Source organism: Chaetura pelagica, unplaced genomic scaffold (genome assembly GCF_000747805.2).
Source record: "Chaetura pelagica isolate M959 unplaced genomic scaffold, ChaPel_1.0 scaffold85, whole genome shotgun sequence".
In the NCBI taxonomy this organism is placed as follows: Eukaryota; Metazoa; Chordata; class Aves; order Apodiformes; family Apodidae; genus Chaetura; species Chaetura pelagica.
This window is the reverse complement of record NW_009953505.1, coordinates 492,051-564,139: the sequence shown is the minus strand read 5'-3', so window position 1 is coordinate 564,139 and position 72,089 is coordinate 492,051. Positions and strand designations below refer to the sequence as shown.

General features: G+C 37.9%; 1 protein-coding gene across 1 annotated transcript; it reads left to right on the top strand.

Moving 5' to 3' along the window:
- Positions 1–18,375: 18,375 nt before the first annotated feature.
- Positions 18,376–56,187, top strand: TRPC6 (transient receptor potential cation channel, subfamily C, member 6). Its single transcript, XM_009999370.1, has 11 exons — positions 18,376–19,146; positions 27,778–27,963; positions 30,739–30,903; positions 35,490–35,703; positions 37,592–37,819; positions 41,772–42,036; positions 44,099–44,294; positions 45,925–46,128; positions 52,938–53,021; positions 55,154–55,229; positions 56,036–56,187. Exons 1-11 carry the CDS (start codon positions 18,460–18,462, stop codon positions 56,185–56,187), a joined length of 2,457 nt encoding a protein of 818 aa, XP_009997672.1. The 5' UTR covers positions 18,376–18,459.
- The last annotated feature ends 15,902 nt before the right edge of the window (positions 56,188–72,089 follow it).

Sequence of the window (72,089 nt, the reverse complement as noted above, 5' to 3'; positions counted from 1 at the left end):
GAGAACATTCTGTAAAACATCTCATGATGAAACCTATGAAGAGGCAACATAATTAATGATCATATGAGGCCTGTATTGGACAAATGGTGATCACAGAAAGGTACAGATAAGATTCCTCTTGAAGTTGTTCTGAAGCTTCATGTGTATCTGTATAGCAAGTAGCAAAACAAGAATTAGGAGGCTTTATATGCTACATCAATAAATATTCATAAGGGAAAAACCTTTCTCATAAAATGAGTGAAATTTATTCAGTTATGCATAGTGTTTTCAAATAACTTGAATTCAGCGCATTTGAAATGGATGTGAGTTTATATTCTGGCATAGTGTAACAGGGGGTTTCAGTGTCCACAGTCATAACCAGGTATGAGTGCCTCACACAAACTGCTGTGGCTGCTCATCACAAAAGCAATTTCAGAAGCTCAGGAAATAGAACATGGAAAGTGCTGTTTCACAAACTACAGGATGTTTCTGAGTTCTTTACCAAGGATTTAGTAGATACTTCTTTAACCCTAGCAAAACAGGTGATTTGGGAATATTATTTAGCTTCTGCCAGTGTTTAGCAAAAAGCCACAGTAAAAATAGCAATGCCTACTGCTACATAATTGTAAGATTGTAAAAAAAATTATAAATTTTACTCAAAATTTATTTGATTATGTTTATTATTGAGTGTCTAATAGTTTTGCTTTTGCAAAGCCTGAAGAAAATCATACTGTTGCTCAGGGAATTGGTGACACAATGATAGTGGTTTCAGAAGTGAAAGCAGACAGAATTTGTTTGTTAATCTCAGGGCCACTAACACCAAGTGTGAGATGCAAACACAGGACTTATTTTTCCTTTTAAGGCTCAGAAGTGGCAATTTGGCAACTAGCTTGTGACCTTGGAGATCAGGATTAAAATATGTCCTTTTGATGCTGAGCAAAACACTTAAGACTTTTTAAAACTTTGTGTTGATGAGGACTCTCTGCTCTCTGAATATGTAGATGTGACAAATTTGGACAAGGCACTTTCACTGGTACTGGAATCCAGTGAAATGTTTTGAAGGGCACAAGAATTCTTCAAGTAAAACAAAAACCACAGAGTTGAACAGAGTGGGTATATTTTTGTTGGTATTGCCTTCCTTCCTTCCTTCCTTCCTTCCTTCCTTCCTTCCTTCCTTCCTTCCTTCCTTCCTTCCTTCCTTCCTTCCTTTTTTTCATTATTGGTGCTGTAAAGCTGTATCAATTACAGTAACCAAAAATTTCAGCAAAGGTACAATACACATGAAAAATTACGCAAAGACACACTGAAGAGTTAGGCCATGATTAATAAATGCTATGCCTGATGATGCAGACAAAGGTATTAACATAACAACTTATTTTACCCCTGATAGAGCAATGAAGACACCAATTTCCTTGGCAAAGATGAGGAGGACACAGCACATAAGTACTTCCTTCCTTCCTTCCTTCCTTCCTTCCTTCCTTCCTTCCTTCCTTCCTTCCTTCCTTCCTTCCTTCCTTCCTTCCTTCCTTCCTTCCTTCCTTCCTTCCTTTTTTTCATTATTGGTGCTGTAAAGCTGTATCAATTACAGTAACCAAAAATTTCAGCAAAGGTACAATACACATGAAAAATTACGCAAAGACACACTGAAGAGTTAGGCCATGATTAATAAATGCTATGCCTGATGATGCAGACAAAAGTATTAACATAACAACTTATTTTACCCCTGATAGAGCAATGAAGACACCAATTTCCTTGGCAAAGATGAGGAGGACACAGCACATAAGTATAATTTTACTGTTACTGACCTGTCTGTAGAATGGAATAAACTAAAATAAAATACAACTGATTTCCACATTAAATGAATCTATTCACTTTTTCAGATAGCTGAACTAGTTTTTGTATGGTGGACTCAGCCCAGGTGCTTTATGTCTGTATTACTTATTTATAGGTAAAAAGTATTACTAGAAAAAAGAAAAAGCTCATTCTTTGCTTACGAGAGTTCTTTATTTAGGTCACATAAAAAGGAGAAAATGGGAAATTTAATGCAATATACATGAAATGTGGGTAAGGAAATGTAGTTCTGGCTGTGTTTGCAAAGATACCTCTCTAGGTTAAAACAGCAATGAGATTTGTGGCAAGGTAAGGTGAGGGTAACACACCAAATGCTGGTTTCTTTCACCTAAGTTCAACAAAGCTCTAGGTGATCTGAAATACTTTTTCTGCTTCCACAAATGAGATAATTTGATACATTTTTTCCCTTTAGTATGAAGTACTGCAATGCTTTCACATTAGTTTTCTGAGTAGAGATAATTTCCTGTTGCTTGTCTTGGATGTGGAGATATCAGGCATCTGTACAGAAAGGTTTTCTTTAGGCAGTGTGCAGGTCATGTCAGTGTGCAGACATGTCAGGAGATTTTGAGGTTTTTTGGCATACGAACTAAAGTTTAGACTTCGGGATGGTTTTCTTTCTCTGCTAGAAAAAGCAATTGAGGGTGAGCCTGGACTATTGAACAGCTTGGCTAATGTTGAATATATTTTAAATAAGCTTAATTAAACAGTCTTAAGAACTAATTGCTTGAGGTAGTTAGTAAATCTAATGAAGAATAATGATTGTGGTTCTTTTTCCCCTTTTTACTCTGCAGAGAAGGTAATGATTGTCTGGCCTCAATATAATACCCATGTTCTTACTTACAAATGGTCAGTAGCGCTAGAAGATGACCAGCTCTTTGTACAGGTCTAGCACTGTTTGCTATAAAATGTGTGAATGGAAATTGTTTTTTTCTTGAAAACTGAAAGTGAATCCAAGTTCTGTATGGCAAGTCCATCTAGACATATAGCTTGTGTTCCTCCTGTGTTATTTCCAGTTCTTGTACTTCAATGGCCATCTTTCATTCTTTTGTGGGATTGTTCAAACGGAAAGAATGGTTCATGGAAAAGCAACTATGTATGCTATAAGTAACAAACAATTTATAAAAGTAAAATGTTATATGAATACTGAAGTTTCTGTGGTTCGAGGAGTGAGAGAATCCTTGAAAATACATTATTTATCTATCAACCAGAAGTGTTTGAAAACAAGAGAGCATACTTGGTTAATTTTCTGAAGTCCTTTTTAAATACCATAAAACTGTTGCATCTCATAAGTGATATTCATGGGAGATAGCATATTCATGTCTTCTAAAATCACTTGACAAGATTCCTTACTGGAGATTATGAACTGTGGTAAAATGGTGTTGAATGAAAGATGGAATTGGGTATTGGATGATTCCCAGAAACTAAGGAACAGCCATAGATGGATCCTTTCATAATGGAAAGGAGCTAGGAATGGCATAATCCTGCAGCCTATTCCTTTCAGAAGGGAGATTTTATTTTACTGCTGGGCTTCTCCCTGTCTCAGAGATGAAAGACAATTGAAGAGTGCTAACAGGATAGAGAGGAGAGACAAACACTGTCCTACATCCTGAAAATATTGTGCCATGTGCTTTGGGAAAGTAAACATACCCTCTGTATTTCAAAGAATCAGAAATGGAAATGGTAGCTGGGGCTTTTTTTCTGAAAATACAATCTGGTTGGGATTGTTGGATTTTACATTTATTTCTTGCAACTACAAGGTGAGGGATTTTTGAGCCCTGACTGCTGGAACAGGTTGCCCAGGGAAATTGTAGAAGCCCCCTCCCTGGAGGTGTTCAAGGCCAGGTTGGATGGGGCTTTGAGCATCCTGGTGTAGTGGAAGGTGGCCCGGCCCATGCACGGCGGTTGGAAGTTTAAAGTCCCTTCCAACACAAACCATTCTATGATTACCTGGGTGGGTATTTATTTGTCTTGTGGAATCTGGTGCATATCGTTGCAAAGTTTGTGCAACTTTCCCTGTGTGTGTATTCCCTGGGGAATTTCAAAGCAGGATGCCTTTTCTGCATGTTCAGGTTTGGTTGATTGTTATTAACAGCTATTTCTAAGCTCAAACCATGGTTCTTTACTGATGGTTTCACCTCCCTGACTGCAGAAAACCTGAAAATGCAGCTCCACAATGTAGAAAGTGCCCAGTTATTCCAAATTAGATATCTGAGGTTTTTTGCCTTTATTTCAAGGTTGCCTGGTCCCAGCAGAGCTAAGCCTTAAAAGTAGTAAAGTGATATTAAATGGGATTAAATGTATTTTACTGAAACCCCATGTAGTTGTATCTTGTGTTTTTTGTTTGTTTTTCTCTAAAGGTCAAGATACACTATGAAAAGTATGTTTCATACATTATTGTGTGTCCTGTTCAGAAGAGAGTAACTACTTTTAGGAAAAGGTTCTGAGCTGTGTTGTCAAATGTTTTAAAGGTCTTGAATTTCAACCAGGGATTAAAGAACACACAGGGAAGATTTCTGCAGCTGTATTTTTTAATTACTCCTGTAGGTAAAGGGTCATAATCAGAATCATCAGTGTTCTTCTCTAGCTGTGACTCATAGTTGTATCAGGTTTTAGAAAGGCAAGCAGGGTTGGATGTAGAGGATGATAGTATAGAAAATCAGTGTTACTGCAGAGGTTTCTGGACTGTTGCTGCAGCATCAAGAGTTTGTGCCATTGAACTTTGACATTTCAACACTGGAATTTGCTAATGAAGAATGGGCTGCACCAGAGCTAATCAATTTGTGGTTTGGTGTATCATTCTGATACATGGTACTCAGATGTTAGTGTCTTTTACAGCTGTTGTTTAATTTCAGACATTTATATTTATTAGAAAGGAACCTAAATCAAAATCAGCTGTCTGAACACTTGAGTTCTTCAAATGCTAAAGAAAAATTGTTACTCAGGGCAATTTTTAATCCTTACACTTTTTTTGCACTAGTCTCTTTAGTGTATGAAGTGATTTTTCAAACATGAATCCATTAACTGTAAATTACTCCTATACTAAATCACATTCCATGTCTATGTGGTAGATTGTGCCTTTACTCAGAGAAGCAATGCAAATGTAATTTTGTCTCTTGTATACAGACATACTTTTCTGTTGCCTAATTTAATAATCCTTATCCATACTCAAGTTCATGTAACACAATGCTTATACAGAAATACATTTTTGAAGCTGTATTGTTGCAGCATGTACTCATCTATGAGATATTAAAAAATATTGAAATTTTTGGTCTAAATTCGAAGCTATTTTAAGTCAAAAAACAAACTAGTGCCTCTCCTCAGTTCCACCTGTGGTTCAGGAACTTTTGAGTCAAGCACCTGCATAAAGTTGTATATCTGATTAAGTATGCATATGATTTTATATCTAAAATATATGTAGGAAGGGTTACAGACCTCACAGTATCCTGTCTCCAAAAGGGGCAAGGTCTAAAGAGGCTATGAGACTAGGGAAGACAAGAAGCCATGCTTTTCTAGCTTCTTGCAGTTTATTGCTCAGAGACTTGAGAAAATTTGGTTTTAATACCAGCGGTGGATTTCTGTTTGCTGGATTTGTCTGGTTGCCCCTTTTGCTTGCTTTGGACTAGTTACATGCTAATTTATTTACTGCTCTGTTTTCTTCATTTTCTTTTGTAGGGAAGAGTTACAAGTTCTGCTTGTATTTGTTCTTGGGGAAAAAAAAAAAAAGAAAAAGAAAGAGAACAGGCAGTATAAGTAATCATCTCTCCCTCCAAGTGCTATTTAAAAACATGCCTATATGTGGTCAAAATCAAAAAAGACATGACAGAAGGAAAATGCACACTGTAGAAGCACAACTTTGCATTGCCAGATAGTTTTAAACATATTATTCTGACAGTTCATTGGCATACACTCTCTGGAGGGAGGCTGTGTGTGGATGTATGTGTGTAAATGGGGCTCTGCTCTTTCTAGGCTCTCAACCATTCTCTTAGATTCTCTGGAGAAGTACTGTAGCTGCTCTATGGTGACTCATGAGATTTGAGGCAGAGACCTGTGCATGAGCACTCGTGCAGGCAGGGCATCTGAGAGGGGGGCCACAAGCATCTCTGTTTGTGAACTGTAGACAGTGAGTAAACAGAAAAACATTAAATGCTCAGAAAATATTGTGGCCTTTCTGAACCCATAGGTTTCACTAACTAGAGATGTAGTTGCTTTCAGAGTTTCATGCAGATCAGCTGAAGGACCACTGTTGCTGATTTAAATGTGAATAATATTCCCAGGTTCTGTTGATGTGGCTGTGACATAGGCAACCACAACAGAGCCTGAGAGAAAATCCACATGAAATGACATTGTTCTGCTTTTCATCTGTCTTTTAGATCATCTGTATATTCATCATCATAGACAGATCATCTATCTATCTATCTATCTATCTATCTATCTATCTATCTATCTATCTATCAATTTGATGCATAACTCCCAAGTGTTTGCTGAAAAAAACCCCTATTTTTTGCATCAGAGCCTATTGTTCCAACTAATAGAGCTCACAATATAAATCTAGTGTGAATCACCAGGCCAGGTGGTGCAATGGACAGAGGGAGAGTGCAAGGAAACAACCAAAGTCAACCTAAGCAACATAGTAGATAGTCTTTGTGGCATGGACCAGTATTACTGTAAATTTTTGTTAAGCAGCATTAGTCTGTAGATTCCCACATACTTCAGGGTGACTTAAACAACCACTGTTACCACAAGAATCAAATCTCCCTTCTTCCTTCTTCTCCCTTCTCACTCCCTGCCACTGATTCCTGTTCTCATAACTGTTCCATGGGCCAGCACAAGTGTTTGCATCTGTATGATAAACTGTGTTGGAGAGCTGGGCTTAGGGTAAGAATTTTGTAATTTTTTTCCCCAGAAATTTCAATTTTCATGTAGATAAGCTTCTTGATTAGGATCAACCTCAAGATGCCCCAGTACTAGTGTCAGAACAGTAAATGACATGGTTTGAGAATAGCAAGAAGCAGCCTAAGCAGAGCAGAGGGCTGGGAGTGTTTCTGCAAGAATGTGCATGAAACAACATTCTGACCTAATTTACTAAGCAGTTAGCTAAACTACTGTACCATATAAATTATGACCATATTGGAACTAAACTGTTTTGTTGAATAGAAAGCAGTTTTAATCCTTTTGAAGCTAAAAAAAAAATAAAATAAATAGTATTTGTACCTCCATCTCTATAGGATCAACATTTTGTGTCACCAGTTTTGATTTGGAGACATGAAACACTGAACCTTGTATGTAATTTATAATTTGAAAAACAGCTTCTATTTAAGAATCTTAGAGTTTCCAAGAGGGGAGTACCAAGATTAAGCTGTTTGTATATAATAGAAGTTTACTTTGTTTTTATCCAGTTTTAGCATTGGTACAAGTGTCCACACTCTATTTTAAGTGCTTTTATTTATAACCAGTGGAACACAGCACTGAAGCACATACTACATGGTAGCATAACATCCCAGAGATCTATATGTGAAGAGGATTTTGCTTTTATGTGAATTTATCTCTTTGTTCCTAAAGAACTCTGAGAAAATAACAAGGGCTATCTCGACCTCTGCTACTTCCTTAGTAATGTAATAATGTTTTGTTTATAGGGGCATGTTTGTCACAGCCAGCCAGCTTTGTTTGTGTTACAGCCATTATATTGATTGTGATCATTCTAACTGGACAACGTTTCAGCTTCATTTCAAAAACCATGACCTGTTAGCTTTAGTGATTTAGTCTACAATGCATCGATTATAGTCTTATGATAGTAATAATTAAAAATAATAATAGCAAGAAGTGACATTAGGAAAGTTATGTAAATTTCAGTGGTAGATCTAATATGAACTAGATAGAGAATAGGCTCATACCTAGGTAAACAAATGTATCCTAAATTACGAACTCGGATAGATTAAAACCTTGTATATTTAGATTGGAGACTGTAGAAGCTTATTAACACAGAAATCCTGGTGATAATTAATGGAAGGGAGAAGCCTGCTCGAGGCAGCCAGTCATCTAGCAATTGTTATCTGTAGTAGCTTCATAACAACAGCTACTAATAGTTATCTCATAATGAGGTGAGTAATGAATGCTTGTAACCCACCAGAGATGGAGAGCATGATGACTGCTTGCATAGCACATATTTTGTACAGTATTAATGACTCTGTAAAAGACTGGCTTGAACTGGACAGCAAGACCTTGACCAGAAGACTAGATTTCCAAAAGGGGTAATAGTTTTCAGAAGGAACCTCAGAAAGAACCATCAACTGCAGTGACAAAGTTAGACGCTGCCTGGTAACCGAGGAGTGAACAAGGCACAGGACATTCCGTTTTGCAAAACATGTCAGCTCAGCTAGATCTATACAAATTGTTTAAGCTAAAAGTCAAAGGCATATAGACACCCCCAAATTCACAGACTGACTTACTTCATCTGAAAATGGCTATGCACAAGACTGTAGGAGTAGATTAAAAAATTAGCACATTCCTCAGAATATGCTGGAAGTGGGATATCTCTATAAACACATGGCAGTGAAGGCTGTGATGTACTTTAGATTTTCCATATAAGAAACACAAATCAATTAGTAAAGTATCCAGATGTTAAATTTATGCTAAATTCATAATTTATATTTAATTTACCTCAATATTTTTTCCAGTCTTGTAGCTAAAATGCTAGCTTTAACCTGAAATATTAAGACTTTTTCTTTGTTTTACTGTTGCTGAAACCAGTAAACTTTGGATGGTCTGTCTCTAGAGGGACAGAGGTTGTAACAGTATTATACAGTGGGCACCAAAAGGTGGTTCCCAAAAAAACATGTAAGGAACTTGGAGCCATACATTTTTATATTGAGAAGTCGGGTATACAGGAGAGTACTGGCGACCAAGTGCCAGGCTTAGTAACCAGTTCCCTCTGGTGGGCGCACACTGATATTCTTTGTCACCTGTAAGAAAGTCTGGAAAGAAAACCTTTCTGGATTTAAAAAAACATCAGAGCAGCACATTGATCAAATAATCGGTAAAACCAGGCAATTACACTTAAGTTAAAAGAGTATTTAAAAGGTGAATGCATTCACCAGTTTTTTACAGTTGAGGAAAAGCTGTTTTAGCGGCTCTGTATTAAATATAAAGGATCTAGTTTTGCAGATGTAGCTAAACACCATTCTGAACAAGATCAAGTCCTGGAAAATAGCAATTCAGTTTTTCAATAATGACCCTAAAATTATACTTCAAGGCTTATATTTAAGGCTCTTCTTAAAAGTTTTTGAAAGCCAGTATGAAATTATGCATGTGCTCAGGTACAACAGGATCTTCAGACCTACAAAACCTACTTCCACTGTAGTCTTGTAGACCTTAAAATTACACTAATCCCCAAAGAAAAGGATGATAAAAATTAAAAAAAACCCTATCTTTTGATGCTCCATACTAAGCAGTCTCAGTCCACTTCTTAGTGTCATCTGTCCTGTCTTATTATCCTATGCTGTTGAATCTGCCCCCTTTTCTTTGCCTTGCAGGTGTGGTATATAACAGGTGCTGGTAAAGAACTCTTTTCTATCCTTATTTATTCTTAGGAGAGAACTTAAATCAAATTTCTCTGTTTAAAAGCTTCAAACTGTCAAGAGTTCTGCAACCTTTATTTGTTGTTTCTGATAAATCTCCTTTAACCAGACTTGCTTACAGTTTTCCAGGTTGCTTTTCCTCCTTGGACCAGTTTTCTCCAGACACTTATTTTCTTAATAATTTCTCTAAACTTTTGTGTTTTGTTGTTATTCCTGTTTTAGTGGTGGACAGCTGCTTCATCAGTAATAAGCCAACCATTTTATTGCTAGATTGAAAGACCAGGGTAAAAAGTAGGGAGAATGACAAATGAAATGAGGTCCCTGGGAAATGGTTATTTGCCCTGTGTTATGTACTGTCTCTCCATCAACCATTAAATAGCTGCTGAACTACATCCAAGGGAGAGAGAAAAGTCCTTTTTTATTCCCTGAGGAAAATGTTTGTCAGACCACTAACCTTCCAGGTTCACATCAACAGATGTGAACTCTTCACCAAGCTGTGGACAAAGAAATACTCTCTAAAAGTAAATTGTTTTTAACTGCTTCTGTACAGAAGCATTTGTACAACATAATGAATCTGCTTGGAGACAACACTTTTTACCACTATGTAAACAAAAAGCTGTGGCAGTCCAAGTCTCAGAAGTGTCTCCAGGGCAGTCCCAGAAGACACATCAATTTCAACCATAATTTACGATAACAGTCTTAATGATGACATATTTCATACTTGGTGTTAAATGTGTATCTTCTGATAAAAAACCCCAACATGGTTAGAAATACTCTTATTTGTACCTTTGAAATGCTGCAAAAGAAAATACTTAAAGGAATGTTCATTATGGGCTCTTCTCACTTCTAATGCAGTTACTATTGGTTATGTAGAGATTTCATTGTAAATGTCCATAGCTGGTTTTGACTTATTTAGAAGAGCATTTTTTATATTTTAGCACCAGCTTCTAAGGGTTATGGGGGAACCATGGATCTTTATACAAAAGTGGATGTTGTTAAGGGGCCTTTCCTATTATCATTACATAGATCAAAGAATGATAAAAGATCATTCCAGTTAGAAAACACCAGTAAAAGAAGCCATCTTGCTACCTGTAAGAGGTGAATGTCTGTCTTACACTGTATGGGTGGTGGCCCCACAAGCTCCCTGAGATGTGCTCTGCTGAGCTCAGACCTGTACACAGGAAGAGCCAGACACCACCTTGACTTGGTGTCCAGGCCTATGAAATGGATTTTTATCGACACTCAACACTTTGCATACCTTCAGTTTGTACAGTCTGTAGCTTCGATGATCAGGTGCCAGCCAGATGCAAGTTGTTGGCCTCTGTAGTTTGTTATGACTTTCCTGAGAGACATGTATCCTGTGAGAGCTGCATGCACGTGCTTTGTAGCAGTAAGAGATGTGACTGATTGATGATGGAGACCAGCAGAAGAAGCGTGAATACTGAATAACATGGTCTGAGAGGTTTGTATTCTATCAAGAGACAGATATGTCCCTGTTAATGATTTGCAGCACCAAATTATAGACAATGGGGCTAGGAGAGACATAGATGTCTTAGCCAATTCCTCACCATCAAGGAAGAGTCAGCTTTACATTGTTATGTTATATAACTTTTTACTCTATCTATCTATCTATCTATCTATCTATCTATCTATCTATCTATCTATGAGATAAAAAAGAATAAAATAACAGAACTTCCAAATGAACTTGGAGACCTTATAGCAGCCTTTGAATACATAAAGGGGACCTACAGGAAAGATGAGGAGAAACTTCACCAGAGTGTATAGAGACAGGACAAGGGGTAATGGATCAAAACTGGAAGAGGGGAGATTTAGGTTAGACATTAGAAGGAAGTTCCTTAGTTTGAGGGTGGTGAGACCCTGGAATAGGTTGCCCAGGGTGGTTGTGGAAGCCTTCTCCCTGGAGGTGTTTAAGGCCAGGTTGGATGAGGCTTTGTGCAACCTGGTCTAGTGGATGGTGTCCCTGCTCATAGCAGGGAGATTGGATCCTGATGATCTTTAAGTTCCTTTCCAACCTTAACCATTCTATGATTCTATTATTCTATCTCTTTCCTTTGAAATATTTTGTCACTGCCGAGGTTTAGGGACTTTGGAACTGCAGATTGCCTTCCATTCCCAGACCTCAACAGAGACAAATTATTCCCTTCCTTTTACACCATTGCTTGAAACACCATTTGTCATCTTTCAGTCTCATCCGAGGTTAAACACAGCCTACTTCACTTCCTGTCTTCTAGGCCTCTGATCAGCTCTGTTATCATTCTCTTGGCTACATCCAGTTCATGTTCTCAAAGTGCAAATCCTGTGTCTCCACAAGTTTGTGGAATATTATTTCATACCTACCCCTTCCAAACTAACTTAGGCCATTGCCATCTTTTAATGTGTGCTTCCTTTTTCTTAGGTGCAAAACCTTTTCTTGTTTTCGAATTGCCTAGTGTTTATTTCATATCACTTCTTGTCAGGTTTATTCAAAATGCTAACTTTGCTTTCCTCCCATTTTCAATTCCTCTCAGACTAACTTCCTATGCAAATGCAAAACATGGAGTTTCTATTCCATGACTCATCACTGTCAATGAATATATTAAATAATACTAGCTGTAAGTCAGATTTTCTGAGCAAATTGTCTTTATAAACTTGGATTGGTAACTACAGTTTTCCAACCAATTGTGCTCCCTTTTCATAATATCATTCAGCCTCTTTCTGTTTTGCTTGTTAGAATATGATGTGTGGCAGCAGCAAAAGCCTTACTAGTAACATATTATGTGGGTCCTGCCTGGTTCACATGGCTTCTTACTCTGTCACAGAAGAAATATAGACTGTGACAAGACAATTTATTCTTGGGTGTTAGGTGCTAATGATTTTATCTGGTATTACTTCCTTACCTGATTCCCTAGCTGATTGTTAATTATTAACGTTTGCCGAGAGCATGTGAGAATGACACTTGAAACTGACTGATTTAGTTTACTTTGGCTCCTTTTTTTTCCCTTCTATTTATTTTTCTTTTTATCTTTTTTTTTTTTTTTAAATTTATTTAAATAAAAGCATGCATATTTACATTGCTGACAGTATGCATGAGTACACCTTTATTTTCTCTTCTTAAGAACTACAGACATTATGTCTGATTTTGCATTAATATGCACAAGTAAGGGACTTCAGTGTGGTGTCTCTTATTAAAGCATGGTCATGAAGACAGAAGCATAATTGGATTTTCTGAGTTTATATGTCCTAGATTCCTAAGAATTTTTGTAATTTTCTAAACAGAGTACTTCTTAATAGAGTACTCTTACACAGTAAGATTAGAGCATAATATATCCTTTTACATGAGTAAAGGAAAAAGAGGAGGAGGCCATCCTGTCACTATGCAAGATCCTTCAGCTTCTAGCAGCTATTGCAGGCTCTCCTAAAAAAATCTTTACTTTAGATTATAATGCTGTGGATGTTCACAATTGTTGCTCACACTCAAACTTTCCCAGCTCCACAACTCTTTGTAAAGAAAGTCTGTGTCCTCATAGGGAGCTGGGGGTCAAAACTGGATCTTTCAGCACAGTTCTTTCAGTTCATAAATCGGGGACTCGCTGTCTGACACCTAATTAGGGAAAGTCAGCAGAGGCTGAGCCTCTTGGTCTCATCCCTAATGCCTAAATGATTTCTTGGATGTAAATGCACCACAGAGATAGCCATAGATGTACATTTTATTACAAAATAGTTACTAAACACTTTACTGCAAACACTGACACATGGTTTTATTGTATATTTTATGATGGTGTATTTGAGTGGGTTTTTGTTCCATGGGAGGTTTAACTGCAGGACACAGCAGGAAATGGGATGAGTTTGATTTATCTCAGAAAAATAAAAGCTGAGAAGAGGATATGATTGCCATGTGCTTGTGTGTTGCAGGTAACCATTGTCAGGGGAAAACACTGCTTAAATTGAAATACAATTCTGTTTCCTAAACAAAAACAAATAGATACAAATTGACCATTATTCAATTTAGACTTAAAATTCGGTGAATATTTCTAATTGCTAGAACAATCAAATTCTGGATTAGTCTTTCAGTGGGATTAGTGAGAGAAAATGAAATTTCAGAAAGACAGCCATTTCCTTTAAGACAGAGCCTGACATTTTAATGGGAGCAGTTTGAGATGGTATCTGAACTTATAAGGGACTTGACTCCTGTATTGTTCTGTGGTCTACATTCCTACTAAATTACATACGTTAAAGAAGGCCATAATCTCACCTAATAAGCTAGGATTCTGTTTTAAACAATGGAAAAATTTATATGCTCCACATGAAAATTTCTTCTATCTTAAAGTAAATATTAAGGGTAGACAGGAGAATTGTGTCTCCTTTATCTACAGGGTAGGTCAAGATGACTAGTTTATCCTAGAATCCTAAGGTTCCTGTCATAGAAGTGAGAGGAGTGGAATACCACCTTATGTAATTCCCCAAATCAACCTTCTTATGCTTGAAGTGGAAAATACAGTAGAGACAGCTTTGACCTCTGCTGCTCTCTTCCATTCCATGTCCTATTTTGTAGAACTCCTTCCTGTAACACGGTATTCAAAATGGTAACAGTATCCAGGCTTGGCCATGATGGCTCTTAGATAATAAGTAGTAAAAAGTACAGTCATTTCGCCTGAAGTGCATTAATAATCTGTAGCAACCAGCAGCTATTCAGTAGTCTGGGAAGGCTGAGATTTCAAGAGGCTTTAAGACTTATGTGGCCAGAATCTGTGACAATAGGCGCTAACATGGGCATCTTTTTGATAAAAAATACGCTGAAAAGACCTCCGTAATGGTGAAATAAATGTAAGAACATCAGAACAAAACAGGACTGAACATACTTCTCTGGATCATCAAATTCCTTTCTCTGCTCTTGGAGGCAATCAACTATCTTATACTCTTCTTATCAGTCTCCTGAATTAATATTTACTGGGTGTATCTAATGAAGCAGAAATAATAAAGGCGAACAATTTGCTTTCTCTTTTACAATTTAATATATTTATAGTTTTGTGTTGCAAGAACCCATTTTAACTACAAACCCTTAACTCTAATTAACTTTAATTTCAAATGGGCAAAACTGGAAATTTATTTAATACATATGAAATATATTGAAGCAGGGAAAAAGATTTCCACTGAGATTCTAGGGCTCTGCATCAGAAATGTGTCAGGCAAACAATGCAAAAGACTTCTTTTTCTTTCTGTAATAAATACTGTAAATACTCCAGAAGATGAGCTACCACCTAGGGAATGGATGTACCTAATCTCCCATTTAAGCAACAAGTTTTTCTAAATACAGGCAAGGAGAAAGGAAATGCTACTGGACAAGCAAGCTAATTCTAAGTGTTCTTCACTAGCAGTGATTACTCTTTGTTTTGATAAATTGAATGTATTGCTGGAGTAAAAATATTTTCTATTATATTATTATTAGTTTCTATTATTTGAAAAATCAAAGAGAAATTGTTTAATCAACTGCAGTTTTGGCCTGTTAACTGAAGTTCTTAACATATCAGGAAAAAATAATGAACCTGATCCTGTTGGAGGATTTGTTTCCTTGTATAAGGATCAAATGCTAGCAAAATAATTTTATACTGGGCTAGTTTTCCAGGGTGAATGAAGGTATGTATTTTAAATCAATTATAGTGTTATTGTCAGTTTAAGTGAAATCTGAATCTACATTGAATGCATCTTATTTTTTTCAAGGAGCTTTAAAAATTATGATATTTTTATGGGATCAATATTCTGTCTGTTTAAATAATTTCAGTGGAAATTATTTAAATGATGTTTAGCAACAGGTGTTTGCTGCATGTTGTGGAGGAGAGAGATTTAAGTCACTTAAAGAATCACCATAAAAGATATTAGAAAAAAGGATTTTAATGTGAATATATGGAAGTGTGACTTAACAGAGATCAACATCAATGTTCACTCTGTTATGTACTATATGAAATAAAATAGAGATTTTTGGAAATTAAGTAAAAATCAGGCTAGAGTTATGCACACAGGGGTCAGGGAAAAAGGATAAGGGAGGCCCCCCCCACTGAGTCACAAGGTTCAGAGGTGACCCCCTTGCTTTCTAAACTCCTTCTCAGAGAGGAGTCTGGGTGTGACTGGATCCAGTCTTAGTCTCAGAATTGGTCAATGGTTTATGTCTAAAGGAATTAGGCACAGGGATTTCAGTGATAGTGATTCAACATATGATTAAGGGTCCTATGTAACTTTGGAGGAGCAGCAATTTAACAGTATTACAATAAATGACATGTTTAGGTTTTATGATTTTGTAGCAAAAAATGTAATCAGTGAATAATCAACAAGCTGTTACCATCAACACAGCCACTCAGCTAAAGGTTCATCAAAGTTTCCTAAATCAAATCACACCCCCCCACAACACCCCCCCCCCCCCCCCCTCCCAGATATAGAGGTTAACCTATGATTTAAACTTTGTGAAATACAGACATAGTGAATTACTCACTCATTCCTTTGCTGGCATCTACCAGTGAATGATCTCTGAATCCATCAGCATCTATCCATGGATGATCTGTGAACCTTGTGAAATCCACCCCAAGAGGGGTCCCAGCTCAGGAGGAGATACTGGGTCACAGCCCACTGTGATCCTGGAAAGCTCAAAGGGCCTCACTTGACCTTGCTATTCAGAAGGTCACCAAATGAATGACTTTGGTCACTGCTTTTTCATTATGGCCATCATTCATGTCAGGTGATTTTAGCACCTTTCAGAGTGGGCTATGATTCAGGCAGGAGGAGTTTCAAGTGCCTTTCCCAAGCAGCAGGAGTTTCAGGTGCTGTTAGAGAATGCGTTGTTGTTCCCAATTCACTGTTCTTGTACCCAGGACAAGAAGGTACCATATTGTCTCAACTCACTGCACCAGTAGGCAAGACCAGAAGGTGCCAGATTGTCCAGCCACTGCACTTGTAATTAAAACAACCAAGAACACAATGTTGGCTGGTCCTGACATTGCAACGTGGCCCAGGGGCAGGTCTGCGCTCCCACACTGTGCAGATCATGAGGAAGGTAGTTCAGGAAAGACAGAATTTGGCAGCATGCTGCTAAATAACAGAGTTTCTGCATTTCAGATTATTGTGCTACTGCAATTCAATGGTAGTTTATTCAAAACTTGTAAGCCACTGGAGAGGTTAGAAAGCTGGAAAACCTCTTTTCTATGAGTAATAATTCCCACAGTCACTATGCACTTTAAAAGGTAATTCTTCACTCCACTGGGGACCTTTGAGGTCTGCAGATAAACCTTACCAGTGAAAACTGAAGCAAAGAAAGCATTAAATACCTCAGCCTCACCTGTGTCCTTGGTCACTGGGTCCACATGAATTTCCATAGTCTTCCTTTTGCTTTTCATGTACTTTCTGAAGACATTTTTTGCTGGGATTACGTAATTTTCTACTACCATAGCTAATGTGTTAATGATGCTAACCATCCTATTTGCAGTACATTCTATAAAGAGATGGAGTTCCTGCTCTGAATTCTGGTCTTACGCTGTTTATTTGCCTTTACTGACTGTAAGATTTGGAGAGATGAACCTCATAAAACTGAACTTTGTCTTTGTGAACACTTCCCATGTGATGTAGGAGATGCAGCCCAGCTTTTTGGGTAGTAGATATTAGCAGGAGGAGCTTTCACATGCATAGTTGCAGCACGTGTGGCATGACTGGGAGAGACATCAACAACAGATATTTGTTAAAACATGGTGGTTTGTGTCTTTAGAAAGAATTGGGGTGGAATAAGGTAGATGGAGCATGGCTGCCATGGGGATTTCTAAGGTGAGAGATACTGCAGAGACTTTTCTGGGAAGATGGTCACCACATCTTAAAGTCTGAAGAAGCCACAGAGAGAGAAATTGCAGTAGCCATGATGAGAGTTAGTAGCAGTACAAATAAGCAGCTAATATGCTGACATATGCTTGTGTTAATTCAAGTCTTTCAAAGTCTTTTCTAAATGTAAGAAGTAGATTAAAGATTGGTATGTGATTTATACTGGTTACTTTACTCTTTGCCTGCTACTGCTGCTGGTTCCTCCTTCTTGCCCTTTTTGAAGACTGGAGTGGTATTGGCTTTCCTTCAGTCCTCAGGCACCTCTCCTGTTCTCCATGACCTTTCAAAGATGATGGAGAGTGGCCCAGCAATAACATCTGCCAGCTCTCTCAGCATTTGCGGCTGCATCCCATCAGGGCCCATGGACTTATGTATGTCAAATTTGGCTAACTGGTCTCTTATTGAGCAAAGAACTATGAAAGGGGCTTAATGCTGCATAGTTTCAGAACTGATCAGGATATAATAGAATTTTTACTTTAATTTCATTAACTGAGCTGGGAACTGGAACTTATGTGATGTGTGATTTAACCTGCTATAGAACATGTCTGGCTATTGCATTTCACAGGTAGCTGTCCATAGCAAACACTGAGAAGTACCATTTGTTTGAATACTAAAACTTGCATTTTGTCACTGTGATAGTGCTTACGTGTGACATTAAAAAATTCAGAAAGAAACTCAGGAACTGATAATCCAAAAAAGTCTGACTGTAACAATTTATTCAAGAGCTAAATCACACAGTGGCATCTCAGATAGAGGTGGGTGTTTTCAGCTTTTGCTATACAAACTTCTTAGCCCTGTGGAATCTGAACAGCTTCTACTGTGAAAGAAGCAGGAAAATGAAACACAAGTCAAATATAAGTCACATAAGCAATCAATATCAAAGCAATCTAAATGATGCAACTGCCACTGTAACTACATGCAACTGTTACATAAAATATTTAATTACTTGATTTTTTGTAACATTTTTTTTCCCAAGTTGTTAGTAAAGAAATGTTTCCCCTTCTTTCAGACAGCACAAAATATTTCAATGCCAGCAGGGCAACCTTTAGTTCTATTTAAAGTGGATATGCCCGTGGATAAAACAGAACTAATAATGTCTCTATTTCCACACAGCCGAGGCAATGAGAATAGACTGGTGCTACGACGCCAGACCATTCTGCGGGAGAAGGGGAGGAGGCAGGCCAGCCGAGGGCCTGCCTACATGTTTAATGACCACTCCACAAGTCTTTCTCTCGAGGAGGAGCGCTTCTTGGATGCAGCAGAATATGGAAATATTCCCGTGATTCGCAAAATGCTGGAAGAATGTCCCTCCCTCAATGTGAACTGTGTGGACTACATGGGGCAGAACGCCTTGCAGCTGGCAGTTGCCAATGAGCACCTGGAGATCACGGAACTTCTGCTGAAGAAGGAGAACCTGTCTCGGGTTGGGGATGCCTTGCTTCTGGCTATCAGCAAAGGTTACGTTCGGATAGTGGAAGCCATCCTAAACCACCCTGCATTTGCTGAAGGCAAGAGGCTTACATTGAGTCCTAGCCAGTCAGAGCTCCAGCATGATGACTTCTATGCCTACGATGAAGATGGCACACGGTTTTCCCATGATGTTACACCCATCATTCTGGCTGCCCACTGCCATGAGTATGAGATCGTCCACACTCTGCTGAGAAAAGGGGCTCGGATCGATAGGCCACATGATTATTTCTGCAAGTGCAGTGAATGCAATCAGAAACAAAAGCATGACTCTTTCAGCCATTCTAGATCCAGAATCAATGCCTACAAAGGTCTGGCCAGCCCTGCTTATCTGTCTTTGTCCAGTGAAGACCCTGTAATGACTGCCTTAGAGCTCAGCAATGAGCTGGCTGTGCTTGCCAACATTGAAAAAGAGTTTAAGGTGAGTAGAGAGATACTGATTGTGACAGACATGGAACTGCAAAGTTTAGTCAAAGGTCTTTCTCCCATTCCTTGAACAGTAAGAGATCAGCATCATCTTCATAAATCAGCAGGATAATGTGGGAAAATATATAGTTGTTTAATGAATGGAAGATTTAAATTTTTGGGAATATCTTACTGCTCTGTACTGATTCTAGTTCATGCTGCTTCTGTAGAATGTGTCAGTGATCTCATTTTACACTTCCTATCAGGCAGGGTAGTAAAGGAGGCCCTTCATACCCAGGGGTGAAGCTGGCCTAGTGGAGAGTAAAGTGGTACAGTTTGGTCACTTATGCAAGACAAATTGTACAATTCCGTTAAATCCCCATGCATTCTCATTATTTTCTTGTAGTTGGACTGAAAGCTTTCTCACTCCTTGCAGTGTTTTGCATTTGTTTATAGAAAAGACTCTAAATAATGTCCTTTTCCTTTTTAATTTTGTGCTTCTTTTCTCTGATGTATCTATTAGCCTCCTCCTCTTTTTTACTTACTTGTACTTAGTTATATGTGACCTCTGTGAAGTTAAAGAATTTCTCAGTGCATAAATGCATGATTTTGAAAAAAAAACACCAAATAGTTGAGACCCAGAGATTCAAGCCCCCTTAGATCCTTGTGGGTTTTTTTTGTGTTTTTGTTTGTTTGTTTGTTTGTTTGTTGTTTGTTGTTGTTCTTTTGGGTTTTGGTGGTGGTGGTGGTTTGGTTTGTTTTGTTTTTGTTATGTAGCTACAGTGGTGCACAACCTACAAAATTATTTATCAGAGTTTGTGTTAAGACAGTAAGAATGTAAGCTTTTTTTCCCTCAGTAACTGCAAAGTTAGGGCTTGTGGAAGCATTGGCAGTGTTAATTATGACTTAGGTTAGCTAAAATCACTTGGACTGGATTTACCTTGTGACACCCCCTTGAAAGCAGATGCTAGTATATGATGCTACTGTGACAGAGAAAGATATGTAGACTTCACTGGCAGGATGTCAACACCCCTCCAAAGCAGTATGGGAGTAATTTCCAATGTGTTAGGAAGAGTTTAAAATTTCCATGATCAGTATTTAATATTAATCTTCTTAGCAGTGTCACAGTTGGCAAGGCCATAAACCCTTCTCTGCTCAGCCAATCTGAGCTTAAATCTTGCAGTTCTGTATTAATTAATTAATTAATCTCTCCTAACTGTTGCTTATACATGTATCTTTCTGGCACCAATCTGTAAGAAGCTGAAATATTTTTTTGCAGAGGGCAAATATGGAGGAATAATGTGCAAGGGGATTTTAGAAACAGCAGCTAAGCAGCTAAAATAGGAACAGAGGAGAATTTTTATTTTATATGAAAAAGACAAAATGCTGGGCAGTTCATTTCAGCTTAATGCAGAGAATGAAATTCTGACCCATGAAGTCCTTGGCAGAAATCCTTAGGACCTCAGTGAACTGAGATTCCATCGACTGCTTTCATGTATGGCTCAGAAGAGAGTATTTAAACCACATAATCTTGTTTCTTTCTCTTTAGCAGCTGCTGAAGATGTGAACAAAAAGACTTGATGAACTTACAGGGGAGTAACTTAGAACAAAAAAACATTTTTCATGCAAAAATGTAGCCTGCTAAGTTCACAGCTCTGTTGAGATAAATAACATATCTGATTTGTAGGGACTGTATAGCTCCGTTTACCACTGTTAGAGCAACACAAGCTGAAATTACTATAAAGGTAAATAAATTACTATAAAGGTAAATAAAATCATGATCAGACAGCAAGAAGTGTCCTTCAAATGGATGCTGCTGTTCATGACCAGCGAGATGAACAGGGAGCACAGTATTTGTCCCTGGTGCCACCAGGACAGGCAGTAGAGCACACAAGTGAGTCAAGGTGAACTGATTCAGACAGCAAGCGACTGCAGCCTGCCCTGAAGTGCCATGAGGAGGTCCTTGCTTGATGTGACCTGACTCATCCCTGAGTGACTTTTGATTCTTTAGTTCCCCTTTTGTCCTGGTTGCCTTCCCTAAAACAAGAGCTCCACTTCTAGTGTAGTGTGATATAAATAATTGTAATTGTAATATTAATTTTGAGGTACTGTCCCTCAGCAGAAGCCAGAGGCTGGACAAGTGGCAGAGCAGCTCCGTACTGTGGGGCATTAATCCACCAAGCTCTGCTGGGGACATTACATACTCTTTAGAGTGGAGTGAGGATGAATAGGAACAATAAGGAGAAGAAGCACAAGGCCACGCAGAAATTCACGTCTCCTTTAATTTAAGGTTTCATGAGGAGCAGGTGATTGGCAACTTAAGGTCCTTGGGGAATGTTTTTGTAGGTACTAGAATCATGTGCTAGTTCTGAATAAATATTAAAGACCATGGAGTACATTTATACAGGTATTGACAAGAGTTAACATTTACACTATTGATAAGTGGTAACATTTACAACATCTAGACAGGCTGGGGAATTGACTGAGAAACACCTGGTTTGGGTTCAGTGCAGGCAGTACAAACATTGGCTGTACAAGTTGCAGGAAATGAACACTGTCATCTTCACAGAGTTTGGGCTTGTTTGTGCTCCTGCAAGCTCATATCACTCCTCCAGCAATTTACCTACAATTTGTTACCCTTACTTTATATCAGGAGTTTGCTACAAACTGGATGGTGTAGTCCAGTAAAATGTGGTTTTCCTAAAAATGTGTTACACCTGTTAGTGTATTCAAAACTAGTATATTTTTAGTTAGCTGGACATGATAAATCTTGAGCTCCACCTAGGGTTTGCTTGAGCCATTTAAAGTATTTGAAAAATTACCTAAATGAAAATTGAACTTTCTGGTACCATGCTGATTTAAAAGTCACATATTTTATAGTGCCAATTGTTGCAGAAGAGCCATAACGAGCAGAAACCACTGTTCTCTGGAATAAACTTTCTTTGCTTTGAACCTCTCTAGTAGTGTCACTTAGCATTACATGCCTACTGTGTCTGGTTGCATATATTGTTTTTACAAGTGTTTTGGAGGATCATTCTTTAGCAGGAGTAACAACAGAAGAAAGTAGGAGATGACTTCTGAGGGAAGACTAACTGGACAGATGTGTCAAGCTCAGCGTAGGAACATTTCTGTACCAAGAGAACACCTAAATCAGGTTTCCTAAATAATTCTGAAATCTTCAGGCTTTTCTGACCACCATTTAATTCAACTTTTTTGTGACGTAGCTAAAGTGTGCAGCTTTACAAGATTTGATATTATGTAGGATATTTTTGTTTGGGAGGATTGTACTTGAATTTTCTGTCTTATTAATTGTTTGCCAACCCTAGAGCTAATATCTCTCCTATGTCCATATGGATGTAGATCATATCTGACAAATATTGTCCTGCAGAGATATGGCCTGGAGTTTTGGAAGGGACAGCTGTGGCTCAGTGCTGTTCAAAATGGACAAGATTTGTATTTAGTATGAAGTCCACTGCAGCTGTAATGGCAACAGTCTGTTTTGTTGTTTAATGGGATGGAATGGAAAGCGTATTTTTAAATTAAATGTGGTTATATTACTGTTTGCTGTAAATTAATACTGCTAATGTCATCTGAGTTTGCTTTTCTGATGAGAAGCAAAATTCAATTTATTATCTCAAAGTCTGATTATCTAGTGGTTGTTTTCTTAGGTTTGGTTTTGCTGAATAAAGTACTTACTTCTTGCACCCACTCTTGAATTATATTAGCAGGTTTGGGATCAAGGCTTTCCTGCACAACTGAAAACTGTTTTGCTTGGATGCAGCCAGTCTTCCTGAGATGAAAATATATTGCATCAGAAAAAATCTCTTGTATCAGGAAAAAATTGTGTGTTACTGATCTTACTGACTTTGGACTGCCCTGCCACCAAAATGCCTCCTTGTGTCCCTTCCTCTCCTTTTTTATCAGCACCCCACCCTGATGCCTTCAACCTCCTTTTAGTCCTTGGCTCAAGCTGATTTAGTAACTCAGCAGAAGGCAGGAGCTGCTGCTTCACACACATTTCATCTCAGTGTGAGCCCCCAGTTCACACCTCCAGCTGAGCTTAGAGACCACAATCATTAATTATTGTTACTCATGTTGTTGTTTGTGCTTTGAGAGCTGCTTTTTCACCCCAGAAGAGTTACAAGAAACTTAAGAGGTGCCATTTGACCAACCTTATAACCCTAAAGAGTATGCGTAACTCAGTATATTAAAGGACATCTTGCCTGTTGTGGTTTTTTTTTTATTATTATTTTTAGACTGTTGCTTATATTTAGTTAGCTAAAACCTGGTTTTAATTGAACAAAACCTACCTACCAGATATGAGATATTGCAGAACAAGGATGGAAGACTTTTTTTTCCTATGTTAGGGAAAATGTAGCCTTTCAGAAATAGATACCTAGAGGTTGTCAAGTTAACTTAATCTGTCAAACTGTCATGTATGTGCTGCTGTAGTTATGCGACAGTGATATGGACACAGGCATTATTATTATTATTATTATTATTATTATTATTATTATTATTATTATTATTATTATTATTATTATTAATTTCTACAACCCTCCTGACAGAAATCAGATCCCAGTCTTTATTATGGGTACTGTTAGGTCTCATAAGAAAGGTAACATCATCTTTAAGAGAAGAACAGAGGCAGTGAAAGGCCTCTTTTGTAAGGGGGATAATGTGTTTATCTATCTACTGTGATGCCTAAATCCAACATGTAACTTCCACTTTAATTCTCAAGGCACTTAGAAATCCTAAATCCTTTATAGCAGTACCCATGTTCCTGTTCTTGCCCTCTTACAGTTCACTAAGCAGGGCCAGGGTGTGCTCTGGAGCTGTGCTCCATCTCATCTGTGGGGCTCAGTGTCAGCCGGCGTCCTGAGAGCATTTCCATTCTGGGCAGTCTGGGAAACAGCAGGAACCTGTGACTGGTCACAGGAGGCTGCACAGAGAAGGCCTCTTTCTTCTGGTAGAAACAGCTGTGGTGATGCCCTCTTTGCCATGCTCTCCTGCTTACATGATCAGAGGTAAGGAAAATCGTGGTTAGCTGAGGTTTTCAGAGTGACTGTGGCCTGCTTGCTCTCTTACCCACACACCAAGATAGTCTGTGGCTGCTCCTTCCACAAAGAGCAGGTGACCCCTTTCAGCAGCAGACACTGACACTCCCACCCCTCTGGTAATCCCTATGTGACCAGCATCTTCTTCCCCCAGTTCCTCATCCCCCACAGGACTCATCTTAAATAATCAACTTCCTTTTGCAGGGAAGGAGCAGCCAGTGCTACCCCCTCATCCTTGATGTGGCAAAAGTAGTCTTTCCTAGACTGCTGAGGAGCTCTAAACCATCATTGTCACATGTGTAAAATAAACCACACACGTGCTTTATTGAAGAATTAAGGGCTTATTCTTTTTACAGCCTCCATCTGTAATTTACTAACTACCTTATCAAGTCTCCCAGGACTGCTTTTTTTAATTCATGAACTTTGCAGTAAAGGAGAACTCATGGAATTATCCACGTGCCTTTGGACATTGTAAAAAATAAATTAAGCCAAACAAATTACTGTGTTCCCTTGGCTCACGTTAATGGTAAGAGACATGTGAGACTCTGGGGAAGGGGGAAATTTCTGTGCATGTGTGACAGACAGACACTGAGATGGCGAGAAGAGCTTATTAATAAATTTTGCTGTCACTACACATTTAAGCGGGCCATGGAGACAAGGACCAAAAGGCAGCCCAGGCAGGAGTCTCTGCAAGTTAACACACTTGATTTGTTCGAAACAAAATTCCCCACCAGAGCTACCTGCCCTGTGTTCAGACCCTGACAAACCTTCCTGTAGCATTTGAAGACTTTATCATCCCATCTGTCCTCCATAACCTTCCCTAAGAGGACAAATTCCTTTCACAAGGGAATATGTCTCAAGACAGGAGACTCAGCTGGAGCAGGGGCCTGTGTTGGCTGCAGCTGCCCCCTGTGTTGGGGCTGTCCCGAGCAGCTGCTGGGGTGCAGGCGGGGGTGCTGGGCACTGCTCGGGTCCCCTCAGCTCGTGTGCTGTAACCTGACCACTGATCACTGATCAGCTACCACCACTGATCACAGCTGTGGCACTATTTCACAGGAGGGGAAGCTGTTCTATTGCACTTGCAAATGAGGAAACAAACTGGTGGAGTTTATGGTTTAATTTAGTGGGTGCTAATATGCATTGTGATACCCTGTACAAACCTAAATCAGAAGGGATAATTCTGCAGTGTGAATGAGGGTATCTGCCTATTTATGAAAGTGCCCATTCAGTACTCATTTTGGTGAATACATTCAGAACAACAAAAAAAATTCTTCATTTGAATAAATTATCATATATTATTTTTGCTTTGAGGCTACCCAAAGGCATTGAACTTCACTGTGGAGTTGTGGTCTTCTCACATATGGTTTCAAAAATCCATGTCCTGTCTCAGTCATCAGAGCTGGAAAATACTGCTGAAGAGTGTGTGTTCGTGTGCGTGTAGATGTATGTATCTCCTACCAGAAAATACGCCCATACCAATACATTACAAATATATTACAATATTTTAAAATAATGATTTATGAAAGTCAAATTGTTTTGTTCCTAAAGTTATTGAAAAATATTCCTCTTTTCTTTTGATGTTCAAGGGTCAGATATTAGTTTGTAATAGTTTGTGGCACCTAATCACACCAGGGTGCATAGGCTGACTCATTGTTTTTCCTTTGTGAATCTCAAATGGCTACTTTCACTTAAATTTTGAGGTGGATATTTCTTTATTGAAATGATTGAATACTGACTCTTCTCTTAGCTACTGCTACAAAAATGAAAGCCAAAGAGAAGGTTAAAGAGAAGTTATTACTCTCATAAAATGTCTTTTTGTAGTGCCAAGAAGTTAGGATTTTGGTTAATCTCTATTGTTGTTCTGAAAAAAAGGAAAAGAAATAATACAATAATAAAATATAGACAATGTAATGAAATAGTTAGTTTTAGTGTTTAGCTTCTATTGTCTTTGTAGAGAAATAACATTAAAGTTCATTTCTCTTTTATGACAGATCTGAGCTATCTTGCTTACATTACATTATTAAAAAAATAAATCACTAGCACTTTTATGTAGACATACGATAATGTCTATAACTATTTGTGAATGTTTGCATCCATCTAAGTAAACTGAAATATAAAACTTGGATGCAGTCCTTTAATATATCCAAGTAATAAACAGATATTATGGTGTTGTGGGTAATAAAGCACAAACATGCACAAAGTACACCCTTGGCAAATAAATTAGGCTATTCTGTATACTCAAAATAATGCTTTCTCTTCAAGGGTCTGCATTAGATGGCAGTTAGTATGAAGGAAATAATTAAAAAGAAGGGACAAAGCAGAGAGTAGAAGGGGGAATGCTATGAAGAATAGACCAGAAGAGGGGGAAAGATATCACTGTAAATAAAGCATTCATGGAAAGTTACTTTGAACATGAAGTAGAGGCTACATGAGCAGTCCTGTATGGTGTGGGGTGTTTTTGGGTTTTTTTTCCCTATTCTTTTGTTAGGGAAAAATTCTACATTAATTTCGTATTTCTAAGACTTACTAAAGATAGCAAATATCACAAAAAATATCAGGACTTGTTGATGTGTGTATGCATAAATATCTTGTGATCTAGGCCGGGGCAATATATCTGTACACATTTTTAGGCTTTATTTATACATCTGCATCCATCTAACTCCGTATCTCTTTAGCTACATTTATCTTCTATGACTCAGACACGTGCAAGAAGTGGTTAACAAAATGTGTCTTGCAATGCAATGTTCAAAATACCTTTTTCTATTTTGACTTATGCCTTTTGGGAAACAGTGACTGAGAAGAATGCTTGGCAGCTAAAGCAATAAGCAACGGAACCTGCAGGTGTAGAACAACATTTTGTCTCACACACTGAAGTCTGTCTTGAGATATTTGAACTAGAGAAGCTAGAGGTTTAGTATCACCATGCCATTTGTAGCAACTGCTGAGGCTATTGTTGGAAAACAGCAATCAAATCATGTGTTTGCAAGCTAAAAGAGATGTAAATCTCAAGAAGGTTGGAAACTTGTTTCAATGTGATCTCTGTAGGATATTCATCTTGTCCAGTTGTTTTCTTCAGTACAACTGTAGATCTCTGTAGTGCAACTTGCTACATCTGAGCTAGTTTACTGGACTTCCAAGACAGTCAGTGAACAGGAAAATAATTTCCTGTGTGCTATTCATCTCAGCTTGAAACAGTCATTAGAATACATCAAGCAATAATTATTAAAGTATTTATTAAAGTATTTACTTAAATACTTTTATAAATATTTAAAATATTCATAAAAATATTATGGTGGGATTATTTTTTTACTTTTATTTGCATCTAAAGCAAGTCTAGAGAAGTTAAAGTTGATGTAGAAGTTGATAATGTAGACGTTCAAGGTAACCATGGTGAGAGAAATCCTAGTCCTTGTGAACAGTCAGGGGAAATTGATGCCTGATGGTGAAGTGCTGTTCCTTCACCAAAAAAAAAGCATAACAAGATGCAAACCACCTATTTATGTTCACAAAAGTGTAGTTGGGATATAAAACTATTTCCCTCTTTTTCACTCTAAACAGCAAATCATCTTCTTTCTTCTTTTCTTTTCTAGAATGATTACAAGAAATTGTCTATGCAATGCAAGGATTTTGTAGTTGGACTCCTTGATTTGTGCAGAAATACGGAAGAAGTAGAAGCTATTTTGAATGGTGATGTAGAGATGAGCCATAATAACGGAGAACATGGTCGCCCCAGCCTCAGCCGCTTAAAACTTGCCATTAAATATGAAGTTAAAAAAGTAAGCAATTATGTTGATCACACAGATATGTCATAATAGTGATATCAAGTTGTGCTATTATTAAATGTTTATGTTTTAGTCATCTCTGCTGCTTAAATGATCATTTCATAGAATCACAGAATGGTTTGAGTTGGAAGGGACCTTAAAGATCATCTAGTTCCAACCTCCCTGCATGGGCAGGGACACCTCCCACTAGACCAGGTATCTCAAAGCCCCATCCAACCTGGCCCCTTCCAGAGATGGGGCTTCCACAACTTCCCTGGGCAAACTGTTCCAGTGTCTCATCACCCTCACACAAAGAATTTCCTCCTAATGTCTAACCTAAATCTCCCCTATTCCAATTCTGATCCATTCCCCCTTGTCTTCTCACTACAACCACTTGCAAAAAGCCCCTCCCCAGCTTTCCTGTAGCCCCTTCAGGTACTGGAAGGCCACTATAAGGTCTCCCCAGGCCCTTCTCTTCTCCAGCCTGAACAGCCCAAACTTTCTCAGCCTGTCTTCTGAGGAGAGGTGCTCCAGCCCTCTGATCATCTTCATGGCCCTTCTCTGGACTTCCTCCATGAGCTCTGTGTCCTTCTTATGTTGGGGGCTCCAGGACTGGACACAGTACTCCAGGTGGGGTCTCACAAAAACTGAGTAAAGGGGGAGAATTACCTTCCTTGACCTGCTGGCCATGCTTTTTTTGATGCAGCCAAGGACATGGTTGGCTTTCTGGGCTGCAAGTGCACATTGCTAGCTCATGTTGAGCTTCTTGTCCACCATCACTCCCAAGTCCTTCTTCTCCGGACTGTTTTTGATCCATTCTTCACCCAGCATGTATTTGTGTTTGGGATTGCCCCAACCCAGCTGCAGAACCTTGCATTTGGCCTTGTTGAACTTCATGCAGTTTGCACAAACCCACTTCTCAAGCCTTTCAAGGTCCCTCTGCGTGGCCGCCCTTCCCTCCAGCCTGCCGACCTCACCACACACTTTGGAGTTGCCAGCAAGCTTGCTGAGGCTGCACTCAATGCCACTGTCCATATCACTGACAAAGATGTTAAATAGCACAAGTCCAAGTACCAACCCCTGGGGAGCACCACTTGTCACTGGTCTCCATCTGGACATTGAGCCATTGATCACTACTCTCTGAGTGTGACCATCCAGCCAATTCCTTACCCAACAAGGCGTCCATCCATCGAATTCATACTGTTCCAGATTTGATACCAGGATGTCATGTGGGACAGTGTTGAAGGCTTTGCACAGGTCCAGAAAAATTATGTTGGTTGTTCTTCCTTTTCCACCAATGTCCTGACCCCATTGTAGAAGGCCACCAAATTAGGCAGGCAGGATTTTCCCTTGTAGTGTTCTGCACAGTATATTTTACAAACAAAAGAATCCTTGCATCATAACTCTCCTAATACAAACAAGAAGCAGACAGTCAGTCTGGATATTGGTCACAATGAGTGTAGGAAGAAGTGGCTCCAAGAAAATGTGTAGCTATATGCAAAATTTGTAGATATTTACTTGGGTTTTCTTTAAATCTAGTTTTAAAAAAATGTATTTGAAAGAAATTTGCATTACTCCTGCAGCCTGGAGAAGGGTAAGATTGAATGAAAACCAGTGTTGCACAGCAGTCCTGTGCACTGCATGGTAACAAATATTACACCTTTTCATCAGGCTCATGTGTTTTACTCAGAACATTGAGAAAGCCTAGTGAAATTGAAGGTCTCACAGAAAATATAAACTTGTCTGTATGGATGATCAGAGATGCAGTTTGTAACAATGCTGTGGTTCTCACTTCTGAAGAGCAGTGGGATACAGGCAGTGTTGGAGTCATCATCCCTTTGGCTTACTTCCAGTTCTTCTGTCTCTTTAATACTCTGGTCTGCATCTGAAAAGTCCTCAGTGAAACCAGCTGACTTAGTAGCTGCACCAAGACCCTTGAATCACCCAGATGTGTAGGTTAATATTATAGATAATGTAGGTTGTAAAGTTCCAGGTGACATGTGTGTAAACTAGGAAGAAATAATTTGTGGTATGATGTTTACAAAACTGGAGATCAAGAAGATACAGCTCAGGAATATACTTCAAAAGCAGGTTACCCTAAAGCAGAGTTGTCTTCTGACAGAACAGGAAGACCTTTGTCAAAAGTTCTCTTTCATAATTAAATGGATCAGATTAACAAACAGACAAACAAAAAAGAGATAGGGAAACAGGACTCTTAAAAATCCAGTATGGACTGAAAATACAAATCTGTCAGGAAAGTTATAAATATTTCTTGTTTTCTGCTAAAATGACTACTGTTTTCTTATGCCAGCTGAAAAAAAAATAAAACTGATCCTCTCCCTGTTAGCTTGTGAAAAAAGGGCATATTCTCTCTTTCATAAAACTCAAGTCTACATAACATCCTTTGCAGAACAGAAAGTCTTAAAGTTTTAGAATTTGTGAGGTAGTAATGTGAAGATTATAAATGTCACAAACAAGTATAGTTTGCTCAGATAAAATTTCTGTTTAATTACCTTTAGATGGAAATGAATAGTTTTTGATGGAAGACAGTGTCAATAAAATAATATTTTTTTAATTAAAGGATTTATTGTTGCTAATAGCAATATGCCTGCATGCTGGAAGATTATGCTTATAAAAAAAACATTTTTTATACCCTTTTTAATGCTCCTTTGAATATAAGCTGAGTAGTTCCTGTTTCCACATTCTTAATGTGCTTCATATAGCTGTTACTTTCATAAAATATATTCTGATTGCAGTATGATTTTGTTGTGCATCTTTTCTTTGTTACAGTTTGTAGCACATCCAAACTGCCAGCAACAACTTCTTTCCATCTGGTATGAGAACTTGTCAGGTTTACGGCAGCAGACCATGGCAGTGAAGTTTCTGGTTGTTCTTGCTGTTGCAGTAGGACTGCCATTCCTTTCAATAGCTTATTGGATTGCTCCTTGCAGCAAGGTCAGTCTGTGAAATCTTGTAATGGCCTTTTACTAACTCCTGTATCATCTGTGTGTAGATTCCTGTCAGGCCAAGAGAAAGCATGAGTATCAATTACTGACGTATTACATAGTGCTTCAGAATGTGTTATTTTAAAGCTGAGGTGAAATGGAATGCTTATAAGGTTATATGTTCTGACAGTTGTAATTAAAACAGGTAAATGTATTGCATTAAATACAACATGTATTAAATTAAATTGCAGTGGTTCAGCAAGAGTTGTCTTCAAAAAAACTAGTTTACAAACAAGAAGTCAAACTATTCTTCATGTAGTTCTTACTTCAGCAATAAATATGTAGAGGACCCTCATTTCCAACTGATTCCAAGCTAGACTATGTTCAAGCTGTGAGTTGATTCCAGTTACCTCAAAGGCAGTATTAGGGTTTTTTAAATTAAAAATTTAATAGACAAAAGTCACTGAAACATCAATGCCAGAAATTAAAATAATCATAATCAGTTTTCTAAGAAGTCAAAGCAAACTGTGTTGGTTTGTCAAGACAAATGGTAATACGTGTATTTCATGAAGTTTTTAAAGCAGTTGTGCAGTCTCCCCTGCATCCATTTGTAATGTGATGTTTAGATTCGGATGCTACCACTGTATCTGTTCTGTCTGATGCATGCTATGGAGAGTCTTTCCACTGTAGATGGGTTACAACCTCTGAACTTTCTGAACTTTGTGTTGAATCTCTGTTGTAGTTCACTATCCGTCTTAAATGGACACTGCTGAAAAATTTCCCTTTAGAATATGTTAGAGGAAACAAATGGGATCCTATAAGGATTATTCAACAGGTTGTGCTGTAACATTCCTGATTTTAGCAGGTCAAATCCTGTGCACATGCAATGATTCCAGACAAAGAGGAAGGCTGAAGGAGGGGACTGAGGTCTTTGTAGGTTTTGGGTTTTTTTTATTCTAGGAGAGGAGAAAGGTGGACCTTTTCTGTTTTGGCATATTTTAAATTTCTTTCAGTCTGGACAGTAAAAATCAGTTATATAATTTTCACTTTTCTGTATAGTGACTAGGATTTTTATTTATACTTTTGTTTTTAAACATACTTTGAGATTCAACATACTTCAGTAATTGGTTTTCAACTGTAGCGGTGACTTGTCTATTTGTTATTTTCCTTTTTCAGTAATTTATTGGATCTTAAAGTAATTTTGAACCAATGAACATTCTGAAAAAGCTATTTTAGACTAGCTTTTTAAAATCAAGGTTCAAGGGAAAACATCCTGTAAGGTTTCACTTCCTTTTGTTGCTATTTAATCATCTCATTGTGTCATTTATATCTTGAATGCTTTTTGTTTCATTGTATTCTGCAAATATAAAATCTAATCTGCTTTTTTCACCAGTTGCTATTTCTTATCTTGTGTTTCACTCATACTTCAAAATTTTATTCTTCTGGTTTTTGAAGACAAAAATGTTCAGTTTAATTTCAGAATAGGATGGCTCCAATACAGAAAATTGTCTGTATCAAGAGTCTACTCTATGTATTAATTGATGGAATTTTATAAACCTCTTCTCCTCCTAAAAAAATTAAGTTCTCATTCTTTTTCCAGGTTTTGCATGGTAGGGCACAGTGTCAGAAGAGAGAGAAAACAGTATTTTTGGTGAAAATAACAGCTTGACACATTTCTTTCTATTCTCATGCCATGGCTCTGAGAAAGATAAAAATCTCTTCATGGTGTTTGCAACAATTACGTGTATAGCTGACCAGTTTCCTCTCTAGGAAAAAGTTAATTTGAGATTGGACCAGAGATACTGAATTGAGAGATCTGGAAGAAATTTCATAGAAATATGTGGACAAAGGACTATTGATTCGTCAGGAATTCACTAGTGTCAGATCCTGTTAAGACTGCATCTTATTTGAGTTTCAGCCAGCAATCCATGTGGAGGAACTTCAAAGTTTTGTGAGCCGTTTAGTCTGCACTTCTAATTGATGTTTCAGTGTAACTACTGCTATGATTAACCCAAAGCTTCTAATATACTATTTTAATGCATGACATTTTGAAAGAGTAAAACTTTCAAAAAATATGTAATGTCTGTGTTGTTCAGCTCTAATTAGTAATAGAATTTAATATTTTAGCTTTATGAATTAATAAGCAATTCAGTCATCCTCTGGCCAAAATGAAGGATCTGAACTGGAAGTAGTCTTCTTTCACTATTCCCAGCCACCTGGGGATGGCATTTCTAGAGAAGTAACTTGATAAGCCCCTGCATGTTTCCTAGAGGCATGGTTTGAGGTTTGTACACACTGCTCCTTTGCACTGTGGTAGAGAAAAAGAAGTTGAATGTCCAGTGTATATGAGGAAGTAAGAAAATGTTCTTCCTAAACAAGTGTGTTATCTATCCTTTTCTCTTTTGTGATAGATGTGATACCTGGAGTCCTATTGTATAATTTTTTTTATTCAATGCCATCCTCCATAAGGTTACTATACTGATTGTTTCTGCAGTCTCAAGGGAAGAATAATGTCAGTCACTGACTTCCAGCAATTTCAGATGACTATGTGTACAGATAAATATTGTTGAAGTATCAGCAGTATAACTATTGTATATCTTGTCCTAACCCAAAACAATCTATAAAACACTCTCCAAAACTCTACAGCAAACCAAAGGCCACAGTACAGAGGATCAGAAATGAGAAAAAAGCCCAAAACAAAACCACTTAAATTGCAGAAAGAGACTGAGAGATTTTAGTTCATGTCCTTGGTCTGTACAATTGGAGGGAATTTATTATGTCAAAATGTACATTGAAAGTGTATTAAGGAGGGACTCTAGTTTATAGAAAAAAGCCAAACTTGCAAGATTATGGCCTTGCCTTTAGTTGTTGCTCTTTCTTTGCCTGATTTATGTTTTCTGACCTGTATCTTCTTCATAAAGCAATTTGGAATTTTGTCAAAGTGTAATTTCAGGAGTTATTTGGCAATGTCATAATAACTTCCAGCATTTGTGTCATCAGTTCATCCACAGTTAGTCCTGCTTCCAGGGAGGTTTTACTATATATATATATATGTAAATAATACTTTTCTGTCTCTTTTGAAGGGGTTGGAGGGGAGAAGTGAGAGGACAATATGAGTTATTATTTTAAATTTTATATTTTTTGATCAAGGGATATGTTAACATTAACTTCTTCAGTATGTTTTCTTCTTTTCTGGCTGTCTTTTTCTGGCATCTGTTTCCTAACTCATCTTTCTCTGTGAACACAAGAATAGTGCATTTAGAAAGTCACTGTCAAGGTACTTTATAATTTTTCAGCTGCACTTTATGTGTGTTGTTTATGAGTGTTCCTTCCCAGCTTGAAATAAAATTTTTCCCGTTGTTTTTATGTAGTTCATGTAAAGTAAGTGGTTGTTGAAGTGAGGCTGACAGGATATTCTCTTTAATAAAAGATAAATTAATTTTGTTGAGTGAGAAACATAATGAATGGCATGAGTTTGCAAAATAATATAAAGAAGATCAAATTCCATGTTGCTAACCTTGACAGTATTCCTTTAACAGTATCTTCTTTTTAAATGTGTCTAGTTTTCTTAATGTTCTTGGTATTTGAGACCTTTACCATCACATCCTCAGCTGCATCCTCTTAACCCACATGTCTGTAAAAGCTGACTCAAAGGACAGCAAAGTTCTGACTTTGATATTGAAACAAGTGTAGCAAAAATACAAATACCAATAATTTGTCTTTCTGGTTTCCCATCCCTTTCCCCTGTTTCAGTGGAGATCCATGACACTTGCTCTCAATTATTTCCAAGGAATTTTTGTCAGATACAGTTATTGTCTTCATCTAAAGCAAAAAAGTATTTTTCTGCAATTGCCAACTAAGTGAACAAGCTAGGATTTTTACTATTAATAAAGACACTTTCAAAAATAAAATAAATAATTGCTAAAAGTTCAGCTTTCTGTGAATTTGTGTGGAACTTTTAAGTTTTCTAGGTGTTGAACTAAACCATTTCAAAGTTACTCGTAGTCATGACAGAGTTGAGGATGTTTCTGTTAAAGGAGTCAGAAAGGAAAGTAAGAAACTGGAGAATGTGACATTTGGAAGCCTAATGACTTTTTTAGGACAGAAAATAAGTTGAGAAAACTGCACAGTAACTGTGCTGAATTGATTGTTGTAGCAGTCAGGAAACAGAATTCTTTAGTCATAATTCACCCCTGATGATTATTTAATGCTTTTTGACTTTTAATAAGTGTCTATATCCCCTTTGTTTTGCTGCCTCATAAAGATGACTACCATGTAAATAAAAATGTCAACAACTATAATAAATATTTCTCTTGGTTACCTATTATAGATATAAATGCCCCCAAATAATTACAGAATTATTACAAAACAATGAGTTAAAATGCATATGGTGAAACTGGTATATTATTCCTCTGAAAATAGCAAGTAAATAGAAACTTTTAAGGGTGACAGTCAGCATGGCTTCATAGTATACAAACTTTTTCCAAGTATATGTTACTCAGATACATACTTCTCTGTGTTACTGTTCTTTTTCTACATTTTTCTTTTGGAAGAAGGCAATGCAATATCCTTGTGTTTCATAACCTCTTGTTGCAGCTGGGAAGGATAATGCGTGGACCATTTATGAAGTTTGTAGCCCATGCAGCCTCTTTTACCATTTTTCTTGGTCTACTTGTCATGAACGCAGCTGACAGATTTGATGGCACGAAGCTCCGACCTAATGAAACAACAGACAATGTAAAACAGCTATTTAGGATGAAAACATCCTGTTTCTCATGGATGGAGATGCTCATTATTTCTTGGGTAATAGGTAAAGATTAATTTTTGCTTGAATATGTCTTGCTATGATTTCAGTGAAGCTGGTCTCACTTTAATCCTTTGCTATTAATGTTATGTGTAAAAATTGCAACAAAGGGTGTTTATTTAACTGTCTGCATTCCTACTTTGGTCTCATGTTTTTTATTGGACATCAGCTGGATTCCCATGTGCCTAGTTAATCACAAACATTCAGGTTAAGGTCATAGGTGAAATCTACATCATCTGAATATTAATGCATTCAGTGTTATGAATACTAAAGGAAAATCTCCACCAGTTATCTGTTGTTTTTGTTGTTGTAGTTGTTGTTTTTTGAGTCAGGCTGTGTCAAATCCCAAGGGAAAAGATATCCACATCATGGGTCAAGTTGTTTTTTGTCCACTTGTCTCTTTCTGCTGAGATTCTCTTATTTTGCAAGTACAACTGCAGAATTAATAGTGTATATCTGAATGTATTATTGACAAAAGAGAAGTAGAATATAGATCTCTGAATATTCAGCAGTAGATTTTTCCATCCTAATATAGAGATGAAATAGGTACTGTGAATATATTCTGAGGTGCTGACTCATTAAATCTGGTGATGTGATACTCCTGAGCATAAGACCTTGAGCACAGACCCTCAAAAATATTTTAGCTGTCTGATTCTTATTTACAAGTCTAATACCACTTATTCTAATATGGTGGAGATGTCCAAATGTCTTACAAATCTGGGTTCTAGCTGTTGTTAAAGTCAGTAGCCCGGGAGAGTTCAATTCAAGCTTTTTACATTCAAGAGCTAATGCATTTAAAATACTTTGCTTTTATGAGCTCTCTGTGATTGAAAATGGAGCCATTGGAGCTAATCAGTACATTAACTGATTCTTATGCCTCTAAAAGACATTGACAATCGTTATTTATTTCATCATACAACTGTATATAAATTCATATAATTGTGTATTATGGGAATAATATGGCACTCAGTTTTCCAAATAACGTATAAATATCACTGGTTTAATCTGATAATAAAGGAGTAAATAGTAATTTTCCTATTTGAAGTTCTGGTTTGCTGATTTTATCAATTTTTATTTATTTCAGTGTCATGCATAAGACTGTTAATGAAAAATTGATTCAGTACATACAGATGTAGCATTGAATGTAATTACTGTAATTAATGTTATAATTGTCCTTATCTGAAAATTATTAAAATTTCCTTTAGACAATTTGGTAAGTGCAAAACATAGTGACATTATTCCAATTCAGTTTTTATTAGCTGTCTTTAGGATCCTAGAAATGCAGTGCATTATTTAGAGAATTGTATCTTGAAAAGAAAAAGGATTTGCTCAATATAAAGGCTGCCATAAGTTAATACTGTACTCCTGTATTTTATTACTAAGAGACAGTAATTAGGAATGAAACAGAGACCTTTGCTGTATTGAAGAAGCATTAGGTCTAACTCTTACTTTCATGCTCACTTGTGACATGTATTTGCAATTTCTGTAACATCAACTGCAGCCAGGGTACTCTGAAAATAAGAAAGTGTGAATTCTGCTATTAATTTTACTACTATATGATAATGCCAGAGCATTTCTGCACTTTCAGTCTCTTTCTTTTTCTGTAACAGATGATGATACTCACACCCCATTCTTCTCTTTGAAAGCTTTTTTGAAAGCTTTTTTAGAGGAAAGAGCTGTATGAAAGATTGTTATTATACTCACATGAGAAAAAAGTACTGGAATGTATACGAACTGGCAGGCGGTTTAGTTTGTGTCCAAATCCCCGCTGACCAAAGTGGTTTTCAGTTTGACTGCAACCAGGAGTGTATCCTATACATAATAAAATATCAAGTACAACCAATGTGCTTAGAGATAAAAGAACACGCTGTTTTCTCTGCTCTGTCTTACACAGGAATGATATGGTCTGAATGTAAAGAAATTTGGTCTCAGGGTCCGAAGGAATACCTTTTTGAATTATGGAATATGCTTGATTTTGGTATGTTAGCAATTTTTGCAGCATCATTCATAGCAAGGTTTATGGCATTTTGGCACGCATCCAGAGCCCAGAACTTCGTTGACGCAAATATGAAAGATCTGACAAGTCCAACACTGGAGCCCAACATAAAGTACTACACCTTGGGTGAGTTGATGGCACATGATTAAGACTTACTTCTTGGGACAAGATAAATGATTTTCTGTTTATGTCTCCAATACTTCATTCTACAATGTACTGCTTAAGAAATTTCCACCCTTTCTCTTTCTCTTCTTTACTATTTGATCACAGTTCTCTTGGCTGTGCTCATACATCTCTCTGGGGACATCAGGTGCTGAAATTATCTAAGATCTAAATAACTCCACAATCACAGAGCCCTCCTGCCCTTTGTCAAGATTATTTTACTCAGGTCATTTCCTCACCTCAGTTACACTACGCTATCCTGCAAATACTTGTGTTGGCACAGCTGTGAATGTCATGTACTGTAATGCAGGGGCAGAACTAAGCAATGAGGTGCAGGAACTTCTTAAACCTGCTTTGCCAATATAACAGATGCATCTTTTGGCTACAGCCTAAATCTTTGTTCAGAGACTCTGTTATGTTATTTTAATCCACTCTCTTTACCAGTAAGAGATAAAAGTGTTAATTGCCCAAATGAGAAAAAATGAAGCTCTGTTTATTTGTGTTCACTCTCAGCACCACATCTTTCTTTTCTTTATGAGGTACTTCTCTCTAGATTCTGAATTGCATCATTTTCTATCTCTAGTGTATGCCTAGTTACACTTCTTCATTATCTAGACTGCAGAAAAAGTAGAGCAATTAATAGATATGTTTTGAAACCAATTAAATGGTGATCTTGTAAATTTTACTGGAAAGTTGCAAGTTTCACATAAGTTATGAAGCAGCTAGGTAAATATTAACTCAGTTTTCAGTAACACCCTCTTGAAGAATTTGCAAACAGGGACTGGTTTTTATGCTCATGGTTTCTGAGTATAACAAGCACAAGTTTTTAATTCATTTATGCTATATAATACTGTATCATTTAGCAAGGCAGTTTACATGAACATCAGTCATGAGCTGAGGCTTTGTTAAGTGTATGCCTAGTTACACTTCTTCATTATCTAGACTGCAGAAAAAGTAGAGCAATTAATAGATATGTTTTGAAACCAATTAAATGGTGATCTTGTAAATTTTACTGGAAAGTTGCAAGTTTCACATAAGTTATGAAGCAGCTAGGTAAATATTAACTCAGTTTTCAGTAACACCCTCTTGAAGAATTTGCAAACAGGGACTGGTTTTTATGCTCATGGTTTCTGAGTATAACAAGCACAAGTTTTTAATTCATTTATGCTATATAATACTGTATCATTTAGCAAGGCAGTTTACATGAACATCAGTCATGAGCTGATTTTTTTTAGTGTATGCATGTACACTAGTGTATGCATGTCTGCTTGGAGAACATCTATGTATGCTAATACCAACATAATATTAATAATGAATATTTAATACCACAAGTTTTGTCATAGGCTAGCAAATATAACTTGGTGGACTCCAAGTTGAGTCCAAGCCAGTAGTGGCCCCTTCTGGTAAAGAAAGCAAATGGCATCCTGGCCTGCATTAGGCACGGTATTGTCAGTAGGTGAAGGGTGGTGATCCTTCCATCTACTTGGCACTGGTGAGGCCACCTCCGGAGTACTGTGTCCTTTTCTGTGCTCCTTGGTACAACAGAGACATTAACATACTGAAGAGAGTCCAGCAAATGCCACAAAGATGGTGAAGTGACTGGAACATTTCTCCTTTGAGGAAAGGCTGAGAGAGGTGGAACTCTTCAGCCTGGAAAAGAGAAGGCTCAGGAGGGATCCCATCAGTGTCTATAAATACCTTTTCAGTGGTGCCCAGTGACAGGACTGAGGCAGTGGGCACACATCAAAACACAGGACGTTCCCTGAGGGTGACTGATACTCACATGTCATCTGGTCATGGTCCTGGGATGATCTCTGGATGTCCCTTCCCACCTCAAACTTTATGTGACAATTCAGCTTATCTGGAAATCTGAAAGATATCAGGTTACTAGCCCATACTGAAGCATCTGCTGTCATTGATTTTGGTTATCCATGAAATCTGAGGTAAAGCTAACATGAGTTTCTCTGCTTATATTTTGCCATGTGGACATTTTCTTATTTGAATAAAGTGTGTAGTAGGATTTATAGTGAGGAGTTCAACAAACAAAAGAATCTGCACATACCTACAAGAAACACACAGCAGCTGACAAGGCAATGAATATGTGCTGACTGAGCCTTGTTATGCCTGAAATCAGTCATTCATTACTTTGCCATGATACATGAATGGCATGGCAGTAAGTTCCTTTAAGAATATAATGTCCTGATTTATGTCAGGATGTTTTGAATAATGCACAACATTGCTGGGTATGGATATATTAAAATACTGTTCAAATAACTGACCTTTTATTAATTTCTTATTTGCTAGTTAACAGCTCCAATTAATATTTTTTCCAAATGCTAGTGATTGCCTCCATTGCAGTATAAAGTATTTGTTTCATTTTCTGGCATTTACAGTAGAAAAAACACAGATGACAGCACTCTCTTGGACTGTAGGAAATCTATCCCAGGTTAACTTTTCTTTGCCAGAAGCACAGGAGCAAATTGAATTTAAGCCTCCTGCTTCATGGAAGAATGCCTGAATCTCCAGCTACGAAGTGTCCTGAATGGTGTTGCTTTGAGTTTCTTCTTCTGACACTTTTCTATATATATTTCTTTGAGAAAGGTCTGAACCTGGATGTTCCCCTCCTCAGCTGAATGTGTTCCCTATCAAACAACAGTGTCACATTCACTCACAATCTACAGAATGTTCAAGTAATTCACACAAGGAGATTAGATTTAACAGAAGAGATTGATAGAAATGACAGTAGAAATAGTGATGGAAATGGATGTTTGGTGTTTGTCAGGAAAAGATCATTACCATTTCACTATGAGTAAAAAGATAGAGTAAATAGAAAAGGAGATAAAAATTTTTTTCCCCACAGTTCTGGAGTTGTGAATGGTATTTAATGATTCCAAATCCCTACATTAAAAGTTTGTTTTGGATGGCTCAAACAAATCACATCTCTAATTTAATTTATTTAAATTTAATCACCTAAACCTGTAAGCTGAATTTTGCTTAAATTCTCTAATATATTGGGATTCAAATCCCAAAAAGGTACTTCAGTGATCTTACAGCCCACCTTTATAATCAGTGGAGATCTAATCAGTACAGTCAATTGGCCAAACATAAGTGACTCATGTCATTTGAATTGCCAAGGTGCTGCTCCAAAGACACTGTACAAATATCTTGGATACCCTAAGTATCTGAAATGTCTTTGTTCAGGTGGCTTAATCAAGCCCCAAGCTCTCATTAGGCCACACTGATTATTTGGCAGCTGCCTGCAGACATCTTGATCTCAAACTGAATGCCACTCATGGTTTGTTCTGATTAAAAGTTACATTTCTGATGAAAGTGTAAAAAGAAGGGAGTAAAATTTAAGAAAAAAAGTAGAATGCTTCCCCAGCCCTACTGTAGTTGATGAAATAATATCACACTTTTGTTTCAGTCTTAACCAAGTATCTTCATTTCTTTCACTTTATTTCTAGCAGCATATTAATGTAAAACATTTGCTGAGCACTGTGATGTGATGGACAGTCACTAATGGCACCATTTGAGTAGCTGTACTTAGCACATGGAAGCCAAATTTAATAACCAAGTGTGGAAAATCTACTTCCTCACAGCTCTCAGTGAGGAAGTAGATTTTCTATATAATTTTTAAGTTTGAAAGGGTAAAAAGTAACTGCTCCTCACTTTTAGGCAACAAAGTCTTTGAATTTTTCTGCAAGTGAAAATGCTGGTAACTCATGATCCAATGTATAATAAAGGAAAAAAAACCCACCATATAAACTGCACCTTATCTGTTCCAAATTTGCATAGAACCACTGCATTCAATTCTAGTTTACACTGACTGGTTCATCTTTACTCACCAGAAGAGAATATTTCAGTGAACAGCTGAAGACAGAATACTGACAGAAATTCTCATCTTTTTTTTTTCTAGCCAGAATAAACTGGGATCCATCTGACCCTCAGATCATATCCGAAGGCCTGTATGCAATTGCAGTAGTATTAAGTTTCTCCAGAATAGCCTACATTTTACCAGCTAATGAAAGTTTTGGACCACTGCAGATATCACTTGGCAGAACTGTGAAAGACATCTTCAAGTTCATGGTGATATTCATCATGGTGTTTGTGGCTTTCATGATAGGAATGTTTAATCTGTATTCCTACTATCTGGGGGCAAAGCAAAATGAAGCATTCACAACGTAAGTAAAACTGATTAAACTGTAATGACTATGGGCCATTTTGATGGGAAATCTGTTGTTTGCATTGTATATATTAGCTTTACTGATCGTTTTGCAAGGTTAACGTCTCTTAAAAATTCTTAATCTAAGCAGTAAGTCTCTTTTTCTGGTGCTGGAAGGATAGATTTGAAATCAGAGGATGACCTCTTGATCCCAACAATGCTATGATAGATCAGGAAAGACAGGCTAGAAACGTGAGATGTAGTTGCCCTTTACATGACAGAGCAGCAGGAGCCTGTACCTTGGGGTAGACAATGAGCTAGCGAGAGCTTGTAGTTCAGGATCAGAGGGCAGATGAATGTGGGTGAAGTTCAAGTGGATGTCTGCTATGGAATGTCTGATCAGGAAGATGAAGTAGATGAAGCCTTCTTCAGACAACTGAAAGAAGCTTCATACTTGAACGCCCTGGTCCTTATGGGGATTTTTAACCACCCTGATATCTGCTGGAGGGACAACACAGCAGGGCACAAGCAATCCAGGAGGTTTATAGTGGGCATTAACAATAGCTTCCTGACACTGGTGATCGAAGAGCTGACGCAGAGAGGAACTTTGTGACACCTGACTTACAAACAAGTCAGAACCCCAGACTTCAAGAGAGCAGACTCAGGGCTGTACAGAGCTGTCCTCTAGCTTCCAATGACAATAATCTGTTCAGTCTTGAGAGGAGAAAATATATTCTCTTTTTACACATTGTTTTTTTGTTTGGTTTTGGTTTGTGTTTTGGATTTGGATTTGGTTTTGGTTTGGATTGTTTTGTGTTGTTTTGTTTTCCTCTTTTCTTTATTTCCTTGGCACTTCTTTTTTTTCTTCTTGCACTCTAAGAAGAGGAATTCTGGATTTTCTCTGTCTCTCAGGAGTTATTTTTTATACATTTGTCATGCCTCTCATTTCTAGCTGTTATTTTAAGATAAATCACTTGAGAGGAAACTCATTCTTTTCCATGCTCTGCAACCCTAATTTTTAACTACCTAATTACCTACCTAATTTTTAACTGTTGTGATATTCAGGCTATAGCTGTGATGAAGTACACTCAGCCAGGAAGCAAACTTGGCCAATAGGGAAAAAATTGTTACTACTTTTTTATTAGTGTTAGTCCACACACTAGATAAAGTACCTAAAACTACAACTCACAGATGGAATACTGGTAAAATACTATAAGCAGAGAAGTTAATTAATAACTAAAAATTACAAGTTTCATTTAACTGTTCTTCTTAACAATAATGCAATAACATACAAAATGTGCTTTGCAATGAAACTGCATTTTGGTCTTGGGGAACTGAGATCTGTTCATCAAAGCAAGAGAAAAATACGTCTTCAAGCAGGTGCAGATAGATACCTCTGAGAATTGAACTTATGTTTATGTCTATAAATATATATATAAATTTATAGACATGTATAAACTTAAGAGGTTATGCATGTATTTAAAGGAACTAACCTGACAAAAACCCAAGAACAAAACTAGCACCCCCACACCATTACCTTTATTCTGGTTTTGTGAGAGTAGTAAAATTCAGCTGGAGGATTAAGTCTGTGAGACTCATTTTTTAAAAAAATGCTGATTTTCAGCCAGACATTCTGTCTTCTTTATAATTTCAGAACATTAATCATATTAATGATGAAGTAATTAATGCTAAGTGAACTAAAAAATATTTACGGGTTACTTATTTTTGTTACTAACATTCACATTACCAGCAAGCACGATACATGTCGTTCAAAGTAGTTAGTGAAATGTAGTATTATTCTTTGGAGAATGTGCGTGTGTGTATATATATATATATATGTATATGTTATTCCTAAACTAAATTAGAGTTTTATTTTCAGTCCTAAATATTAGAAATCTTATATGATGAAACCACCTGTAGCTATGAAATTACATAGTCTACTTGTTCTGCATGTCACTGTGATAGAATTCTACATTATTTGTAGTGGCAAAATTTGTACTCTATATAAAAATGGTAATTTATACAATAAAAATATGCAGGTTTTGTTCAGTAACGTGCATGTGTTCAATTTCTTCTTTCAGTGTTGAAGAGAGTTTCAAGACCTTGTTCTGGGCTATATTTGGACTCTCAGAAGTTAAATCAGTTGTCATCAATTATAAACACAAATTTATTGAAAATATCGGTTACGTCCTTTATGGAGTCTATAATGTTACCATGGTCATTGTTTTACTGAACATGCTTATCGCAATGATCAACAGCTCATTCCAGGAAATTGAGGTAAAAATTCCATTTATGATGAAGTATCATCACATTTACTGTTACAGATAATTGTCGAAATCTCCTGGATAATCTTTCTTGTTGGCATCTTATTTAAGAAAAATTACACGTAGGCTTTTGGAATATATTAGGAAAAAATGTTCGTTCCACTGTTAATTTTTTATAAAATACTGGAAATTACCCAGCTGTATGTACTTGCAGTAGTAAGAACTAGGTTGGCCTAAGAAACTGCTGATGTATTGCATTATGTTCCCAAAGAGGATGGGCTACCTTGTGTGACACTGTGAATCTTTCATTTGTCTCATTTGTAGTTATTATTTGAGTACTGTGCCTCTTGCTGCAAGGATGCTCTCATTCCTATGCCTTGAAATTGCAAGCAAGATGCCATGTTCTTCTTTTATTTAAAATACTGTTGCTCTAGTCCTCTGCAGTGAAAAGAACTTTACTTGACAAATTAATCAGCAGGACTACTGAAAACCAGCATGAATATTTGGATGCTGTAGGACATGAAGGGCTAGATCATTATAATTGATCAGCAATAAAACGAAGCAGATCTCCAGGAGCTTGGCCATCTCAGCCTTCCCTTGGTGGCAGCCGTGCCACAAGGCAGCAGGCTCAGGTTGGCACTGCTCTGGTCCCAGGTTCTGGGCTCTGACTGAGGCTGTTGCATTGCCCAACTTGAGCAAGAGCAACATACATTCTATAGCGAAGTTTGGATTCTTTTGACTCAGAAAGCCACAGAACAAGCTTTTAGGTTCATAGCTAATAAAACCCAGGTTATTACAAAAAATATGTTGACTGGAGACAACTTCCAAAAACTGCTGCTGCGCTATTGAGTCATGGCCTTGAACATGACATCAGTCCTTTCTGCAGAAAACCCTCTTAAACTTTACAGGTAGGAATAAAGAGAGTGTTTTGGCTGTCATAAATGTTAATCATAAACCGTGGTGATGATAGCACACCTGATTTAATCATATCTTTCAGCAAGTGGAAGGAATTGGGTAGGAATCATATAACTTCATGTTTAAAGTAATGAGAGTGGATTTTTCATTTAAAATTCTGATACTTCTTCACAAAAAAAGATAATAGACTAATTGCTACAGAAGAAACCAATACGATAAGAAATCAGAGCTGGTAATGTCATTGAGAGATTTACAGTTTTGCTATATTAACACAGGATTTTGCATTTTATTTACTGAGCATGACAGTGTTCCCAGAAAGCCTTAACAGGTGAATTTGAGTGTTGCCACAAATCTTTAACTTGGGCATTGTTTTGTGTGCTTTTAGTTCAGAGCTTTCATTCTTATCAGTGTGTTTACAAAGAGCACCAAGCAGAGGTCTGTCTCTGTGATCCTGTCATGCAGATTATTAGCACTTACTCTGGAGTAACTGATGTTAAGATCAACACTTAAGATCGACTTTGTTCTTTGGTACTGCATTATTTTAAGAGGATGAATAAGAACAATTCGATTAATTGAAATTTGGTTTTCACAGATCACAAATGAATTCTTGATCTGCTTGGGATTAACTTCAGCTAATTACAGTCAAAACACGTGAAGTTTAGCTAGAGCATCTTCAATAGCCAAGGTGGTATTAACAGTGTATTAACAGCTGTGTTTCTGTTATGCAGGATGATGCTGATGTAGAATGGAAATTTGCAAGGGCTAAACTTTGGTTTTCTTACTTTGAAGAAGGGAGAACTCTTCCAGTACCCTTCAACTTAGTGCCAAGCCCAAAATCTTTGCTGTATCTCCTACTCAGAGTCAAAAAATGGATTTCTAAACCGTTTCTGTGCCAAAAGAAAAGCTTTCAGGAAGACGCAGAGATGAATAAGGTAATTGTATTGCGTGTATACAGACTGCTAATTTGAAAATATAAAAACAATTTTAACTTAATGTTTCTTGTTGACCTGTTTTTCTGATGAACTTCCCAGCATACTCAGTCCATGCTGAAGTCAGTCATTAAGCACAGGCTAAAATTCTGACCTTGTTTTTTAATATATTTATCTACATCCATAATCAGGTAAGTTAAAAAATGCCATTTTAAATTTATAGGGTTTTTTTTGTCACAGAATCAGAGAATAATTAAGGCTGGGATGGACTTCAACCTCTTTCTCACAGCAGGGTCAACTCTGAAATCAAGCTAGGACGCGCACAGCTTCATCCAGTCAGGTCTTGAAAAACTCTCCAGGATGGAGACTGTGCAACCTCTCTGGGCAGCATGAGCCACTGCTTGGCTGGCCCTCATAGGGAAAAATTGCTTCTTCTACCTTTTCTTTGAATTTGTCCATTGTCATCATCCTGTCCTACAGCACTGTGACAATCCCAACTCCATCGGCTGAACAAGCTGTTCAGGCTGAACAAGTGCATGTTTCCCAGTGGCTCTTCACAGGCCAAGTGTGTCAGCCCCAATATCTTACTGTCCCTCTCATGAACTTGCTGCAAATTTTAAAAATCTTTCTCGCTGTCCCCCAGGTTTCCCATATCTGTTTCTGCAGAGCTGCTCCACAGCCAGCCAAGACCTAAGCCTGTTGTTGTTGAAAGAGTTATTCCTTCCCATTTGAAATTCACAGGGTTCCTGTCATCCTTGTCCTCCTGGATGGCATCCCTGTCCTCAAGCCTATCAACTGCTCCTATACCCCCAAATTTGGCTTTGTCTGCAAATTTGACAGGAAGGTGTTCCAACATCTCTGACACCTGGTCTTGACAAAGATCATTAAAAGGGCAAGTCTGAGGACAAGAACCCTATATTATCCTCTAAGCACAACTATCCAGCCAGGATTTTGCTCATCTGCTCCATTCACCCATCAAAACAGTAACATCCTAATGTGGGTACAAGAATATTCTAGGATACAGTATTAAAATCCCTGCTTATGTCAAGGCGGATGACATCTCCAGCTCTCCCCTCATCTGCAAATCCAGTCATTTTATCACAGAAGACATCTGAATAGCCCAATGGGTCTTACTGTTCATTAACCCACACTTACTATTCCCAGCCACAAACTGCTCCTCTCCATGTGCCCAGAAATGTGCTCCAAGGTGACTCAATCCATTATTTTGCCAGTTATCAAAGTGAGTCTGAGAGGCCTGTGGTTGCCCAGATAATAATTTTTGGTCTTTTTTTGAAAAGAATTTTACATTTATCTTTCTTCAGCCTTTGGGGACCTCTTCCAATCTGCATCATTTTTCAAGGGTGATAGCATTTTTACAAGGGCTTCATCTGGTCTCTCAGCACCCATGGATGCAGCACATGGGATCCAATGGACTTGCCTGGGTCAAATTCTCTGAAGTAACCCCTGACTTGAAGGTCCTTCATGGGTGGTTGTTTGCCTTCTTCAATCTATTTACTAAGCACAGAGGCCTGAGAAACTGTTGATGAAGCCTGAGGCAAAGGCAGCATCAAGTCCCTCAGCCTCCTGAATAACAGGCCCACATTTTCTTTATTCAGCCTTATAGTGCTATTGTAGATGTCACCTGAAGGTGAGCTTTGGGTTTCCCTCATGTGCCCGGGCAGTTTCTAAATTCTCCCTTTGTAGCCAGTCTCTGCTTCCACAAAAATGCATCCTACTTTTTTTGTAAAGCATTCTGTTACTTGTTTTATTTATGCAACGAGTACAGTGAAAAACACTTGAGTTGATTAAATAAGCCTTGAGATACAGCAAGTAAAGACTTCATAGTCAGTCTATTTTTCTTGCAGTGTCTTGGTAAAAATCAACAAAAGCAATTCCTTTAGGGAACACAGGGCATAGCACATGGTCTTAGGTGGTACTGCAAATAAGTGTAAAGACTAGCACTAGTGTAACATGTTAGGGATGAAGAGCTTTCAAGACAGTTGATCAGACATAGTAGAAAGATGGTAACATTCACGTAAAAAAAAAAGAAACTGCAGGTTTGTCATGCTGGAAGCAACAAATATACCATTTATGGCAATTTTAATGTTCCAGGATCTTTGTTATAATAGGCAGTAGTCTGAGCAGAGACCTGTTCAAGGTTAGAAGTTCTTGAGACTGAAGTCGAGAGTCATTAGACTGGGGGCCAGTAAAAAGTTTACGTGCATCTCTCAGCTCCCTGTCATCAATGTGACAACCACTTTTTCTATCACAGTTATCAGTTGAAGAGTGAAAGAGAAAAGAAACTGGTTGCAATCCTAGAAGGAAAAAAATTGAGCAATAGGGAAAAATACTGTGCCTCTGATGAGCTTCTGTCCCTGATTAAGTCCTATAATAGCCTATGAAAACAACATAGATGTTACAGACACTGTCACCAAAGTCAAGATTGCTATTAAATTCAGATGTCTTGTGCGTGCTACTAGTAATTTTTCTAGCATTTCACAGATCTCAGTTTTATTTGAGAGATGTAATTCCATGTATTTAAGACCCAAATTGGGGATACTACATTTGCTCAAGTTTTTAATGACACTCACATTTGCAAAACGTTTCATCAAGCTGCTTGATGCAAATCAGTTCCATGACTTCTGTGAGTGATAAAATCATCACTGAAAATAATGACTTTAAGGAGATGCATATAAACTTCAAATTGAGGGATGCTGAGAAACAACAAATCAAAGGATTATTTTTTTTTCTATTGCACTTAATTTGTGATTTTGAAAAGCACATAAGTAAGTTAGAAGCTTATTTTGAATTAATTTTTTTAAATTATGTTCCCATAAAACAGGCACTCTTAAAATCCTGTTCTTACACCCTAAGGAAAACAGATGGATTTTTATAATTCCTTTACAAAGGTATATTCAAACCTAGTAGTTCAGATGGCTGGAAAGCTGCAAAGGTTAATAATTACCAATTCTAGATAAAACAGTAACAGTTGTGTCTGCTTTTAGAGCAATCCTTCTGATAGAGAGCTGTAAGGATGCAACTGTCATTTATCAGATTTTTTCCTAACCCTGAAATATTAATGCTTTCCACTCACTGAAGATTGTGGTATAACTAATGCTAAACAAGATTTGCTTACTCCCCAGCCAAAGAAACTATAAAACTGCAAATCAAATTTTTTAAAAAGCTTTTATGTTGAAAAACATAAAGCGGCTGAGTTGCATCTATTCTTTCCTCAGCTTTTTTTTATTGCCATTTTTACCTACCTTTTGGACCTCCACATGCTGTGGAACTGACTGTATCTGAATCATTCAGATGCTGCCATCCTTTGCACTTCTAAAAAGTAACTAAAATGCTTTGGTTTACATTTTGACCCACTGTTGATGATTTGTTACTACTAAGGCTGTTGTGTGGCATCTTGTCAAATGCATTCTCAGGCTTTCTGGGTTTTGACTGTGGCCTCATCCTGTGTTGAGCAGATTGGTGTTGCTGCAACTGCTGAGCAAGGAGCTATTTGTGCAAGGAACTACTGTAAGCACAATGAGTTGTGCAAAGATAAGAAAAGATTTGGAAAAACTAGACCCAAGACTTGGTGGCCGTGTCTGTGCTAGTAAGTGAAATGTGACAGGGAGCTTACCTGGGCACTGAGGCAAATTCAGGAATGGCTTGCCTCATTCAAGTAGTTTTCCTCTCAAAGCAGGGTTGCTGCAATCTGTTGTCCCCAGACAATTCTAGTTGCCAGACTGTGCCTAGGGAGAGACCCAGTTGCTCTGGTGCATGTGCTACTTAGGAGGACACTAAAAGTTTACTTGCTGATAGAAGACATTGCATTGCAGTACCCAGAAATGTTCACACATGCTTGTGTTTCATGATTCAGACCCAACCTGTAGGTCTTTCTTCTGCAGAGCCTGTATCTTCTCAGTGCAAAAGCAGCAGCAGCACTAGGGTGGGTGTAAAGACAAGAATTAAGATGGGAATTGGGGGGGGGAAAGCTCTGTCCTTGGAGCCAGCTGTGCCTTGATGACTGTTGGCAGAAATCACAGCCAGATGCCAGCAGTGCTAAATTGTGAGAGATTTACATAGCTGTGTTCACACACCAGGAACTAATTTCTTGAGACATACTCACATATAATAATAAAGGCTGTGGAGATGTTTTCTTTCAGGCTGTTGATTGAAACTCATGGCTTCTTTTGTTTTAGGCTAGAACTAGTGTTTTAAACATCAAGTTAACAAAGATCTCAAAACCAAAAGAGAATGATTAATGAAGAAAAAGCAGAGTTTTAAAGAAAACTACGTAGAGTTTTTTTCTAAATTGAAAAATTACCTTGTGAATGAAGACGATTATAGTTTAAGAGTCACAGAACTTGATTCTCTTCGACAGTGGTAAACAATGATGTATTTAAGTCATTTTCTTAAAACATAGTCCTTCAAAATAGAACTAAAGAACAAGTAATTATGGAAAAAGCTTTAAACCCTCACTCAAGCAACAAAAACATACGTTCACTTTACTTTCCTAGTATAAAACAGTATTTCTGAAGTTTTCACAACTGAACTCTGATTCTGGGAGCACAAACTGGGTCATTTTCTGGGAACCCTCCCTCTGGTCCAAGCATGTACAATTTACTGGCATTCCAAGTCAGTAAATGCTTCTGAAAACTGGGATTTAAGAGATTACCAAAGTGGTACACAACACAGCCAAAGTTATTACACTGCATTAAATTCTAAGTGATCACAGAATAATAGAATCATAGAATTGTTAAGGTTGGAAGAGACCTTAAAGATCACCAAGTTTGAACCCCCCTATTATGAGCAGGAGCCCCTATCACTATACCAAGTTGCACAAAACCTCATCTAGCCTGGTCTTAAAAAGAAATGAGAAGCAAGTTTAAAGCAGGTGGTACTTTTTAAGAGCAGTGGTCAATGTATGCTGCATTTCTTCTTTCACACAGCAGTCTTGGAGAAGAAGGGTTTTTTTTGAGTTTATATCACTGTTCAAATTACATTTTCTCCCCTCAAGTTACCCATGTGCAGGTGTTAATTAGATATTAACTTAAAAATATGAATTCTAGTTCAGTCATTAAATCATAGAATCATAGAACTATTCAGGTTGGAAAAGACCCTTAGGATCACCGAGTCCAACCATCATCCCTACTCTACAAAGTTCTCCCCTAACCCATATCCACCAACACCACATCCAAATGACCCTTAAATATATCCAGGGATGGTGACTCCACCACCTCCCTGGGCAGACTATTACAGTGTCTAACCACTCTTTCTGTGAAAAAATTGTTCCTAATATCCAGTCTAAACCTCCCCTGTTGCAGCTTCAAGCCATTCCCTCTTGTTCTGTTGCTAATTACCTGTGAGAAGAGACCAGCTCCAACATCTCTACAATGATCTTTCAGGTAGTTGTAGAGACTGATGAGGTCTCCCCTCAGCCTCCTCTTCCTCAGACTAAACATTCCCAGCTCCTTCAAACATTCTTCATAGGGTGTTTTCTCTCAGCCCTTCACCAGCTTCGTTGCCCTCCTCTGTACTCACTCCAGCACCTCGATATCTCTCTTGAATTCAGGTGCCCCAAACTGGACACAACACTCCAGGTGTGACCTCACCAGTGCTGAGTAGAGGGGGACAATCACTCTGCTTCTGCTGGTCACACTATTTCTAATACAGGCCAGAATGCCATTGGATTTCTTGGCCACCTGGGCACACTGCTGGCTCATATTCAGCTGCTTGTCAATCAGAACCCCCAGGTCCTTTTCTGCCAGACACTTTCCAGCCACACTTCCCCAGGCCTGGAGCGTTGCCAGGGGTTGTTGTGGCCCAAGTGCAGGACCTGGCACTTGGCCTTGTTGAAGCCCAAACCATTAACATTAGCCCAATGATCTAATCTATCCAAGTCTCTCTGTAGAGCCTCAGACCAGATATGGTCCCAACACTGAGCCCTGAAGAACACCACTTGTGACTGGCCCCAGCTGGATTTGACTCCATTGACCACCAGTCTTTGGGCCTGACCGTCAATCCAGTGCTTGATCCGATGTGGATGAATGTGACAGGCTGAGTTTACTCTAGGAGTAATTTTTGGGAGAGGAAAAAGCCATAGGCCTGAAGGTTAAAGAGAGTTTAAAAATGTTGTGTACACATGTATTTATAATGAAATCTGGGCAATCTCTGCCACCAAGTGGTCATTCAGCAACGTACAACAGATGTTCTGTCCTGTTACACATAGGCAGATTTACTGAGGTTATACACTTCTGAATTGCCTCACAACTCTCAAGGTGCAGTCTGTAGCTGATTAAAAGCTGATTAATCTGTTAAAAAAATGCAGAATGCTGAAGGGTCAAAGTTAAGACAAAGATGCTACAGTGTGTCTAGTTCTCCAGGTTTGCAGTGTCTCAATTAAGATATTTCACCACATATTGCTAATTTTGCTCTTTCAAGTGAAAATCAAGTTTCAGTTAAGAATTGGATTAACTTTGAAGTGAACCAATGTAACGTAAATTTGAAACTGGTAGCAGGCATAGTGGATTTAAATTCATCATAAAATTAAATGCATTTGTAGATTATATATACACTGGTAAGTAACAGGATGACAAATGGTATCACAGCTGCAGAAAAAGTCAGAGATCTGGAAGAGCTGGGACACCAGCCACACAAGTGGAGCCCAGGGTCATGCTCTAGAGCAGCTTTAATAGTTTAATGCTCCCCAAACTGAGCTTAACAGTCAATGTTCTGTCATACAATGTATGTGTGAGGTAATTTAACCATATTTTTCTTCTATTTATTTTGTACTGTAAATAATGTTTCCATTTTAGCTTGGGCAGAGGAAGCAATCCAGTATAAGGAGCTCAGATGAAATCCACTTAAACAGTTTAAACAATCCTCCAAGGCAATACCAGGTAATAAACAGTTTATTTTTAAACTAAATCAAGAAGTGGTAGAACTGGTAGATCAGAACAGTTTTGAATTTATATTAAACAGCATGAATCAAGAATACATTGACAGAGCTTGCATGTGTCAGAAATAAATGCAATGATTTAGATATTTGTAGTACAATCTGAGGGTGATTGTCCTCTTTATTTCTTAAATTCTGCCCTTATAGTGCAATATTTTAAAGCACTTGAACAATGCTTTTAGTTTGAGAGACAGATTGAGTCCTCAGCTGCATGGTGCAAATGGAGAAAACCAAAAAGAATGCAAAATCTTCCCATTCCATCTGCTGAAGCAGTTTAGATTATTGTGCCACAGCTCTATATTCTGTTACTTCAAGCACTGCAAATATCTTTCAACTGCTATGCTATTGATACAGTCTGTTTTTTCTTTGCTCCCTAAACAACTGCAAAGAGCCTTTGTGCAGTTAAGCATAGAGACCCAGCAGAGTCCACGAAAAGCTCAGCTGTTCTGATCCAGAGGCTGCTCCTTTCCTTCCTGTAACAGTACAAAGCAGGTGGAAAGGAACAGAAGAAGCCGCTTGGGATTTTTGGAATTAAGTATACTTTTAAAAATCATAAGACATAATCAAAGACATGAAAAAAAAATAAATCCCATTGGGCAGGCTAGCTCTGCTCCATTTTTGCTTTCTGCAGTGTCTGTACAAGTATACTCCAAAAATTCTCAAGACTTTTTCACGGCCGATTTAATTATGATGCAGTGGTGGATATTAAGATTACAATTTTATCCCATAAACATGAGGATGTGTGGCTTTGTATTTGAAACATTCTCAGATTATTAGAATAAACAGTACAGCTGCTGACCTTACAAGCATGAGTGTAGTCATGGTCTGGAACCACAAATCTGTGATGATTCTCCTCACAACCACCTCTGGTCAGATCTATTACTGTGGAGACAAAAGCAAGCACATAAATCTCTTGTAGTGAAAAGCAAAAAGTATTTTGTTGTCATGGGTTACACTATATGAAAATATCAAAGCTAAAGATAGATCATCAAAAGTAATTAGATATCTTGTTCATATTCAAATAACTTGAACTACTGGGAGAATCAGGAGCACTACTCATTTTTTCCTGGAAAAGTAAAATTTGCATCTGAATTTGCTGGCCTGTGTTCCCCTCATTTTTAGCAGAGAGGATAGTAGTTCTAATGGTGTGATTCATTTGATCATCTTTTACTGTCTGAGATGAACTGTCCTCTTAGGTTTGCCTTTTGTCTTCACAGAAGGAGTTGAAGGTGACTGCCACAGATACATATATTTATATTAAAAACTATATGTATTTTATTATAAGACTCCCATAGAGGTGCTTAAGTTGCTCTTAGTACATGGTTACCATTTTCTATAGGCCTTACATTGGGAAAATATAGCCTATCAGATATAATATAAACACAGATTAAAATAAACTGATTGCAAAAGGGTTTAGAAATTAGCACTGCTGGTAGCAACAAAGGCTACATGGTTTCACCCACATGGATACCAGAACTGCAACAGTATTAGTTTAGTTATTAGAGACTCCAGTAGTAGATTAAGCTTCATGAATGATAACATTTGTAAGATGAGTTTTGTGTTCTAACTTACATGTGCGTATTTGTTTAGAATCATGAATCACAGAATAGTCATGGTTGGAAAGGATCTCTGAGATCACCGTGTCCAACCATTAAAAAAAAACCCAAAACAAAACAAAACCAAAACACACAAAAAAACCCCAACAAGCCACAACACCAGAAAACCCCAGAAAAGCACACCCCAAAATACTTCACGACACACAACCTACAATCTCAGACACTAGAGCGTGCCCTGGAGTTCCTCATCTACATGTTTCTTGAATACATCCAAGGATGGTGACTCCACCGCCTCCCTTGCAGGCTGTTCCAGTGCCTGACCACTCTTTGAGTAAAGAAAGTCTTCCGAATATCCCTACTGCAGATGAAAGCAGAGATTTTTGCCCTTTATTCCTTTAACCTGGCAAGTCAGACATTGAAATGTCTGAATGCAACAGAAGATAACAGAAGCCATATCTTGAAGGGTCTTAGCAATACAAGAAAGTCCACCTAAGACAACTTTTTTCTTTCTTCTCTGCAGAAAATAATGAAGCGTCTCATTAAAAGATATGTACTGAAAGCTCAGATAGATAAGGAAAGTGATGAAGTCAATGAAGGTGAGTATGTTGATAAATTGTATGTTTAACTCTAATCAGAGAATCAAAACCAACTCATTAAAGTGATTATGTATGTTAGTTGAAAAGGGTTTCCAAAATACTTAATCTACTTGTCATGTTTAGAGGTGCAAGATGTAAAATTAACACAAAATTAAAGCTAAGAAAGAGATCATAGACCGAAAGATGTGGCTTTCTGTCTTGACACTTCCATCAGAAATTGATCACTGAACTGACACCTTGTGAAGTGTTGCCACTTCTGATAATGCCCTTACACTTCCCATTGGGAGGATGCACTTAATGCAGTGGCTGCTTTGGGGCACTCCAGAAGGATTTCTCCCTTTTGTGGGAGATGCATACATGGTGATGCACACACTTCAGCCGTTTTTTTTGGTACTGCTTATTAGCTGGAAACAGACGTTGAGTGCACTGCACAGAAATGTTGTCTTCTGTTTGCATCCTCTGATGCTTGAAAGACACTTAGTGCAGCAGGAAAAGGAGAGCACCACTGGCCAGGGGGACTTGGGAACCCGCAGCCTTAATTATCTCTCTTCCATTTAACAGATCACTTGGGTTTTGTGAAGAGATGTGATCTCTCACACTCTTGCTTTCAGATTTGTTTGTTTCCTGAACTGCATCTTCATATTCCTGTCCATAAACCACCGTTCACCAATGGGCCACAGAACACCCAGTTTTTCTGCTTCAACAAAGAAATCCAGAGAAATCCCATTATAACTGTGATATATATGGATATGCTGGTCTTTTCCCTTTTTTTTTTTAATAGTCTGATCTTCTAATGTCTCTTACAGGTGAACTAAAGGAAATTAAACAGGACATCTCAAGTCTCCGGTATGAACTCCTTGAGGAAAAATCTCAGAATTCTGAAGATCTGGCAGAACTTATAAGGAAACTTGGGGAAAAACTGTCAATTGACTCTAAGGAGGAAGAAAGCAAGAGATAACCTAAACATTTAAGAAATGCAACAGAACATTAACAATTCACTTAAAGCCATAATTCTGTTTTTCTCAAGTCTTGCTCACATTTCTATAACAGATTCAGAAATTAAATCATTCCAGTTCTTTATTGAAAAACAACAGTGACAAATCCTCTGGTAGAGAGGAAATACCACTTGAGTAAAGATATTTATTTATTCTTTACCTGCTGTATTTTAGATCATTTTACTATTCAATTTTCCTCTTTCAGAATTCCAGTGGAATCTTGATAAGCCCAGTCATGAAATATTAAAAACATAAATCTCAACTTTTCCTACATTAGCTCATGATTTTTTAAAATTTCCTTTTATAGACATTCTTAACATATTTTTAGTGAAACAGGAAAGGAAAATTCTAGGCTTTTACATATTTTATAAAAAACTATTTAATTTTTCAAACATTCCAAGCTATCAAAAAACCAAACCATAACCAAAACAAACCCAGCTGCCTTTCTTAAAAATGTTCACAATATTAAAGTACTTTCTTTGAATGTTTCCTGGAAGAGGTAGATACCAGAAAATGCAGAGCACTGTGTTATACTCTTCCCTACTTTTCCCTGTCACCACTAAACTGTCCTGAAAGATCCCTAAGTTCCAGTGGGGGTTAGTGCATTAAGAAAGAAATCTTTTTCACCAAGTTTATTAAAAGGCATTCTTGAGGCCTGAACAAATCTTTAATCCTGAATAATAAATCATTGAAGTTCTAATCTTTTCCAGAATTCCCAAGTTCTCCAGCTTTTATATCTTGAAATAAAACCTGCAAGCTGTAGGTAAGGTATTTATTTAAGATCAAGATACTAGACTGTTAGGTGTGAAACCTTTCTCTGAATTCTGGGAACATTGTGCACTGGAGACTTTTTCCCCACAGTTAAGCTTGCTTGAATTGGTGAATTTTGTTCAGATCTGTCCTTAGCAAATGAAAACATGTTCCAAAAGTTCACGAAATCTCATATGTGAATTTGCATCCCTTGTCCTTTTTAACACTGGAGAAAGCTCAGCTCCCGTGCTATATTCCCTAGGATTCCTTAAGTGAAGTATCTTCATGTCACTAGAAGCAACCTCCAACTCCTCCACCCTGCTCTCAGCAGTAGGTCTGCAGTGTCTGGCTGATAGTGCATGCAGGACAGTCAACTGTTTTCTGTCTCTCCAGACAGATACAGACAAAATTTGATCTAATTTTTCCTTCAGTTAATACAGTAATTTGGATTTCTCTCTTTTGACAGTCACCAATTCAGGGACTGTTAGAAGAATATATCACATTATGGATCTCTGCTGCTCTATAAGCCTAGAGGAATTTAGTGAAAGGGCTGTGAAAAATTTTAACAGGAACATCAAGATGTATAATGCATCCATAAAAGCCTTGTATGTTTAGGAAACAAGGCTGAAAATGGCTTGTCAGTAATTGCTTTTAAATTAGGTCTGTGAAGTTTATTGTGGAATGTATCAGAATGATTTTGCCTCTCCCAGTTTTAGGCTGGAGGTTATTTTTCAATGGCTTTAGATCAGTTTCTAGCTGAATTTACTGATAGTCCTTTAAAAATAATAATAATAAAAAAAAAAAAATATATTGGTAAAACCACTGAGTATTTTCAGGGAGAAAAGGGTATTAGAGCAGTTTTTGAAATGATGTGCAGACAGGTATAGGCAGAGGGGTGTGTCCTGCCTGGAGAGCAATGGAAGCCACTGTGGAGGTCAACCTGCTTGGAGGGTGTTTGTCCTATCAAGATACTAGACTGTTAGGTGTGAAACCTTTCTCTGAATTCTGGGAACATTGTGCACTGGAGACTTTTTCCCCACAGTTAAGCTTGCTTGAATTGGTGAATTTTGTTCAGATCTGTCCTTAGCAAATGAAAACATGTTCCAAAAGTTCACGAAATCTCATATGTGAATTTGCATCCCTTGTCCTTTTTAACACTGGAGAAAGCTCAGCTCCCGTGCTATATTCCCTAGGATTCCTTAAGTGAAGTATCTTCATGTCACTAGAAGCAACCTCCAACTCCTCCACCCTGCTCTCTGCAGTAGGTCTGGGTGACTGGTCAGCTAATGCATGCAGGACAGTCAACTGTTTTCTGTCTCTCCAGACAGATACAGACAAAATTTGATCTAATTTTTCCTTCAGTTAATACAGTAATTTGGATTTCTCTCTTTTGACAGTCACCAATTCAGGGACTGTTAGAAGAATATATCACATTATGGATCTCTGCTGCTCTTTAAGCCTAGAGGAATTTAGTGAAAGGGCTGTGAAAAATTTTAACAGGAACATCAAGATGTATAATGCATCCATAAAAGCCTTGTATGTTTAGGAAACAAGGCTGAAAATGGCTTGTCAGTAATTGCTTTTAAATTAGGTCTGTGAAATTTATTGTGGAATGTATCAGAATGATTTTGCCTCTCCCAGTTTTAGGCTGGAGGTTATTTTTCAATGGCTTTAGATCAGTTTCTAGCTGAATTTACTGATAGTCCTTTAAAAAAAATAATAATAAAAAAAAAAAAAAATATATTGGTAAAACCACTGAGTATTTTCAGGGAGAAAAGGGTATTAGAGCAGTTTTTGAAATGATGTGCAGACAGGTATAGGCAGAGGGGTGTGTCCTGCCTGGAGAGCAATGGAAGCCACTGTGGAGGTCAACCTGCTTGGAGGGTGTTTGTCATGGTCTGGGAGAACTGCTCAGCCTTATGCTAGGCCCATTAGCTTACCCACAAACAAATGTGTTGGACAACCTGTGTCCTGTGGGCCTCAGGCATAATGAACTCAGGGTTTAGAACTTGTAAGGCTTCTTCATCTGAGGGAGGCAAAGAAAAACATGGTTTTCAAATGAAGTAGACCAGTCCGTATTAAAAATCCCAGTGTGTTGGCCTGAATAATAATGAGTTACAGAACAGCCAATTTCATAACTCACCTTTCATCATGAAAAAGCATTACTTCGTAACCTGCAGCATTTGCTGTGGTAAGCAACAGAGGCAACTGTGGGCTCTGAGGTGACTTGACTGGTTGGTCTGTGGCAGAAACCCTCTGGTTTCTCTGTCAGCTGTTGTGTGGAAAACAAAGGCAGTTGGGGTGATCTTGGGTGACCTGTGAAGCTGCCTCACTGCCTTTCAGCCCCTGTGTTATTCCTGCCCATCTCCATTGTCCAGGATTAGGCACTGATTTTGAATTCCCACTTTATTTTTTGGGACTGGTTTTCTGAAGCAGTGAGCACAGCTCCACTGAATGACCATGTTAGAGGCCATACTGCTCATTAGCAGATCTTCCAGCTTTAACAAGCTTTTCAGAAAATCTGTTGATCAGAATTTCAGATAACAAGAACAGTCCAAGTTCATTTTCAGTAATCAGAAGTCCTTATTTTTTATCATTATAATGTACAATTTGGATCTGTGATTTTGCTAGAACATTCAATCGCCATAAGCCCAATGCAAGGAAATCTGTAAACACAGTTTAAGATCCAGGCACTTTTAAAGTGAAAGTTTTTATTACAGAGATAAAATGGACACTGTGAATTTGTTTAAGCCCAAATTTTGACTTACCTTAAAACTATAAGATTGTAATGTATATATTGTATTTCATGAAGAAAATACATACAGATTTTTTTAATTCAATGAAGATATTTTATATGTAGCTATTACTCATGGAACAATTTGTTAAATATATTTGAAGAAGTCTATTGCAAAATGTAGTGTGACAAGCAATGTAGTATTTAAAATGAGCACAATAACAAATATATTATTCTGATTAAAAAAATTAAATGTACCAGACTCAAAATACCTTTGTGATGCATTGTATGAACATACTGGTCCTTCACTGTGAACTTTTGGCTGCTCTTGCTTTTAAGACAACAGCAAGACAAATATGGTACAATAATTTGGTAGGAACAGTAGTAAAAAAAAAAAAAAAAAAGTTTCACAGAAGGGACAAAGGTCTTGTCATATTTGATTAGACCCAAGGTCAAGTATTTTGTCTGCCATGACTAAGTGTGACTGATACTAGGTGTTTCAGAAGAACCCTGTAGTAGGTAGCAGGTAATTTGCATCCTACATAATTCTCTTCCTGGTTTCCAGTAACAAAATATTGACATAACTTTGAAAAGGAAGTGTTTTTCTGAATTACTAGAGTAGGAAGATAGTCTTACTTAATTGTTTCTTTAAATCTTGTTATTTTTTTGACCTCAACAGTTCACTGTTTCTGCAGCAGCAGTTTTGATATCTAAACCAGACCTACCATGAAGAAATACTGTTGTGTTTTTTTGTTTATTTGTTTGTTTTCCCCTGAATAGTTCTGAAGCTTGACTTATGAGACATGGTGAGTATAATATGTCATCTGTTAGACATTATCCTCTCTGTTCATACAAACATATTTCACTAAAAGTATTGAAGGGCTTAAACAATTCCTAACAAAGAAAATGCGGTAAGAAAATACTCAGATCAGTAAAGCCTTGACCAAGGTTTTCTTCCACTATTCTGGATGAGACTGAATCATGTCTAGCTATTTGGAAAAAAACCCTTATATCTCATGGAAGACTGCAGATATTAGGGAGTAATTCTTCACTGGCAATGCAAGCTTGAGGTACTCAGGATTTACAATAACAGATCCTGAGTAAAACCTACAGAATTTCATATATAGATTCAGATATTCCAGGTTAAAATCTGCTCTGTTGCACCCTACTTTAGAGCACTGCAGAGACAATGTATCCCATTGGTTGTAGAAGTGAGATTTGCAGTTTCATCTGATTATAGATGCCAGCCATGAAGACTTCCATGTCTGAGCTCACCAGAATTTTTTTTTATATTCAGTGGTAGAAATTAGGCCAAAGACCTATCATAAGGTAGAGAAGTATCCTAGGTGGGTTGTATAGTAGATGTGACCAATTCATCTCATTCCTATAAAGAAGCCACTTCACCTGTTACCAATGTTTACAATGAAGGGTGAGAAGTCCCACCTTGGCAGAAATGAGCACTGCAGTACACTACAGAGCCATGAACTATCACAGATGCTCATCTGCTTGGAAATTCTTGAACCAGTGAGGCCAGTAGCCTGAGGCCAGTCATTGAGTGGGGCAGGATCTAAGCTGCCTCCAGAAGAATCCAGCCCACCCCCAATGATGATGAATGAGTATTGTTCTTCTTTACCCTGTGACAATATTTCATTTTTGCCTTCTTCATTAATGTAACTGTGTGTAGGCATAAATTAAAATACCCATTAACTGCATCTACCCCAGACAAAAGAAAAAAATTAACTTACTGTGTACCTGGCAACAATTCTTGTTGATGAACTGGGAGCTTTATAAGTTCGTATCCCATGTTTTAGTACATTGTGGTGAGCTTGTCTTTTCAATATTATGTCTTTAAAGTTTACAATATGCAGTTTGATCTTGGCAGTACTTCAGCTATTGCAGCTGTATCACTAGGAACATGTTCTCATGACTGCAGTGTCCCAAAATGCAGTTTAGTCCAATGAAATCTTGCATTTGCTTCTAAGAGATTTCTCTCAAGCTTGAAATTTGTTGCTGAACATTATAATTAATACCTTATACACCACATAATGTGCAACTGTTCTCATTTGTAGAACAGTTAAAATCATCCTTATGTTGAAAATTGCCCATTTTTAATGTGAATATTTAATACTCTCTTTAATTAATTAGAAAATGCCTGGTGTGAGTAATATTTCTAAGCACTTATGTTCCTGCTTAAATTTTATTTTGGCTTGTGGAAAATAGAACTTGTAAATTAAAAAGTTTCAGTTTGGAAAAAAGCATGTACTTCAGGACCTCATATCAAAAGAAGTTAGGTGGGCCTGAGGAGTGTACCTTAAACTCCATGCACCTAGAAGTCCAGGGAATCCCATGCCATACACTGTTCTTCCCTGGTATATATCACCTTGAGTAGCCCAAAATATTTTAATTTATTCTCATTTCCATTGTTGCAAATCCCCAGTCTCCTGCTCCTCTTTCTGTTCTTTTCACCATCCTTAATGTGATGGTGCAGAAAGGATCACAAGGTACAACCCTGAAGTGCTTTTCATGCCCCAGCAACTGTATTTTAGTAGCATCTGATTTTGTTTTAACCTTTTTGATGCTCTATGATTCAGCTTCTTGGTGTTTACTCAGCTCGTTTAGTCAGTGGACCTCAAATCAAAGCAACTGGAAAAGATCAGATTGTATAGTTGCAAAGTATAGCAGATAAATCAATATTAATAGCAGTATTTTTATGTAATTTTATGTATAAGCCATTCTATACTACTTAGATATTTCGTTGTGCTTTATAAACAACAAGGAGTATATGCCAGTAGGTGTGCACCGTCGGTCAAAAAGGCTATAATGAAAATGACAACCAGTCCAAAAAACTTTTGCTTGCAGGCAAAACCTGCTCACTCTTAGCTAGTGAATGGATTTCTACAAATAAATTTATTTTCCCACAACTTTTGATAAGTCAGTTCAACTTTCTGTTCCTCAGGTTTTTCATTTGTGGCAGGTGAGAACGATACCAACCAGTGGAAACATGCTCAAATAAGTAGCCTGAGGAATTTATAAAAGGGAAAATTCCAGTTCTTTCTGAAAGGGAGTATTTTCCTGCTTCCAGAAAAGAATTTTATTAACTATACCAGAACTTAAATCGTGTAACCCAATAAATAAGAAACCCACAGGATTTCATGAGATGAATGTCTTCATAGTAAAGGCATTCCCATAGGATTGTTCTTGAGAACTGCAGTTCTAAAAATTGCAGTTAAGACACTCACTGGGGCTGTCCTGTTGGTAGCCCAATTACTCAATCCCCATCTTCACATGGTAGGCTGGGACTCCGGTGCTGGCTTGCAATATACTCACTTTTGAATGGAGACAAATCACTGACACAATAAATTGTTTAAGAAAACCCATCATGAACAAGTCTTTCTGGTGAACAGAAAATAAGGTACAATATCAGGTTGTTATCAAATCATGTTGGTAGTAAAAGATTCAAGACTACTTTGAATGGCTGTGTATGACCTCTCCTGAGATGATGGTTTTATTTTTCAAACAAAAATGTTTCTTCTACAAATGGCCACTTGATCAAATTTGTCAGCACCATTTAAAAATGCTGTTTTTCTTCCCTCTTGAGTGGACCTTACACTTTGTTTTGCAGCAAAGAACCTTTTTTTGAGGAAATTGAGGAATCTGAGGAAACTAAAGTGCCTTATGCAGCCACATGCCTTCAGCAGAGTCTTCTCTGGCCCTACAGGAGACCATTGACTGTAGTACTATCAACAGTGTTAAAGCCAAGCCCGGAATGGACCGAGAATGATTTCTCAGTATCAGAGTGGGAGGAAATAAAATCACTCCCATGGAACCTACGATTTTCCTGCTGTCTGAAGTTTGCCTGAAACCACCCATGGATGTTCTATGTGTCCAGAGATTTTGTCTCTTCTGTTTTAGATATCCACAACATAGATGACTCAGTGAGCCACCTGACCTCTTCTTCTAGTCTCTGACAAGACACAGAAGAATTTAGACAATATCTATTATATGCCTGCCAAACATACTTTCAAAATACCTCTTTATCTCCACTGCTCAAGTAAGTCCCATCGACTGCAGAAAACCCTAGTTGCAAATGTCTGTATGAAGCAAGCACAGACCATGAACACCTTCTGGTTCAGGGACTTCACTCAACAGACTTTTATTGCCTGAATGGTGCTCCAGAGATAAATCTTGACTTACAGTACAGCCTTGGCCCAGTCTGTTTTTAGCTCAGTATCTTGAGAAAATGGGAAATCTTTATTAGGTCTCCAGTGAGGTCTGCATGGAAGTAGTGACCCAACAAGTTGCACATAAATATATGCTGAGTGCTCTTCTGTGCTAATGGTTTCACAGCTTCAAAGTGCTTTAGTAAGATTCAGGCACCTGTATTATTTATGTCTCTTACTCATTAATCCCCATTACACTTGGCTGTACACTATAAAATCCATCAGCTGCAGTTGATCTGGTAGCTGACTGCTCAACCTCCAATTATTCAATCATTCCACTAAGCAAGCAGCAAGATCTTTTTATTTCATGCAGGTAAATTTTCTAGTCACCAGCCAAAATTTAATTTGAAGGAGATTGTGTTGGGGATAGGATGTGTGTTGATGAAACCAGTGAGGTATCCCCACCTCTCTGCCCACACAGTTTCTCATAGGATGATGGCATGTCATGGGCCACATGAGTTCCCCCAGGAGCTCAATAAAAGAGAAGACAGTTATCCATAATATAAAAGAATTAGAATGATTTTTAACAAATGCACTTGTTGTTGAGCTTGCTTGATGTTCAAATACATGTATTTCTTTCAGTTTATCTGAACAGCTCCTGAGCTGCAGGAACTACTTGAGCTAGCTCTGGAAAAAAATAATCCCAGTGCTTGCCTTACTTTATCAAACAGAAGACTTGAAAAATTTCAAAGCAGTCCTGGTCACTGTAAAGTTAATGTATATGTGCCTCTGCAGTAAACAGTCTACGTTAAACTTATACTAACACTTCTTTTGAAAAGTAAATTATTCAGGCTACCCATTTATTTTTAGGTTTATTGGTTTACATACTTGGTTTAGGCAGGAATTCAACTCTGATTGAAATAAATATATTTCAAGTAATCATTTTCAATGTCTATAAATTTTACAGTGTTGTTGCAGCATAGTCAGCAGCTGCTAGCCAACAGTTTGTCATATGGAGTTCCTTCCAGGCACAATAAATAACTCCTGTTCATGCAGTGGTAGGTACAGCCCCCTCTGCACCCGCAGACCACAGGATGCCTGCCAGGAGAAGATAGATGGTGGTAGATACCCCCTTACTTAACAGGCTATAGCAAAGACAGTGTGGACTTGCTGGCAAGTATATTTTGTTTGGATTCACAGGGCACGTTGTAGCAGAGCTGCTACTTCAGACTTTACAGGCCCTAAGTCAAAGTAATCGACCTTGGTGACTTTAGTGACAATATACAAAGACTGAAGTGGCTTTCCTGTGTACCCAGATAATTTAAATTATCTTTATAATGAGACTTAAAATTATCTATATGCATGCTAGTGTGATAGAAACCAATAATTATTTGTCCAAAGTAGATTACTTCTCATAGCAACAACCTAGAGAAAACAGTCTTCAAATGCAGGTGTTTCTCAGTTCAGGTGACTTGGTGGGTAAGAGGGAACTAGAGGCAACTATTACAATGGGGGTTGTGTTAGGTTTAAGTCCTGCAGGGCTGTGGTAGGCTCCCAGAGCTTAGAAAGGACCACCCTGAAATCAATCTCTGATTACATAGTTCAGTAAGAATTGTAGATTTCTAGTACTAAAAATTGCAAAACAAAACCTAAGGATAGTTCAAGTATAACTCAAGTAGTAATGACTGTCTGAGTGAACTTCTGAGGTGTGTGGTCCACCAAACATCTCGGGAAAGTTACACGTCATTCCTTCTTTGCCAAAAAACATGGTAGTGGGTGTCCACATGTGGACAAGAGGCAAAGAAACCATTGTCAACTCCTCATCAATTTAGCTGAGTCACAACAACACTGTTTTTGTAGTGCCATCCAAAAAAAATATAATTACTGTGCAGGTCAACAAGAGGATTTGACATAACCTAGAAGCATATTACATTTGTTCCAGTTTACAAGAATTACATTTCCTTTTGTTGTGCTAACACTGTCTACTTAAGTCCCTCTAAACACATCTTCTACTAAGTTCATCCCTGTAAATGTCTTAACTGGGTATGTAAATACACAAAGTATTATTCTCTTTCCAATAGAACAAATACTTTAGCAATTTTATTTCTCAACTGTATTTCAATGTTCCTTCATCTATTATTTTCCTAAGTAACAATGAGGTTGAAAACAATAATTTCCCACAGCAATGCCTTGGCCCTGCCAACATAAACTCATTATACCGTGGCTTGAGGTTTGAATTAACAAGTAGAACTAGGAAATAGATGTATTAATTCAGTAACAATTATAATATAACCTACTTATCTTTGTGCAGTACATTTATCCATGTCATGGCTAATTGCACTAAGTGCATCAGCTTTTCAGAAATCTTGCTATAAAAAAGAAGAGAAAAACAAAAAAAAAATCCCAACATTTGTCTGATCTAACTCAATTCTGGAAAACAGAACCACTGTTAAAATGAAACCTCTTTTCTTCTTGTTTACAGTGTCAAAGGATTTGAGTGTTACAAACAGGCCTTTAGAAGCCAAGTTTCTGCTGGGAGGAGTTCTCTTTAGCAGTATAACGGGCTGTAAACAACTGTAATAATAGATAAATTTCCTTTAGCAGGTTGCACCCCTATAAAATTCAAACCTTATAGCCGGGTTCATATTTTACCTGCATCCTCAGGCTGTAGCAGTAGTGAACGCAATTGATATCCTTGCTGGGCATCAGTGTACCTAAATCTCAATCAGCCCCTAATGGTCTGGTGGCTCTCTCTCCATTCCTACACTTATTAGCTTGGTTTTCCCAGGAGTGTGTATGTAATGTCCCTGCCAAGCATGAAGACAAGCTAAAATCTGCCTTCTATTTAGATTATTTGGATGAAGGTGTTAAGGAAAAGCCAGGCAGGGACGCTGAGCCCACACATACCTTCAAAGTAAGCTCAAAAGTATTCCTAGCCAAAGTGTGTATGAACCTGGCACAGGAATATGATGTTTTCCTGGCCTGAGGTCACTATTGTAATACTCACAATGGCCCACAAAGCCATCATTTGATTCCATATCACTCACTCAGGACAATAAATTGGCCTAAAATCTAGAAATAAGGTACCTAAGGCCTAATCAGTTATGCAGGTGCAAGAATTACAACCATCTAAGGACAGGAATGATGCACTGAGCATATTGGTGCGGATACTTTGGGTGGTACAGGCCTATGGCACCGCTTCTCTATCCAGGAGGTAAAAAATGGGGAAATGCAGTGTGGTTAGAGCTAGTGCTTCCATGAGGTCTCTCAGGTACAAAGTGACTGCCTGACCAAACCATAGGAAATCACAAGCACAAAAATACCTTCCAACAAACATCCCAAACAATCTGTGTTGAGCCGCTTATATTAGTTTGCAGTATGTTTTCTTCGGGTATCACATCTTAAACAAAAAGCAGATTCTGGCACTGTTGGAGCTGCCTAATTAAAAAGAAAACCAACCCATTATTTAAGGCTTAGGCAAAGTGAATTGCAAAGTGAACAAAAATTCTTTTTTGACTTCCGAACAACGTGGCAAAGCTTTAAAGACGAAAGTGAGAAAAAGTTCAGTGAATTCAACTCCTGCAATTGAACAGCGCGTGCAAGAGCACAACCCGCCACGCTGGGGCAGTGATGCCCTGTGCTTGCTTAAAAAGCACCGTCCTTTAAACACTGCCAGCTCATCTCGCTCAGCAGCGCTGGGAAAACACCTTCACACCGACATACATACGCACGCATCTAGTTTTATACCCATAAATGGTTGTCTTATAAATTTACACGCGTTACATGCATACTCATAGGTAAGTATGTATATGCTATATATATATATATACAGTATACATACACATACACACTGAACTTTGATTTTTTGGGGGGAGGGACTTTTTACTAGGGCTTGTAGCGAGAGAACAAGGGGTAATGGATTAAAACTTGAAAAGGGTAGATTTAGATTGGACATTAGGAGGAAATTCTTCACTATGAGGGTGGTGAGGTGCTGGAACAGGTTGCCCAGAGAACTTGTGGAAGCTCCATCCCTAAAGTGCTTAGTGCCGGGCTGAATGGGGCTCTGAACAACCTGGTCTAGTGGGAGGTGTCCCTGCCCATGCAAGGGGGTTGGAACTAGGTGATCTTTAAGGCCCCTTCCAACCCAAACCATTCTGTGATTCTATGATTCTATGATTTTTACAGCACCTTGGGTATTCCCATACATTGCTTCTGTTAAAACAGAGTGTCACATGAAATTACAACTGTAGTGAAACCACTCAAAGGCTACAGCAAATGCTGTGGAAAACATCTCATACTTACAGTTTTGCCTCTCAATCACACAAGGACAATAAGGGACAATAGACACAAGGTGCAGGAGGACAGACCCATATTAGATATTAGGAAATAGATTTTTCCACCAGACATGCTCAAAGACAGGCACAGGCTGCTCACAGAGGTTGTGTAGTCAAAAAAATTGACTGAATAAAGCTTTGGGTCACTTTTTCAGTGTTGGATTTACTTTGAGTAGGAGACTAGTCTAGGTGATTTCTTGAGCTTCCTTAAAAACTAAAATATTCTGTGGTTCTGTAACTCCCTGATTACATTATGAGTAACTTTATACACATTTACAACCCCCAGTGATTGAAAGCATTACCTGTATTTATCCAAAGCAAGTATTTGAGATTCTGGACCAGCAACTTTTGTAAAGCTTCTGGTTTGTGTTCCAGTAATTGAACAGATTCAAGAAGTCTGAGATTTCAACATTTCTCTTTTCCCTTGGTGAGTTTGGGAAAGTTATTAATATTATACATGGCTTCTAGATCTATGATTAATCACTTCCCTCTAATCTAAACACAGCAGTTTTTCAGTATTTGTTTATTTTCCCAGACAAGGAAAATAACCAAGGAACAAGCAGCCAAGCAGAAGCCCCAAGGAGACAAATCAATACAGGCAAATAGAGAGGCTCATGCTAGCTTGGGAAGGCAAGACATTACAGAATGTAACATTTTTATGTAGCAGAAAAAACAATGATTATTCTAACCTGGTGCAACAGAGATAAGATGCCTAGAAAATTGTCTAACAATTCTTTAGAAAGATGTAGCAATTCTCTACAGTAGCATCAAAACAAAGTTCTGTCAAAGAAGTATAACTCAAGGTATAACTTGAGTATATACTGAGTATATACTCAGGTATAACTCAATATAAAAGTTTTAAATGCACAAACATGGAAACATTTAAGTCTTAAAATACACCTGCTGTCACTCCTAAGACTACCACTGCAAGCATGAAATGGGTTATGTTCAATTTACTTCACCTATTTTCATACTATTATTTTTTTAAAAAAAAATTACTCCAAATGCTTTTTCTCTTTTCTCTTATCCTGCATCATTTTTTTCCCCAATAAATTCTTGTTCATTCATGTTTGATGTGGATTTTGGAATAGCAGTTTTGGAATACTTGTCAGAGCTCACTTGGTATGGGAGAAACCAAGAGAAAGGGAAACAGAACCTACTCTGGATTTCCAGCAGAAGTTGGATCCAGCAGAGTTGGATTTTCAATTTTATTTAATTTTTATTTTAATTACCATGGACCAGTTTTGATAGGTTATAGGTAAATATGAAAAAGGTTTTGATTTTTTATTTCCTTTGATCCTGAAGTTGTACTAGATTTATACAGATTCTGTAAAAAAGAGAGGACTCTGATATGTTTTCATTCATTACTTCTTTATTAATGCAAATATTTCCCAATTCCAACAGCCAGGTAGTGTTGTAGCTTTGTGCAGGACTTGTGCTGTATATTCCTCAATCAAAAAGGATGGAGCCAGAGGTTTCTGACAGATTCCTCTGAGTAAATGGCCTCTTAAGACATTTATAAGCTTGGATAAGAGCAGGGAAATTGACCCCGCAGCCCTGGAGTTCAAACACAGCTGAGGGACAGGACACAGCCCTGCCCTTTGTCCCATGCAGGCAGCAAATCTGGGCTGCCCAGATGGGAGAAAGCAGGAGTGCCAGGGCCAGCACCCTTTCCAGCTCTGCACAGACACAGTGGCTTCTTCTCCTCACCCCTCTCCAGTGTAAGTTTTGAGCCTGCAGAGACCTGTGAGAATATAACCCTCAGTTCCTTTATTTCACTCTCTTATGTCTGACCTGTTTAGTGGCTCCCAAATGGCTCTCATTTCAAAATGGTCTAAAGGCTGCCTTGTTTTTACCTGTAAAAGTGAAAACATTGCAGACACCTGTCTCACTGTCTTGAAGAATGACAGCAAGACACAGCAGTGGCACTCCTTGAACAGGCTGCCTCATTTTGGGCTGGATAGATTTCCTTGGGCCGTGCTGTAATAGTGAACACTGAAAACTGCAGCACTGTCAGGCTGTATTTTTATGTCTTGTCCATGCAATTTTACATCTGCTAATTGACTGCCTGTTGCCTTGGTTATAAATATGAATTCTCATTTTAATTTTCACTGTCCTTGTGACTTATGTTTATCAGTCTGATGTCTAGTTTCTTCTTTTGGGGCTGGCACAGCTCCAATCCTGGCAGGGTCATTAGGGCTGAATTACTTCAGTTGCTGGGGTTTATTCTGCTTAAAAGTGATTAGGTGACATGGCCTTGTGCCTACTCACTTCCTTCCCATGCTCTTGAGCCTGGACAGGCTGAGAAATTACATGAGTAAATTGACTGCAAGTTTTCTGTGCCTGCTTGAAGCTAAGCTGAGACTGCTAGTTATCTGGAAAAACCCCAGAAATTGATTGCTGTATTATATTTTAACAGTTTTTTTCTTTTTCATAGCTCATTTTCTCTAAAGCCAGTGCTGCAATTTGCACGTTGCGGATCAGAAAGAAATGGGGACTTTTCAGGCTTTTTGTGATGATTCTTCAACCCAGCAGGTGGCCTTTTAGCAAACTTCGTGGATTCTATTAGCATTCCCCAGAATTTTTGTAACTAACTGCAGACAGGAAGGTTTATGAAATTAAGGAGGACTCAGAAGAACAGAATCAACATATTTCCCTATTTATGATTGGGAAATCTTCTTCTTTTTACTGGGTTTTATGGAAGACAGGTAGGCAACAACGTTATCTGAAAGGTGTGCACAGCTGCTTTTCAGCTCCTAAGGGAAGGAGGTTGTGTGGAACAAATGTATGACAATGGAAAAATTTTCTCACCAAAAATCTACTTCAAGTAGATCAAGGAATGAACCTCTCATCTGCACAGCACCGATGCTGAGTGAGAAAACACCAAATGATGACCCCAGCTACAAACAGCAGGGCTGTAGCCTTTCCTAACCCAAACATGGGGCTGACTTGTATGGATTTGGTGCTACTTCTTTGTGTTGAGCAAAATAAGGGACATTAGAAGGCTTTCTTTGCTGGAGGAGAAAAGGTACCCTACTTCAAAGCAAAACAGTAAGCTCTACTTAGATGGAGTTTAGCCCTAGGTATGGTGCTGGTTCTACTGTCTTTAATAGCTGCATGATTTCCAGCATCAAAAAAGAGCACTTTCAGGATTAGGAATGTATTGGGAAGGGGTCTGTGTGTCTTTCACTCCAAACAGGAGAGAAGTCTGTGCCTGTGGGAATCCACTGTCTGCCCCAGAGTTCCTGTTGTCCCTCCATGGACTATCCCTCAAGCACTCTATATCTCCTAGTTCAGAGGTCCACATCAATGTTTCTTGCTCTGGACCTATTAGTTGAATATGAGGGGAAAAAAATAATATATTTTTTCATAAAAATTAGTATCATTTTCATGTACTTCACTACAGAATGATTTACTGCACTCTTATGTAAACTCTTGGAATTTTACTTCAGAAGGCATCAGAATGACAAGTGATGGACTGGAATGACAACCTGCCAGTGCTCCAGAAGCACTCAGTGGACAAAGTAGGCTGAAATGGGAAAGTGGTTTCTTATCTCATTTTTTTTCATCAGAATAACACTTTTTTTCTCTCTTTTGGCATCAACATTTCCTATTGCTTCTGTTAGGAATGGTCAGAAAATTTACTTTCTTAAAAGTAAATTTATAAATGCAGTAGATCGAAGTCCATATCGAGAAAAATCAACTGTTTTTCCAAAACTCCATCTTAACCATCTCATATTCTCACTTTTTTTGTATATTTAGAAACATGCATATGCAATAAATATAAAATATATTGTGAATATGTAACATATCCTGTATGGTCTTTGCACATATGTATCTATACAATGTTATTTCTGTATATGTTCATCTGCATTTGTAAAAAGAGA

Coding starts and splice junctions, on each gene's coding strand:
- TRPC6 (XM_009999370.1), top strand. CDS start 18,460: ATGTTTAATGACCACTCCACAAGTCTTTCTCTCGAGGAGGAGCGCTTC. Junction 35,704..37,591: donor CATTATTTCTTGGGTAATAG/GTAAAGATTAAT, acceptor TGTCTTACACAG/GAATGATATGGTCTGAATGT. Junction 55,230..56,035: donor AAGTGATGAAGTCAATGAAG/GTGAGTATGTTG, acceptor TGTCTCTTACAG/GTGAACTAAAGGAAATTAAA.